The sequence below is a fragment of the Rutidosis leptorrhynchoides genome, chromosome 11 (assembly GCF_046630445.1).
Source record: "Rutidosis leptorrhynchoides isolate AG116_Rl617_1_P2 chromosome 11, CSIRO_AGI_Rlap_v1, whole genome shotgun sequence".
In the NCBI taxonomy this organism is placed as follows: domain Eukaryota; kingdom Viridiplantae; phylum Streptophyta; class Magnoliopsida; order Asterales; family Asteraceae; genus Rutidosis; species Rutidosis leptorrhynchoides.
The window spans coordinates 64,815,856-64,887,944 of record NC_092343.1 but is presented as its reverse complement, the minus strand read 5'-3'; positions in this window follow the sequence as shown (position 1 = coordinate 64,887,944).

Sequence of the window (72,089 nt, the reverse complement as noted above, 5' to 3'; positions counted from 1 at the left end):
TAAACTCATTGACATATTATACACCACCCGAGATGTAAATAACTGGCTCACTATTTTAATTCATGGAACTTATTCTACCGACTTCACATGTCGTCAGCTAAGTGTGGGGAAGTCTAACCCCACTTAACGTTAAATTAGGGGTTCGGGTTAGTGCATAACTCGTTAATAAAAATGCACAATGAGTAAGGGTAAAAGAAGCATTTTCAAAAATTAGCAAACAGTTCAGAAAAGCAACCGTTTTTGAAGAAAAACATGTGTGATAAAATAACGAAAGTAATGAACGATGAGACGTCATCTATCATTCGATGAGCTTTGTAATTACAAACTGGGTATTTTTAATCACTTTTCTACACTAATCACCCTCATAAATTTATAATTATACTCTGATTTCATGCAAATGAGGGCATTGCATGATCTCAAGTGTGGCGAAGGCTTATAAATTCTCTCGGGTTTGCACTTGGTTTATTTGCCAAATTTTGTGAAAATTTGAAAATTTTTCAACTAAATGAATTCAAAATCATGTTTATACATATTTATGAAAGATAAAAACTAGATGTTAATATCGAAATTATCGTTACCTCGGAAAGGATATAAATTGAGAAACAGCCTAAAATGCTTGAATTCATTTAAAATGGAAAAGAGGAGAATAAAAAGGCAAAGAAAGAAATAAATAAAAGCCAAGTGTGGGGAGAATGTACCAAGTTATTCAATTAAAAACTATCTATCACATGTTTATGTAAAGTTATTGCAGGTGCTTTTGTTTTGGACAAAATTAACTGTTTTACCCGATAAATTGTAATATAAATGGAAGAAAAGATGGATCTACATGATGAATCAATTCCATCATTAAAATAAAGTAAAGACTTCAGAAAAAGACACGCGCTTCTTGATTTAGGTCAGGAAGTTGTCGTCCAGACCAGCTGTAGGTTGACGAAAAATCTAGAAAAGTCATCTCTAAAATCAGCAGGAAATCCACGGATCTCAGTATCAAACATGATCGCCAAGTGGTCAGATTTATCCTAACCATGAGAAGGATTTATCTCGTAAAATGGGGAGAGCGCCGTGCAAATTAGCTTGATAAGACTAATGAATCAAACCCCCAGAAAGGATAATCTCCTAAAAGATTAAAAATCAGCTTTTAAGCCTGATATTACTCAATCCTTGAGATTGACCTTAAAGATTGAGAATTCAAACTCATGGAATTCGATGATATCAAAACTCGAGCTTGAACGAGAAAATATTTTGATCAAAAATAAAACCGATTTGTTTTCTGAAAACCCTATTTTCAATGCGTTCATTACCATTGAACGTAAAATCCTAAGAATTCATCGAAATTCATTAGGTTACCTGAACCAAATCGGGTATCAACTGTAAGAACGGTGGTTGCATAGCATGGTCGAAGACAGGACCTTGTGCCAGACCGAAAAATTATAGGGTGATCTTTACTATTTCTCCTACAAAGGATAGTAATTGCATTCGACACGTTGTGGACCATGAACATCTGCATGTTATTAGACATTGCCTTAACAGTTGCTGGTTCAATGCTTTCCTTTACAACCGGACGGTAGTTTACCGAAAGGTAATATACGGAGCAAGTATACTGGACGTGTGCTTTCCTAATACAAGGTTAGCAAGTGGGTGACACAAAATCACAAGTTTTGAGCTAAAATTCTAAAATCTGAAACCCAATAAACCTACAAAAGCATTTTGTAAACACCGGTGAAGGGTTATTCCGGAAAACTTATCTAGGTTAAAAGCTAGAATGAATTTTCAAAAGATCAAATGTTTTCATAAAGATCCAATTTTCTTAAAGGATCTAAATTTTCAAAGTCATGTAGGACTGTAAACCACGTCGTTACTATCATTGTTTATACCGCCGTATCAAAATCACCGATGTATAAAGTGTGAGAATAAAAAAGTGATTCGAGTGAAGTGTAATTTTATTTCAAGTTCTGTATTGCTTGAGGACAAGCAACGTTCAAGTGTGGGGATATTTGATAGTGCTCCAAATGAACATATATTTAGTATCAATATCCTTCCAATATGTAAAGATTTTAGTTGCAATTATTCTATTTCCAAGTAATAATCATTTAAATAAATAAATGCGAAGATAAAAGAAGAAAACGAAGATTTGAAGACGCAAACGTCCAAAAAGCTCAAATGTACAAGATACAATTCAAGTGGTTCAACTTATTAATGAGAAACGTCTAAAAATAACAAGAGTACAAGCCGCGGAACGCAAAGTACAAGATATCTGCGCGTACGAAAAGACGTTCGAAAATTCGGAACCGAGACATAAATCGAACATCAACGCACGAGTCAACGGACATAAAATTACAAGTCAACTATGCACAAGAATATAATATAATATATATATAATTCATATATATATATATATATATATATATATATATATATATATATATATATATATCTATATATCGACAAGGTAATAATAATAATAAATAAAATAATAATAATAACATAAAATAAGAATCAATTTGCAAGTGTATCAATCAACGGAGGGAGTACCAAATTTCCATGACACCTAAATTTCAACCTTACTATAGTGAATTAATTTGCCCTATAAATAAGGACACAAAGCACTCAGCAAAAAAAAAAAAAAAAAAACGAATTCACATTCAACACACCAATTCAATATCTCTCAAACCCTCTGTAATGTAATATATATATGTATAATATATATTTTAGTTTAGTTTTATATTAGTTAATTTGGGTAATGTAACAGTTATTTTACAGGTTTTAAAGTCAAAATTTTGTCCGTGTAAAGGTACGCGATAAATAATCATTGTAAGTTATGTTCTTCCTTTTTAAATTAATGTCTCATAACTAAGTTATTATTATGCTTATTTGAGCAGAAGTAATCGTGATGTTGGACTAAATATTAAGACGGGGTTATTGGATTTTGTACCATAATTGGGGTTTGGACAAAAGACCGACACTTGTGGAAATTGGACTATTAACTATTAATAGATGGGGGTATTGTCTAATTGAGTGACAACTCATTGGAGTCTGTCGAACCTATCTTCAAATTAATTAACCTAATAATTAATAATGATTATGGTTGTCCTATTTAGTGACGTTCATATGGAATCTGTTATAATCATTTAATTAATCAATTGGGTTGGGTAATTGATTATTCATTCTGATCAAGTGGATGAATTAATATTCATAAACTAATTAAAACATGGGTGGATTACATACAGTGATAACTGGTGTAATTGTTGACAGAAGTGATAACTGCGTCACAGTTTAAATCCTTAATTAGTTGGAATATTTGACTTCGGGTATAAGGGTGATTTGACGAGGACACTCGCACTTTATATTTATGACCGATGGACTATTATGGACAAAAACCAGATAGACATATCAAATAAACCAGGACAAAGGACAATTAACCCAGAGTAATAAATTAAAATCAAAACGTCAACATCATGATTACGGAAGTTTAAATAAGCATAATTCTTTTATTGTATTTCTCATCGTACTTTTACTTACTGTCATTTTATATTTCGTCATTTAAATATTGTTATTTATTTTACGCATTTTAATTATTGTCATTTATCTTTACGCTTAAAATATAAAATCGACAAACCGGTCATTAAACGGTAAAAAACCCCCTTTTATAATAATAATAATTGTAATATATATATATATTTATATTTTGTACAAATATAGTTATATAAAAATATAGTGTAAAATAAGTCGTCTCCCTGTGGAACGAACCGGACTTACTAAAAACTATACTACTCTACGATTAGGTACACTGCCTATAGTGTTGTAACAGAGTTTAGGTATTTCCCATAAATAACTTATATAAAACTTGTATCATATTTCATCGTATTTCGTATTGAAATTAATTGTATTTCGTACTACACCCTGCACACATCAGCACCCCGCTTGAGGGATTCTTAGTTAATTAAGGAACCGTTTTTTTAGACACATAAAGGATTGGACCGTTAGGATAACCGAACGTGTTCATGGAAGTCAGCTTTACTTGGCCATGGTTTTCTTTATGGTTGAACTCTTTTTAAGGGCCTAAATATCTGTTAAAATCAATCATTAACGAAAGCATTGAAACACATCACGTCTCTCGGATATGGTAAACCATGTATTCTATTATGCTTAAGAAAGTTTAGACCTTTGTGGAATGTTAATACGTCACCCAACCGAGTCGCTCAATTGGATGAGCCGTCTGAACGTGTATGCCTGTAGTCAGACTGCATGGGAGTCGGGGGTAAGGGATGTTACTGTCTATTCAGAATCTTCAAGCCTATCGCAGTACCCAGTGACATGTCTTATGACAGGGGCGTTTAGGACCAGTGTAATGAATACAAGGCCTCTGCCTATTCATGAGCCACATTCCATAATCTTGGCAGAATAACTGATGAAATCATAGTATGCACTTACTTTAACCTTATCTGAATTACGAATTTTATCGCATTTACTTTATCTGTCTTATAAATTAGAAAATCCCAAAATTAAGTAACCACTACTCCTTCATAACTATCTTAGGCTTAAATATAGGTTCGATTCTACTGATATCTCAAAAATACGACTCTAGGTCATACCTCCCTTACTCATACTAAGGAGTAGTACGATTTAGGCCCCGCTAAATATAAATTTAAAACAGTACCCCCTCTTGGTGGTTGATTATGATGTGTTGCGACCTAACGACACCGCACAAATAAAACCGTTCGTTTTGTCCATATCACAATCTCACATACCTACAAAATGTATCAGGAGAAAATATTCTAATCACTTTATAATGGGAAAGAAAGGGATACATTTGATACGCAGCTCCATTTTTTATGCTTCAGTATCTCTCGGGTTATGATTTGTTTCATAATGAGAAAAAAAGCGGTACATTCGTGTTATGATATTGCAAAAGCGTAACGTGTGATAGTTTTTGGGGTGTCATTGCTGATGTGATTGAATTATAAAATACATCAACTTCTGGGCGCCAAAAATGATCCAATGTAGCAGTAATAGTGGTTGTAAAGATGTACAAAACTGTTTAAACAATAAAATGCATCAATTTTTGTTACCTAATTTTGCAGTATGTTTGTGTATCGTGGTCGACGCCCTGCAGTTCATTCCCATCTTTGATGACCTCCTTTCGACATTCGTCACACGTCTGATAATACCAATGTCTACCCGTCAGTATGTAAGTAATCACCCCGTTTTATTCAATTCCACTTAAGTCATTTCTATTTATATTTTTCACTTCAAATCCACAAACACTACTTGCAACAATGAATAGAGACATACTATAGTAGAAAAAGAAAACATAACAAAAGAGCACTTTCAACATATGACAGTTGTAAAGTGATTCAACGCTTACAAATTGTATCAAGTTACAATAGAAGCACTCATTTACCAATTGCAAATGTTGATGAACAAAATTGAAATTAATCTCCAAGTAACCCTTAGCGAAAGCTTGTGGAAAGTATAAGCCAATTAGCAGTACAAATTGAAACCTTAAATTTACAAAATCGTTAAAAAAAAAAAAACCTTATCTGCTACTTCAACACTGGGAAATCACATACACGATAGCGGAGAAGATAACAGTGCCTTTGACTGTTTGGGTTACAGGCGGAGAAGACGGTGTAGTTTGGGTCGATGACGGTGACGATGTCCGTGAAGGTGATGGTGGTTGTGATGGTGGATTGAAGGCGGAGAACATGGCGGTTGATGCAGTGGTGATTGTGACACCGCTAAGAAGATGGTGACGATCGATGAGCAGTTGATTATGTTAGAGAGATTTTGAAATTAGGTTAGGAAGTGGAAGAGAAGGTGAAGCGACCCGTCCTAATCCATAAGAACGAATACAATAACATATGATTACATCGCGAGGTGTTTGACCTCTATATTATACATTTTACAAACATTGCATTCATTTTTAAAAGACAACCTTTCATTACATCGAAAGTTGACATGCATGTATACCATTTCATAATATCCAACTTATAAATGACCTAATTTGTCATTTACTTGATAATAATCTCTATTGAACTCAACGACTTGAATGCAACGTCTTTTGAAATATGCCATGAATGATTCCAAGTAATATCTTTAAAATGAGCAAATGCACAGCAGAAGATTTCCTTAATACCTGAGAATAAACATGCTTTAAAGTGTCAACCAAAAGGTTGGTGAGTTCATTAGTTTATCGTAATCAATCATTTCCATAATTTTAATAGACCACAAGATTTCCTTTATTCAATAGTCATACACTCGCAAGTGTTTAAAAATCATTCATATGGATTGAACACCTGGTAACCGACATTAACATAATGCATATATAATATCCCCAAACAGAAACTCGTCTGTATAATATAAACTCGAAGTACTAAAGCATACCATTTTTCAGTATGGGGGGTGTTAGTGCCCGTAGAACTACCTTTAGGATTCGCGTCAATTAGGGTGTCTGTTCCCTAATTCTTAGGCTACCAAGCTAAAAGGGGTGATATTCGATTTTGATAATCCAACCATAGAATGTAATTTCGATTACTTGTGTCTATTTCGTAAAACATTTATAAAAGCAGCGCATGTATTCTCAGTCCCAAAAATATATATTGCAAAAGCATTTAAAAAGGGAGCAAATGAAACTCACGATACTGTATTTCGTAGTAAAAATACATATGACGTCATTGAACAAGTGTATGGTTGGCCTCGGATTCACGAACCTATAACATTTGTATATATATTAAAATGTATAATCATGATCGAACAAATTTATATATTAATATTGGCGATATAATTTTTATACCAATAACTTATTTACTTTATTATATTTTCATTTTATATATTTTAAATAAGAGTATTTATATATTTAAATTATGGTTAATATGTATTTTTATATAACTAATCTTTTGTTTGCAAAATAATAGTTATAAATATACTAGAATAATATTAATAATAGTAAAAATGATAATAATTATAATACTTAATATTACCAATAAAGATATTAATGTTATTAATTTTATAATAATGATGTTAATAAAAATTACCGTAAAAATATTAATTTTTCTGTGAACGATAGTTATGACATTGTCTTTAGTGATTACATAATACTATTACTCATTATAATATAAATAATAATACTTATAAAGTTAATAATAATAATAATAATAATGATTATGAAACATATAATTATGATAATAATTATAATAATAATAATAATTATAATACTAGTAATGATAATACTAATTTTAATAAACTGACAGATTTATATAATGATACTTTTAATAATGATAATACTAATAATACTAAAATAATAAAATTAATAATAATAATACTTATAATAATACTAATGTTAATTATAATACTTTTAGATATAATAATAATGATAATAATTATAACCTAAATAATAACAATAATAATAAATGATCATAAATCTTGTATTAGTAATAATAACAATAATAATAATCATATTATTAATAATAATAACAATAACAATAACAATAATAATAATAACAATAATAATAATAATAATAATAATAATAATAATAATAATAATAATAATAATAATAATAATAATAATAATAATAATAATAATAATAATAATAATAATAATAATAATAATAATAATAATAATAATAATTATAATAGTAGAAGTAAAAATAACAAGGTATACCCTTTAAACTCTTTTCTAAAAAGAATTGCCCCTTACGAGGCTCGAACCCGCGAACTCTCGAATAGTCGAACAACCTTTTAACCATCCCTCTGTCTCGCTTCATCTGTCTAAACCCAAACCCGTAAATATTTAAACCTTCTTTTCTGTTTTCCTATGTTCTTCATCTTCTTCTCAATTCAATCCAATCTAAAATCGAATTAACCAAAACAATCACTCTTTGTTTCTATCATTGGAACATAAAACGATTTAATATTGTGAATATAAATTAGTAGACTCAACAAAAAAAATAATAATAAATAATTCAGAAAGAATGCTGCTGTTCTTCGTCGTAGATTTGAAAAAAAAATTGATTTTGAAATTTATAAAGTTTTAGCCAAAGATTACAACACCAATTTTGTTTCAAATCGCTCCTATAATCTTTCTAAATCATCAACTTAACTTAAATCATAAAAACGAATTCCAATTTTCTCAAGAACAATTTAGTTGACTTTTGTAATTAACATTTTAACTCCAAAATTCGCGATTAATATGAGGAATTGGATACTCAAACTTTGCAGATAGTTTAAGTATAGGATTCCTAACAAAAAAAGCAATTTTAGTTTTTAATATCTGATTCGAAATGGAGTTTTGAATTAAACATGTCGTGGCAGAGGAACCGAATTCATTTTTTCCCAATTTCTGATTAACTTACGAATAACAGTATATAATTATAATGTGAAAGTGAAAGAATGATTTTGCAATCAAGAACTGATATACGCTATTTTGTTGTGAAGGTGGACCTCGACAGGAAATCACGAGTAAGCAGGAAGCAGAAGAAAAAGAATAAAACTAAAATGAACAGATGGGAAAAATACGCGTTTTATATCTGCTTTTAATATATTATAATGATTAATTTATAATAATAATTAATTAATATAAATATAATTCCATTAATATTAATAATACTAATAATAATATCAATAATAATAATAATAATATTAATATTAATATTTAGAACAATGATAATAATTTTTAATAATAATAATGTTAATAATAACATTAATAATAATAATAATAATAATAATAATAATGGTAGAAATAATAATACTAATTTTTAAGAATAATGATAATAATAATAATAATATGATAATATTAATAATAATAATAATAATGATAATGATAATAATAAAGATAACACTAATAATATTGATATAACAAACTATGCTTAACAAATCTTATATCTATATATTAAGTTAATAATATAAATACTGATATCAATATTTATAATGAAAATAATAATGATATTAATATAATAATTATATTTTAACTTTCATTTACATTTAATATATTGATATTTAAATTTATTAAACATGTAATATAACATATTTTTAATATTTAATATTTACTTACAAATATTTACATAGACTAAAATATTCTAATTTATTCCTTTTATATATATATACATATATACCTGTAATATAGCAATAATAATTATGTATAGAAATTATGTAAATATATTATATAATAACTTAAAATTATATATTGTATCTTTACAAGTATTCATTTATTTAACTTTGGTCAATATCAAACGATTGACAATTGAGTGTTACTAACTTCGAAGCCATATCTATATATTTGTATATAGATTTATTTTAATAATAAGTTTTATTATACCTTATATTATTTTACCTAATTATCTCAATCAACTAAATCGTATATTACTTCAAATTACATTTTAATTTAATATTTATTTTTAATATATTATATATTATATATATATATATATATATATATATATATATATATATATATATATATATATATATATATATATTGTATATATAGAGATTCATTTGAAATAACGACTTTATTATATCGTTTAATATTTTATTTTCTTAATTCCAACAATTAATACTTTATTAATGTATTATTATATATTTACAAATAATATTCATATATATATATATATATATATATATATATATATATATATATATATATATATATATATATATATATATATATATATATATATATATATTTACAAATAGTTGTTTGTAAATCGTCGGGTAAGGTCCAATGGATAGTTAAGTGCATGAAGTTATTTTAATATAAAACGTCGATTTACTTAACTTGTCGATATTATCTACATTTCATAATTTCACCTTTACATTAAATAATCTGAAAGTTAAATAGTTACCTTATCAAAAGTCACGAGTAATTTATTGTAAAGCATGTATTGGAAATCAAACACGAATCTCCATTAACTTTTGTCTAGTTATCATTAATTGACACTTTGTTCTCATACGTAGATCAATTTACCAATTATTCCGAATATCGTTAAAAAGAAGAGATTTTCTAATTCAAAGTGGACCTCTCAATAGAGACCCGTAATCATAAAGAATCTTGATAACTCAATCATTTGATACTATCTTCTAATTCCATCGATAAACATATTGAAACAAATACGTTCATGTAAAGTATTTTACATTTAATACCTTGTTAATATTCTCAAGTTATAATATATATACATATATATATATAATCATATCCATTTATATAATGGTTCGTGAATCGTCAAAATTTGGTCGAGGTTAAATGATTGTATGAATACAGTTTAAGATTTTTGAGATTCAACATTACAGACTTTGCTTATCGTGTCAAAAACATATAAAGATTAAAGTTTAAATTTGATCAAAAATTTCCGGGTTGTCACAGTACCTACCCGTTAAAGAAATTTCGTCCCAAAAATTGATTAGAAAGGTCATGGATGAAAATAAGTATGTTTTCATGACGCATACGAGCTAAAAATTTGAGTTTTACTGCCATCGAGTAATATGGATAAAACAATTTGCTTAAGTGAAGTGTACGAGTGAAGTTATCACAAAAGGGTGAAATGAGTAGGTGTAGATTCGTCATATCTTTTAACGTAGATAGGATTGATTTCCAAGTTCAAGAGATTTGGAGAAAATCTTCGTAATAAGATTTGATTATTCGGAAATCAAGGGAATTAGAATCCGCTTTAAATGCGATCATCTGTTTTGATTGCTCTGTCGGATATTTTATTATAAATTCACCCCCTTCTTTTCCTTACAACTCACACCTCCTATTCTTTCTCCCTCAACTTATACTTTAAAGCATTCGTCAATATGCTTCATCAAGTTCTGATTCTTGATATACTATTAACTTTCATATCTATCATTCTTCTTTTTCATCTGCCATCTGAGGAATCTATTCACTTCTACTATACTCTTGGTTTTATAGTGTTTTTAGTTCTCTCGTGTCTTTACGTTGCAATACTTATTGATATACACGGTTTGTAATTTATGCGTTGTCGTCGGGCTTTATAACTTTCCTTATTTTTCAGAGTCACTGCTTCTGTCTTTCTATAATCATCGACATCCACAGTTAATGCTTTCTCCTATTTGCTGCGATTTATACTCCCATTTCTATTTCGGAGCTTCATGCTCCGTTTTCTCTTCTATCCCTTAAGCACAGCAAGTAATGGTCCACAATTCATAATTATGAATTTCGGAATGAACATAGTTAATGTTCTAAGAAAAAAATTGTAATAGCACGATCTTAATTTGTCAAATTACCAGAATATCCCGAAAAAGACCGAATCATCAAGAAAATATTTTCTTGATATTTTTAGAGATTAAATAGAATACAAGAGTCGTGTAACATGGCACATGATGACGTTATGATCTGTGAATCATCACGTTCCATTTAGAAACTCAGCATGACTTACTGTAATATAATCACGTTGATCAAGTGTCATTATATTATACTAACTCATGCTTCAGTTCCTAACACTACTTCAAAAACATTCATACTTCAAACTCGAAGGTTTCAAAATTTAGAAACTAAATAGTTTCCTTTATGATGTAATACAGTTAACGCGAAGAGATAAATGATTTTAGATAAGAATAGTTATGAAAATATATTCAAAAATATCGAAGATATTTATAATGAAAGATACGATGATATCTTAGAATTTTTAATATCAGAGGATGATGAAGAATATTGTCCCCAAGGGTTTAGAGTCAGGAGCAAGGTATTCGTTAATGACTTCAGTAGATACTGAATCATTTGGATTCTTTGAAGGCAGGTTTAGTCTTTGTGATTTGTCCACAGATTCCTTCATAGTTTGCTCAATCCGTTTTCCAGTTCCAATCCTTCTCTTTTTCTGAGCTTTGCCAACACAATATTCTTTATCATCAAATTTTTTACTGTTAAGTTCGTTTACGATTTTTGCTGTTTCATCAGCATTTTTTTTTCTCAAAATTTCGAGAACTAAATCGTATATTGGGGTGTTTTTCAGAAACTTCACATTCGAAGTATGTAAGTTCAGGAAATAGACGTTATATGTACACATATAACTGTTGGCGTAGACATGCTGCGAGATTTCAAAATACTGATTGCTGATTCTCAGTAATTGGTATGGCAATTATCGTTACAAGATGCAGATGAGTACATACTAGGGTTTTAATGAATAAATATAGATATTTTTCGGAGAGATTTCAATCAAAGAGTAACGAAGTTGCTGGTACATCTGCTGATTGTGGAATATAAAAGGTTCTCCGGTAACAAAAAGATAATCGTATATATCAGGGTTATAATAAGGCTATTTCGGATGAAAAATTGAAGTTGACTTGCTGAAGCTGTGGCAGAATTTGCTACTTTGAAAAGGGATCGCAAAGTTATTTTTGCTAATAAATGCCAAAGGATCTGACACGGATACGTGTTAAACTATGACTTTGGTTTCGAGAGTTTTTCAGGTGCATGACTGTGGGTAACATGTGGTTGGGTCATCATCTCGATTGTTCATTATTTGAAGTGTCTTTAGGAATTTTGAAGGGTTTGAACATATATTGTAATCGTTAATATACATATGATGTTCTAGAATTTTGAATGATACGAATATTTTTCTGGGTAGAAGTGATGTTCTATCACAATTTTGAAGTCAAAGTATAACTTTGAAAGATGTAAGAATCTAAGAGTGATGATATTGGTTATATCTCAAATCGAATTATGAAATTTAAAAATCATTAATTGGAGTTGAATGAATATGGTTGTTTTTTATTTCTATTAAAAGAATGTATACTGTTGTGAAAGTAGTGAGTATAGTTGATGATTGTGGAATCAGATTCGAATAATATAACATATTAATTGTGAATTTTTATATATCTCTCGGGTATTACCTACCCGTTAAAAAAAATTTTCACAAGTAATGTTTTGTACCAGAGAATTTTATTACAATCTTTATAAAAATATATGTATATTTTCTTCAGATGTAATACAGATTTGATGAGTTAAGCTCATTTGATCTTAGGCTAGAATTAGAAATGAATAATCTCTAATACTAGAGATTACATAATCTTCACAGAGTATTTCACTAATATTTCATTATTTAATCTTATTGATATTCCTTGATGACGGATGTTGATGCTTATGGAATTCTTATGAACTTCGCAATGTACGAATGATGTTTTCTATAAAGTTTCGAGTATATCGAAAGTGTAAAATCCATCATGTAATCGAATAATACACTTAGTCTATTATGAGACGGGATTCATTGAGTTGAAACAGAGATCGAAGTTAACGATGGTTAAGTTGTTAAGAAAATATGTATGTCATTGCATATTAGTAATATGAATTAACTGAGTAATATCTACCCTTCTTCAATTCATATATAATAGCTTAGTACGAAAAGTTTTATGATGGTTTCTAAGTTTATATATATAAGATATACATATAAATTCTTCGGAGGAATTGAGTTACTACTTCATAACTCGTTGATTCAATATACTCGTTGTTAATTTGTAATGATGTCCACGGTGATTTCTTGAACTGACAGAGCTTGTGATGTTATAGGTGCTGCTAGTGCTGATGATGCTGACGGTACTGACAGTGCTGGTGATGCTAACGGTACTATTGATGCTGCTGATAAAACAAGTCTAGCTTGTAAATCACGCACCATCCTTGTCAGGTTTTTTACTCTTCCTTTTATCATCTTGGTCCACACATCTGATTTATGATTAAGGCTAGAATAGATAATCTCTAAGACTTTGGAGATTACATAATCGCCACAGAATGTTTCTCCAATGAATTTATAGCTTAATACTTCATCGGTTATTGTTGTTGGTACTCCTTGGTATCTATGGTGTGTGTGACGTTGATGTTCGAGGTATAGATTGTGATGTTGAGGTGTGGAATGCGGATGTTGTTGGTGGTGGTGCTGATGGTGATGGTGCTGATGTTGGTGATGCTTGTGGTGCTTGTAATGCTTGCAAGTTGTGCATCATATTCTCTAATGCCACCACTCTAGCACTGTGATGACCCGGGAATTTCCTACCAAATTTAAACTTTAATCATTATATATTCCCGACACGATAAGCAAAGTTTGTAAGTTGAATCTAGAAAATTTTAAACTGTGTTCATATATTCAATTGACCTTCGACTGCTCCCGAGGATTCACGAACAATTGTGTGTAAATGAATATGTAAATATAACTATAAGTATATATAATAATTTTAAGTAATAGAAAACAAATAAATCATTTGAATTGAATAAGTAAAATATTATATAAAATAATAAAGTTGTGATTAAATAAATCTATATGTAAATATGATTTCTATACATAGTTAATGTTATATATAGATTGTAATATATATAAATATTAACAATTCAATAGATGTCATCACATAATATAATATTACATAAATGGTATTATATTTAATTGCAAGTTTGAAATATTATTATCAGTATTATTATCTATTATTATTAAAAAGAATTATTATTATTAATGTATTTATGTGTATTTATTATTAGTATTAATATAAACAGCGATTATATATATAATGAATTAGTTTTATATCACTATCTAACTTTCTTTAAACTTTGTTTCTATCTGTACTTGCTTATATACGAAATTACATATTCTGTGATGCATATATCACGATTAAACAGTACATCTTTTCCTTTTCCTGATCGAATTCTTTGTCCATGTCGCCAGTTTGTTATCAATAGTTTTCAATCACAATTAAAGAACAGAAAATCGCTACCCTCTTTCAACCAACTCCATTATCATCCCCTATCATGCATATTACTGTATTTGTTTTACATATACACATGCAAGCTCAACTTTATATATAATATTTCCTCTAGTCGACATAAAAGACTATTTTCTTTCTATTTTCATTTTCTGTATTATAGGATCCCAACAACACCTCAAATAATTATATCAACCACTGTTGTCAAGTTGTAAAACTCCTACTACTAATCTTGTTCTTTCAATTACTACATCAATTAGACCTACCACCTTCACCAACATATGGGTTACTAGATCAAAGAACCCTCAAACCCATCATTAAACCAAAACCATCACTAAATTAAGGCAACGATGGTCTCCTACTGCTTCTGCTCATAAACCCAACTAAAAACATGTGTGTTACTTCAATCACCAAACCCTTCGAAAACTGCTATTCCTTGATTGCTTACGTGATGCTACTATTCAATCACCACCTTTGGCACACCACCACCGCCACTCTTCTACTACCACTTTCATCACAAACACCATCAAACCATTTAAAATTTTTGTTGTTACTATACTAAACCGCCACCTCACTATATTCTCCTTCTTTCTTACTACCAAACAACTTAAACCAACTATGATATCTCTCTACTACTACCTTCATTTCCTGTTTATATCAGATGAAAGAGGTACCCAAAGAACCACCACCCAGACCCATATATCCACTGATATACCAGATGTAACTGCCACTAAACTCTCCTATTTCCATTTTTTTCTCTTTTCTCTGATCAACCATCATCGTAATTAACTACAACAATTCCTGTTTGTTCCTATTTTTATTTACACTGCTATTGCTACACTTGTTATCATTGCTTCTGTTTTTCTGTAAACAACAACGACTGAGGAGGTTTGAATATGAAACAGTGACGTATGAGATGAGTGATGATGAATAAATTATTACTGTCTCCCTAGTTGATTCCGTAAACATATAAACTAAAACCCATTTGTTATATGTTAATAGCAATAAAGTGAATGGTTTGTGTGTTCCTTTTCTTCTTTTACTTTGGCCGATAACCCCACTTCACCACTTGATTATATTGAAATTCTTTATGAATTGCTATATAAAAAAAAGGGACGGGACAAGTTAGGCAAGTGGGGCAAGCCACACTTCATGGCCGACCACTAGTAAAGCAAACAACCACTTGCAATAAACTAAATCTTTATACGTTCTTCCAAATTTGATACCGTGAACCTGTTTAGGATATTGGGTCGAGTCCTATTTTAGAAGGTTGGGCTGTTAACTTGTTTCATGGTTGGGCCGAAGCCAAACCTAAATTGTTTCTGTTTTAATTGAGGCCCAAAATACTTCTACTGTAAACGATTCTTGTTCTATACAGTACATTTTCTGTTTTCATCAGCTATCATAAATGATAGTGATTATGATCGTGAAAATGAGAAGAAAAGATGATTAATTAATGATGAATGATGTCAAGGTGATATTCGATTGTATTGACAATGATATTGATAGATGGATACGAGTGTCATGATCATAAGATCATGATGATAACGATGATTAGGTTAGCTAATGATGAAATGATTATGATCATGATGTATTGGCAATGTTGTCGTGATATATGATGATTAGATGGTTAGATTAAGATGATGATGTAATGATTAAAATGGTGAATTTGATGATGATGTCGATTGTACATTAGGAGAAGAAGAGAAACAGACATCATATGGGTTATATGGATTTAATCAGGTATTAAAACAGAAAATGTTAAATGGAGCAATGGTTAAGTGGGTTATGTGTTAGCGGGAGATCTTGGGTTCGAGTCCTGGCAAGGGCATATTTTTAAAAAAAAGCCACTCTAAACACTTTTGAGGTAGCAATTTATTTCTACTATTATTATTATTATTATTATTATTATTATTATTATTATTATTATTATTATTATTATTATTATTATTATTAGAAAAATTATCATTTTTAGTGACATTATTACTAAATTTATTATTTTTATCATTTTTAATATTATTAGTGTTATCATTATTATAGTATTACTATAAGTATTATTTTAACAAAGAAATAATATTTTTATAAAAATATAGTTAATACATTTAACTTAACTACATTGATATTTTATATTAAGTATTTATAAAATAAATATAGTTAATTAATTAATGAAACATATATTTCATTAAAATAACAAATATATGATAAATAATAATAGTATATAAATTTGTTCGATTACAATGTGTTAATAAATATAATTGATATAGGTTCGTGAATCCGAGGTCAACCCTACACTTGTTAAATGACGTCATATGTATTTTTACTACAAAATACATTAGGTGAGTTTCATTTGCCTTTTTACCCTTTATATTTTTGGGTTGAGAATATGATAATGCTAAAAACGAACATATATTTCATAGCATTATCCTTCAAGAAAGACAAGCTTTTAGTTGCAATTGTTCTATTTACAAGTAATATTCGTTTAAATAATAAAAGGTGAAGACAAAAGACAGATTCAACGAATTGAAGATGCAAATGACCAAAAAGCTAAAAAGTACAAAGTACAATCAAAGTGGTTCAAATTATTGATGAGAAACATCTAAAAGTTACAAGAGTAGGAGCCGCAAAACGCAAAATACAAGATATTAAATTATATGAAAAGGCGTTTGAAAATCCGGAACCGAGACATGAACCAACTATTAACGTGCGACGCAACGGACAAAAAATTACAAGTCAACTATGCACAAGAATATAATATATATATATATATATATATATATATATATATATAATTAATTATATATATATATATATATATATATATATATATATATATATATATATATATATATATATATATATATATATATATATATATTATAAAATATTAAGCAGCCCACGTTGAAATTACCTGGATGAGCTGGATACAAGAGCTCCGCGATCGCGGAGATTTAAAGGAGAAAAGCTTCGAGATCGCGGAGTAAACCAGGACACAATTGGCCTATAAAAGCTCGAGCATTCTGCCGAATTCTTCACCCCTTTTCTTTCTTTCCTCTTACGTAAAAATAAATATATATAATTATCATTTTAATTTTAATTTAAGTTTAATAATAATAAGGTTAAGTTAGCGAATGTTTTAAGTTTGTAAATCGAAATTATGCCCGTGTAATGCTACGCTATTATTAATCATTGTAAGTTATGTTCAACCTTTTTAAATTAATGTCTCGTAGCTAAGTTAGTATTATTCTTATTTAAATCGAAGTAATCGTGATGTTGGGCTAAATATTAAAGACGGGGTAATTGGGCTTTATACCATAATTGGGGTTTGGACAAAAGAACGACACTTGTAGAAATTGGACTATGGGCTATTAATGGGCTTTATATTTGTTTAATTGAATGATAGTTCGTTAATTTAATATAAAGATTTACAATTGGACGTACCTATAAATAACCACATACACTCGATCGGACACGATGGGCGGGATATTTATAAGTACTAATAATCGTTCATTTAACCAGACACGGAAATGGATTAATAGTCAATGGACTTATTAAAACAGGGGTGAATTATATACAAGGAAAATTGGTGTAATTATAGTTTAAGTCCCCAATTAGTTGGAATATTTGACTTTGGATATAAGGATAATTTGACGAGGACACTCACACTTTATATTTATGACTGATGGACTGTTATGGACAAAAACCAGATGGACATATTGAATAATCCAGGACAAAGGACAATTAACCCATGGTAATAAACTAAAATCAACACGTCAAACATCATGATTACGGAAGTTTAAATAAGTATAATTCTTTTATTTCATATTTAATTGCACTTTTAATTATTGCACTTTAATTTATAGTCATTTTAATTATCGTACTTTTTAATTATCGCAATTTTATTTATTGTCATTTTATTTATCGCATTTTAATTTATCGCACTTTAATTATTGTCATTTACTTTACCCTTTAAATTAAGTCTTTTATATATTTAATATTTTACATTAGGTTTTAACTGCGACTAAAGTTTTATAATCGACAAACCGGTCATTAAACGGTAAAAACCCCCTTTTATAATAATAATACTACTTATATATATATTTATATATTTACAAATATAGTTTTAAAAAAATATAGCGTTAAACTTGGCTAGCTCCCTGTGGAACGAACCAGACTTAATAAAAACTACACTACTGTACGATTAGGTACACTGCCTATAAGTGTTGTAGCAAGGTTTAGGTATATCCACTCTATAAATAAATAAATAACTTGTGTAAAATTGTATCATATTTAATAGTATTTTGTAGTAAAAATATAACTATTTCGTATACACCTCTACGCACATCAAGTATTTTTTGGCGCCGCTGCAGGGGATCCCTAAACGCCGAAAGCGCAACGCTATAAAAAAAGAATTTTTATTAAGTCGTAATCTATTTCTGTAAAAATATACGTTTTAAATATTAAAAATACAAGAAAAAAGAAAAATATATCTATATTTTTAAGTTTTGTTAAATTAAAAAGTTTATATTTTTTATTTATTATGAAAAAGTTATACAAAAAAGTAATAAGTTATATTTATATTTTATATATATTAAAAATAGAAAAAGTAAAAAGTAAAAAAAATAAAAATAAAAAAAATCCTGCACGAAATTCAGCCTACATCAGATTCTGAACCTGCACATCTCCGCGATCTCGGAGAAAATAAAGCAAAAAACTACGCAATCGCGTAGCCTGCACCGACAAGTCTGATCCTTAATCTGCTCAAATTAGGGTTTAATTTAAATTTAATTATTATTATTAAACCTAATTAGAGTTTTTAATTAATAATTAGTTTTTAAGATTAGTTTTTAATTAATATTGTATTTTTAAGTTTTAATACTTTATAAAGTTAATACTTTTATAAAATACTTAATATAAAAATAATATTTTTATTGTATTTTTACAACTTTAAGTTTTATTTTTAAAATTTCGTACCTTTTTAATCGTTTATTCGTAATATTTATATTTTTCGTTCGTAATTAGTTTTAAGTTATAGTTTTTGCCATAGTTATTTTTATTTCTAGATTTTTAGGCTTTGCCATAAAATCCCTTAAGTGCTTTTTCTTTAGACTAAGATATATGTGCTTTAGAATTTTACGACGCCGTTTTAAGATTTTAGTACTTTTTAAGTTATTACCGTTTTGGATATAAAATTCCTTTTAAGCTTTAATACCTTTAGACGCAACTTTTAATTCTTAGTTTTTAGACTTTTAAGTTTCAACTCGTTAAGTTCTTTTTATTATCTTTCGACCTTTTATTTTTCGACGTTTTCCGACACGCTCTTTTTCTTTCTTATTTCTCGACGCTCTAGTTTTTAGGACATAGAATTTTCTTTTTCTTTTCTAAAATTTCTTTAAACTTCAACGAAAAATTATTTTAAGCGGTTAAATTGCTAGACATCCAAAATTTTCTGGTTCGTAGTAATAGTTAGATTTGTTAGTGGCGAGTTGTGGGCTTCCGATTTAAAGGGTCCTGGCTACCTGCTGCATCTATTGGCTATTCGAAACGTGGGCAAAATCAGAAAAGTCTATTAATTTGATAACTTATATAATTTTTATTTTTATAACTAATAGGATATTCAGTGAATGCACCGAGCAAAACTTTCACCACCTTTTATACGTTCACCACCTGTAACCAGATCAAGACATCTAGCCAATATTGTCGCCGTTGATTTTTTTCTTTAGAATCGTCATCCAGTCGACCAAGTACTCCAATTCAAATTTCCGATAATCCATTTTTTGAACCCGACCTCACAATTGAGAATCCGAAGGATATTCAGGGACAATTCAGAGATCCTGAACCATTAATCTTTCCTCCGGAACCACCAATCATTCAAACAGAGATTGTCGAGGAACAAACCATTAAATCAGAATCCTCTAGTGATTCAGATTCAACAAATTCAATAATGAAAAATCTGGAACCTCTAAGTATGGAAGACCGAATGAGAGCTAAACGCACTGGCCAAGGTCATGCAATTACTCAACCAGACATTAATGCGCCAGATTATGAAATCAAAGGACAAATTCTACATATGGTAACTAATCAATGCCAATTTAGTGGTGCGCCAAAGGAAGATCCAAATGAACATCTTCGTACCTTTAATAGGATCTGTACTCTATTTAAAATAAGAGAAGTTGAGGATGGACAGATATATCTCATGTTATTTCCCTGGACTTTAAAGGGAGAAGCCAAAGATTGGTTAGAATCGTTACCTGAAGGGGCGATTGATACATGGGACGTTTTAGTTGAAAAATTTCTTAAACAATTCTTTTCGGCATCTAAAGCCGTGAGACTTCAAGGAGAAATTGTTACGTTCACGCAAAAGCCAAATGAAACTTTATATGAGGCGTCGACAAGATTTGGAAAATTGTTAAGAGGATGTCCGCAACATGGTTTAGACACTTATCAAATAGTACAAATATTCTACCAAGGATGCGACATCACTACAAGAAAAGACATCGATATAGCAGCTGGTGGTTCCATTATGAAGAAAACCACAACTGAAGCTTACAAAATTATTGATAACACTGCTTCCCACTCACATGAATGGCACCAAGAAAAAGATATCGTTAGATCATCTAAAGCGGCTAGAGCCGATTCTAGCCATGACTTTGATTCCATTTCCGCAAAGATAGATGCTGTCGAGAGATGAATGGAAAAGATGACTAAAGATATTCACTCAATACGAATTAGTTGTGAGCAGTGTGGAGGACCACATTTGACAAAAGATTGTCTCAGTATTGAACAAACAATGGAACAAAGAGAGAATATTTCATATATAAACCAAAGGCCTGGAAATAATTATCAGAATAATTATCAACTGCCAAGACCAATCTACAATCAAAATCAGAATTATAACTGAAATGTTCCATACAACAACCAACAAGGTCCTAGCAATCAACAAGTATCCAATAATACTTACAATCAGCAAAGACCTATTTTTCAAAATAAACTACCACAGACCGATGATAAAAAGCCAAATTTTGAAGATATGATGTCGAAGCTAGTTGAATCTCAAACTCAATTTTTCACATCTCAGAAACAAACGAATGAACAAAATGCTAAAGCATTTAGAAATCAACAAGCTTGAATTCAAAATTTGGAACAAGAAGTAAGTAACCTAGCAAGGTTGATAGGTGAAAGAAAATCGGGGAGTCTACCTAGTGATACAAATGCTAACCCCCGGAATGAAACAGTTAAAGATATTACCACAAGAAGTGGTATTACACTTAAACCACCTGAAATGCCCGTAATTTCTAATGACGCTATTCCTATTCCACAAGAACCACAACCTGATCAAGATAAAGAAACAGAACCGGTAGTTGAAAAGGTTAATGAAGATAACACAGTTAAGGCTAAACCTTATGTTAAACCATACCAACCACCACTTCCTTACCCGAGTAAAATGAGAAAAGAGAGACTTGAAGCCGAGAAATCCAAATTCTTGGATATGTTTAAACAAATAAATGTAAATCTTCCTTTCATTGATGTGATTTCAGGAATGCCTAGATATGCTAAATTTCTGAAAGATCTAATCACAAATAGAAAGAAAATGGAAGAACTCTCAGCTGTAACAATAAATGCTAATTGTTCTGCACTGCTGTTGAATAAGATACCAGAAAAATTATCTGATCCAGAAAATTTCACAATTCCATGTTTTCTGGGAAGTCTTAGTTCAATAGAAGCATTGACAGATTTAGGTGCTAGTATAAATTTAATGCCGTATTCACTATACGCTAAACTAAACCTCGGAGAATTGAAACCAACACGAATAAGCATACAACTAGCCGATCGATCAGTAAAGTATCCTAGAGGGATAATGGAAAACATGCTAGTTAAAGTTGGTACTTTAGTATTTCCAGTAGATTTTGTTATTCTGGTGATGTTTCGCGAGGTGTATATGAAATAGCTATTAAATTTTTCAGGAAATACTATTAAATACGATACATTTTTACACAAGATATTTATTTAAACCTTGCTACAACACTTATAGGCAGTGTACCTAATCGTACAGTAGTGTAGTTTTTAGTAAGTCCGGTTCGTTCCACAGGGAATTTTTTTAAACAAAGCTTAACGCTATATTAGTTTACTTTTATAAAAATACAAATATATATATAAGTAATATTATTATTATAAAGGGGGGTTTTTACCGTTTAATGACCGGTTTGTCGATTTTAAAACTTTAGTCGCAGTTAAAACCAAATGTAAAATAATAAATATAAATACAAGACTTAAATTAAAGCGTAAAGTAAATAACGATAATGAAATTGCGAATAATAAAAGTGCGATAAAATAAACTTGCGATAATTAAAAAGTACGATAATTAAAAGTGAAATTAAATAAAATAACAATAAAAATGCGATAATTAGAAGTGCAATTAAATATAAAATAAAGGAAATTAAATATGAAATAAAAGAATTATGCTTATTTAAACTTCCGTAATCATGATGTTTGACATGTTGATTTTAGTATTCTGCCCATGGGTTAATTGTCCTTTGTCCTAGATTATTTAATATGTCCATACAGATTTGTCCATAATAGTCCATCAGTCATAATTATAAAGAGCGAAAGCCTTCGTCAAATTATTCTTATTCACGAAGTCAAATATTCCAACTAATTGGGGATTCGAATTGTAACAAGGTTTTAATACTTTGTTTAATGAATACACCAGGTTATCGACTGCGTGTAAACCAAGGTTTTACTACTTTGTTAACAATTACACCAATTACCCTTGAATGTAATTCACCCCTGTTTCAACAAGTCTATTAACTATTAATTCAGTTCCGTATCCGGTAAAATGAATAATTATTGGTATTTATAGATATCCCGCCCACCGTACCCAGTCAAGCGTATGTGGTTATATATAAATACATCGAATTATAAGTTTGTATATTAAATTAACAAGGTATTGTTTAGTTAATATAAAACCCATTAATAACCCATAGTCTAATTTCCACAAGTGTCGTTCTTTTATCCAAACCCAAATTATGGTACAAAGCCCAATTACCCAATTTTAGTAATTAGCCCTACATCATGATTACTTCGGATTAAATAAGCATAATAATAACTTAGCTACGAGACATTAAATTAAAAAGGTTGAACATAACTTACAATGATTAAAAATAGCGTAGCGTTACACGGACAGAATTTCGACTTACACCCTTACAACATTCGCTAACATACCCTTATTATTAGGATTAAAATTAAAATTAAAATTAAAATATAAATTATATATATATATATATATATATATATATATATATATATATATATATATATATATATATATATATATATATATTTTACGTATATAGATAGAGAGAATGATATATGATTGTTAAAAATGCTCAGAATTCGGTTGCTTTTATAGGGACTTTCAAAACTTGGGGCTCCGCGACTCGCGGCCAATTTTGCCTTCAAACTCCGCGAGTCGCGGAGTTTGCTTTAACAGCTCACACAAGTTTGGCTCTTTGTTTACCGATGGATTTATAAATAAATATAATATATTAAATAATTATAAGAATTATTTAAATATTATATTATATTTATGTGCATAGTTGACTTGTAATTTTTAGTCCGTTGCGTCGAGCGTTGAGAGTTGACTCATGTCCCAGTTCCGAATTTTCGAACGTCCTTGCGTACAATTTAATATCTTGTACTTTGCGTTTTAAATCTTGTACTCTTGTAATTTCGAGACGTTTCTTATCAATAATTGGAACATCTTTGATTGTATTTTGTACTTTTGAACTTTTTGGTCGTTTGCGTCTTCAATTCGTCGAATCTGTCTTTTGTCTTCACCTTTTATTATTTAAAAGAATATCACTTGTAAATAGAACAATTGCAACTAAAAGCTTGTCTTTCTTGAGGAATAATGCTATGAAATATATGTTCGTTTTTAGCATTATCAAATATTCCCACACTTGAGCGTTGCTTGTCCTCAAGCAATATCGTCTTGAAATACTAGAATCACTTCTTTATTCTTCACACTTTGTACATCAGTGATTTCTATACGGCGGTATAAACAATGGTAGTAACGATATGGTTTACAGTCCCACATGACTATAAAAATTTAGATCCATTAAGGAAATTGGATCTTTATGAAAACATTTGATCTTTTGAAAATTAAATCTAGTTTTTACCCTAGATAAGTTTTCCGGAATAACCCTTCACCGGTGTTTGCAAAATATTTTTGTGGGTTTGGTGGGTTTCAGATTTGAAAATTTTAGCTCAAAACTTATGGTTTTGTGTCACCCACTTGCTAACCTTGTATTTGGAAAGCAACACGTCCAGTTTACTTGTCCCGTATATTACCTTTCGGTAAACTACCGTCCGGTTGTAAAGGAAAGCGTTGAACAAGCAACTGTTAAGGCAATGTCCCCTGACATGCTTTTAATTATGGTCTATAACGTGTCGGACGCAATTACTATCCTTGGTAGGAGCAATATTAAAGCTCACCCTTATGATTTTTCGGTCTGGCACAAGGTCCTGTCTTTGACCATGCTATGCAACCACCGTTCTTACGGTTCACACCCGATTTAGTTCAGGTGACCTAATGAATTCCAGGTGAATTCCTAGGATTTTACGTTCAATGGTAATGAACGCATTGAAAATGGGGTTTTCAGAAAACAAATTGGTTTATAATTTTGATCAAAATATTTTCTCGTTCAAGCTCGAGTTTAGATATCATTGAATTCCATGAGTTTGTAATTCTCAATCTTTAAGGTCAATCTCAAGGATTGAGTTATATCAGGCTTAAAAGCTAATTTTTGATCTTTTAAGGAGATTATCCTTTCTGAGAATCTGATTCATTAGTCTTATCAAGCTAATTTGCATGGTGCCCCCCCATTGTACGAGATAAATCCTTCTCATGGTTAGGATAAATCTGACCACTTGGCGACCCTGTTTAATGCTGAGGTCCGTGGATTTCCTGCTGATTTTAGTGATGACTTTTCTAGATTTTTCGTCAACCTACAGCTGGTCTGGACGACAACTTCATGACCTAAATCAAGAAGCGCGTTTCTTTTTCGGAAGACTTTACTTCCTTTTAATGATGGAATTGATTCATCGTGTAGATCCATCTTTCTTACAGTAAATCAGATAAAACTTTTTAGTTTAGTCCAAAGCAAAAGTATTTTCAGTTATTTGTACAAAAATATGTGATATATGTTTTGAATAACTTGGTAAATTTTCCCACACTTGGCTTTTATTTTCCTTTTTATCGTCCTCTATTCCATTTTAAATGAATTTTAACATTTTGGTTTGTTTCTCAATTTATGTCCTTTCTGAGGTAACAATAATTTCGGTGTTAAAACCTAGTTTTATCGTTCATAAATATGTATAAACATGATTTTGAGTTCATTTGATTGAAAATTTTGAAAATTTTTACTAGAATTAGGTAGTCAGTATATAAGACTAGGGCTGTTCTTTATTATCAGAGAGCACTAGATTCTAATACAACTACTGCTTTACTAGTAGCTTTAATGGTAAACCAGTGTTTAAGATAAAAATTTAAAAATCCGAAAAATTTAACCCCTTCCCACACTTAAGATCTTGCAATGCCCTCATTTGCAAGAAATCAGTAACAATTTAAATTATTGAGGGTGATTTGTGTGAAAATGATTAAATTTTACCAAAGTTTCCAAATATATTGGCGTTTATTTGCTTAATGATAAATGGTGCACATCATTTGTTCAATCCGTCTTGTTGTTATTTCACATATATTTTGCATCTTGTCGTCAAAATTAGTTGCTTTTGCTGAACTTAATGCCAGTCTTTGAAAATGCGTTGTTTTACCCTGTTGTGTACATAAGATAAACTGCAAACATATATACATATTTTTGAAGTTTGGTATATTACACCACATTCAAAAATTATTAAAATCTAAGAATAAAAGTTAGAAAATTATAAAAACTATTACAATATTAACATAAGTATTAAACGTATCAATCATTACAAATTACAAAATAAAAAAAAAACTAAGTAGACTAGGGATGATACTGGTACCAATAGGGGTTCCAGGCATAACCATAGGTGCTATAGAATGCTTCGGCAGGGTTATACGTAGGATACGGTGGTTGCATCTCTATAGACCAGGAAGGGAAGATGGGTTTCGGTGTAGGAATATAGTTTCTACCTATATGTTGGCAATGAGCTATGATTTGGTTCTGATGAACTTGCCAATCTTCAAATGCTCTCTGTCTAGCATTTTCGTACTCCTGTGAAGCTATAAACCTTTGCATTTCTTGCATCTCATTTCCCCCTCCTACATTACCTTGCTGTTGGTTTCTCTCAACCTGTGGATGTCTACCATGGTATTGTACTGCGGCGTTATTTCGCCTCTTCAAAACTTTCGCACCATGGTATACATTTAAACCTATAGTATCGCGGGGTTCTGGTTCTTCCACTAATAATCCCCCCCGACTTATATCCACACCGAGATATTCAGCAATCAAAGTAATAAAAATACCACCTCCTATTATGCTATGCGGTCTCATCCCCCTAACCATAGCTGATAAATAATAACCCACACAATACGGTATACTTACAGCGCTTTGTGGGTCTCGAATACACATATGGTAAAACAAATCCTGTTCATTTACCTTTTTCTTGTTCTTACCCCTTTGTGTAATCGAATTAGCTAAAAACCTATGAATTACTCTTAATTCAGCTCTATCTATATCCAAATAAGAGTAATTTCCCCCTTTGAAACGGTGATGGCTTGTCATTTGACTCCACACACCGTGTGTATCAAAATTTTCATCTATCTTTCTACCATTTAGTATCAACCCTCTACAATCGGCAGATGCTAACTCCTCAGGCGTATATATACGTAAAGCCTGAGCCATGTCTAGTAAAGACATGTGGCGCATTGAACCTCCTAACAAAAATCTAATAAAAGATCGATCAGTTAAACTAGCTACCCGATCATTCAACTCTATACTACACAACAATTCTTCACACCATACTTTATATACAGGTCTACGCATGGTGAATAAACGTACCCAATCATTAAAAGTAGAATTACCATACCTCTGTACAAGTAATTCCCTAATTGGCTCGGCCAATTCTACAGCTTCTAAGGGTCCCCATTCTATGACCCTCGGTACCTCAACAACCTTAGAATGAAGAGTATGCAAACCCCTTTGGTATTTTGGATAATCTATCCAAAGTCTGTCAAATCTCAGGTTCGGGTGCAACTCTTCCAAGTGCATATCAGAAAAGGTCATGACTGGATGAGGTATATCCTGCTTGTAGTAGTTATCCACCTCCTGTTGTTCCGCATTCTCAGCAGGAGCATTGCGAGCTTGGGATGAAGATTCACCCCTTTCAGTCTGCAAAACACATCAAACACAATTTTTGTGCATCCAAATATGCATTAGTGTCAGCAAAATCATCAATCAAAATAATTACAATGACATGATCAATTTATATCAAACTTAAGCTCATTTTCACATTTTTTATCAAATCTACACTTTTTCAAATAAGCATATACGAAAATGTTCGCCAAGTTCATAAGCATTCAACTCAAATAACATGTCAAAATAATCATTACTAGCAATTAAACAAGTTTCAAATGGCATTATCTCTCAAAAATCAAGTTCATGAATTTTAGACTTGAAAAAGTCCACTTTAATTCTCAAAATCATGTTTAGGCTCAAAGTTTGGATCATTTAACTACCTAGACATGTTACACTACTTAATTTAGCAACAATTCATGACAAAAATTGGCCATAACCTGTTTATATCAAAAAGCCCCAAATTTGCTCAAGAACACAAACCCTAGATTACTCAAAATTTGAAGTTTAAGGCTTCTAATCATGTTAAATGGCATCAATCTAGGTTATACAAGCATAATACATAAACAATTTAAACTTAATTACACTAAAAAGCATCAAAATCAAATTAGGGAAAAAAATTGCTCAAGAACACTAATTTCGGATTAAATGGTGTTTAGGTGTAGAAATTTACCGTTTTTCTTGAGTAATTCCTTGATAGCATCCTTCTCAACATGATTTTAGTAAAAGATTTGGTGATTAACGGTTAAAAATTGTGATTTTGGGGTGTATTTTTCGGGTATTTTCGAGGGTTATTTTCGCAGTTTTCTTGTTTGAGGTGTGCAACTGAGCTGTTACAGCTCTTATATTTTTTTTCTGTAATTCGATGTTCCCGCGAGTCGCGGAGATTAAACCTCCAAACTCCGCGAGTCGCGGAGTTTGGTATATATATTTTTTTATATCTTTAACTTATAAAACAATTAAGTAATTAATTTTTAAAATTTTGTTTCCTTTGTTATTTAGGACGAGATCGTTTCGGATCGATCTCCTAGTCCGTTCCTCGACAAAATTTTAAAATTTTTCTTTTTGTAGCGATTGTTTTAAAAGCTAAGATTTTTGGGTTTTTTAATGTTTTTGGCATACTTTAATTCAATAAGATTAAAAATAATGATAATAAAAGTTCTCGTCCCTCCCTTGGGTAAAGTAATTTCGGTTCAAAGACCTAGTCTTCAACTTACGACGAATTTTAAAAATCATATTTTTAACTTAATGAGATAAAGTAAATTTTTGTTTTTAAATTCACACAATTTAAATATAAAATTCAAAATTAATATTAAAAATTCACACCAAACTTACAATTTAAAATGCATAAAATTAAAAATTCATATTTTAAAAATTTAAAAATTCACACCAATCTTAATTTAAAAATTCATATTATAAATTCACACCAAACTTATATTAAATTTTCAAATATTTACAATTTTAAAAATATTGTTTTTACAAAGTTTACAATATTAATTTAAGATTTAAATATTAATTTTAAAAACATGGTAAAAATAAAATTAAAAATCTTTTTGGCTTTTTATCCCACTTTAATCAATCAAATATTATCAAAAATATGCGCCCCTCTTTTCGGTAAAGTAATTTTTGAAAACCTAATTTTTGAAATATTTTGGGTTGATTGATTAAAGATATTTATACCTTAAGAATAAACGTTAAATTTCGCAGTGATGTAATAAATTTTTTTGAATGATATCAATAATTTCGGTCGCCAAACCTAATTTTATTTAATACCAATTTAATACTTTTTAGCGAATAAATTAGCGTTGATTATCAAAAGGTTAAAAATAAATAAAATAAAAACTGTACAGACATACCTGTGAAATAGATTTTTTAGTTATATGATCTATCTCATTCATAAGATAGTCTGTTTAATTGGTTTTCCATGGCTACATAGGCGTAACCTCGAGCATTCAGTGTCTTTTCTTCTAAACATATGAACGGTCCGTCTCTGCATAAAGTAACAAATTCGGTGTTTGAATAGGTTTGATTATTTGAACATTTACCTCCATGTGACCATTTTCCGCATTTGTGACATCTTTCTAGGTGTCGTGCTCTTCTTTTCGCTGCGGATTTTGATTTTCCTTTACCAAATTGTAACTTATTATCTTCGCATCTGGATTCTTTTCTAACTCCATCCATTCTTTCTCTGATTACTGATACTAGTTCACTCGGTAGTATGTCATTATTACGTTTAGTGATCAAAGCGTGTAGCATTAGACCATGGTTTAGTTCACAGGCAGTCTTCATTTCGTAAAAACCTAAAAAAAATAAAAATTCAGAATGGGGGGAGAAGACTAGTTCTTTAGGGTCTGCTAGGGAAAGACCATTCGGGTTCCATTTTCAAGAACTACACGAAAACAGACAATCTAACTCTAACAGAAATACATATTATCCTTTAAAATCTTGATTCTCCCCACACTTAGTTAGCTGTGGTGTCGAAATTGTGATTAACATTATTTTCAATTGAATCATCAACAACTTGTATATCTTTGACTTTTATTTCAATCCATTTGTTGATTTCTTCCGTAACTTTCACAAATTCAACTAACATTGCCTTTTCTTTTGACGATAAATTGGATATTAATCGGTTATATAACTTAAAGTTTCCTTTAATCTTAGCATCGTGAATCCGTTTATAAAGTTTCTTCGTTGAACTGTTAAAAATGGGTTCATCTAATTTCGTATCATCAACGGCATTCTTTGTGATTGGATCATCATTAAGTGTTTCTTCATCTTCCCCACACTTATGCGTTTTTATTGGTCTAACAGTTTTGGTTTGTGGAGATCTAAACTTTCGGTTCACAAAGGTGATCGATGTATCACCATCCCTAAGTGTCATTCTACCTTCTCTTACATCAATGAATGCCTCGGTGGTTGCTAAAAATGGGCGACCTAGAATTAGAGGAACATCAAGGTTTTCCTCCCTATTAATCACTATGAAGTTTGCAACAAAGGTCAAACTTCCCACGTTAACAAGTAAATTATTTGCTATTCCAACCGGGTGTTTAATGGTTTGGTCAAATGATTGAACACCTATTTTGGTTGGTTTTAATTTACCCATGCCTAATCTTTTGTATAAGGAAAGAGGCATAATATTTGCACTTGCTCCTAAATCTGCGAGTCCATTATATACAGCACCATCATTAAGTAAGCAAGAAATAATAAATTCACCCGGGTCTCCTGCTTTAGTAAGTCGAGTTGGTTTGTAAACCTTTTTCGGGTGTTCTTTCCTTGGTTCTTTCATTTCTATTTGAATTTCTTGTTCACATTTTTCTTCGTTTCTTGGAATGGGAGGTTTGTATAGGAATTCTTCTTCATCACTCAAATTTGAATCCTCCCTATATTCCAGTTTTGATTTTTCATATGTTGTTGATAACATATTTATGTTTTCATTTTGAAGGTTTTCTTGGGTGGTGAAATTATGATTAACTTCATTGTCAACTTCCATCGGACCATGTATGTAATGTTTAACTCTGTGACCATTAACTTTAAATTCAATTCCATTTGAATTTATTAATTCTATCGTTCCGTATGGGAAAACTCTTTTGACTATGAATGGTCCAGACCATCTTGATTTCAATTTCCCAGGAAATAGCTTGAATCGTGAATTGGAAAGAAGAACTCTGTCTCCTTCTTTAAACTCTTTTGAACTTCTGATTCTTTTATCATGCCATTTCTTCGTTCTTTCTTTATAGATTAACGAATTTTCGTATGCTTCATGCCTTAATTCTTCTAATTCGTTTAGTTGACTTAATCGTAGATGTCCGGCTTCATGTAAATCAAGATTACATGTCTTCAAAGCCCAAAATGCTTTGTGTTCAATTTCTACTGGAAGATGACATGCTTTTCCATAAACAAGTCTAAAAGGTGTGGTTCCAATTGGAGTTTTGTAGGCTGTTCTAAAAGCCCAGAGTGCATCCTCCAATTTAATGGACCATTCCTTTGGATTTGATCCTACGGTTTTCTCTAGAATACGTTTTAAAGCTCGGTTGGTATTTTCAACTTGTCCACTTGTTTGTGGATGATATGCGGTGGAGATTTTATGAGTTACCCCATATCTTTTAAGAACTTTCTCAAGTTGATTATTACAGAAATGAGTACCCCGATCACTTATTAAAGCTTTCGGTGTTCCAAACCTTGCAAAAAGACGTTTTAAAAAGTTGACTACAACTCGTGCATCGTTAGTTGGGAGAGTTTGTGCTTCCGCCCATTTAGATACATAATCAATGGCTACGAGTATATATAGATTATTATGAGATTTTGGAAATGGACCCATAAAGTCAATACCCCAAATGTCAAATACTTCACATACTTGGATGACATTTTGTGGCATTTCATCACGTTGACTTATTTTTCCGGCCCTTTGACAAGCATCACAGGATTTGCAAAGAAGGTGCGCGTCTTTGTAAATTGTAGGCCAATAGAATCCAGCATCATAAACTTTTCTTGCTGTTAGTTGAGGCCCATAATGCCCTCCTGTTGGTCATGTGTGACAATGGTTTAATATTTTACTAGCTTCATCTCCAAATACACATCGGCGTATTATTCCATTGAGACAACTTTTAAACAGATGTGGATCTTCCCAAAAATAGTGTTTTATATCACTGAAGAATTTCTTTCGTCTTTGGTACGATAATCCTTTTTCAAGGAATCCACAAACTAAGTAGTTTGCATAGTCTGCAAACCATGGAATTTCTTTATAATCTATCTTCAATAGATATTCATCAGGAAAGTTGTCTTGTATGGCCGATTCATTTAGAACTTCTAATTCGGGATTTTCAAGACGAGAAAGATGATCAGCGGCGAGATTTTCTGCTCCTCTTTTATCTCGGATTTCAATATCAAACTCTTGTAAGAGTAAGATCCAACGGATTAATCTTGGTTTAGCATCTTGTTTTGAAAATAGGTATCTAAGAGAAGAATGGTCGGTATAGACCACCGTTTTTGCTAGAACGAGATATGATCGAAATTTGTCAAAAGCAAAGACAATAGCAAGGAGTTCTTTTTCAGTAGTTGTATAGTTCGTTTGTGCTCCTTGTAATGTCTTACTAGCATAATATATAGGTTGAAATCGTTTTTCAATCCTTTGTCCTAAAACGGCTCCCATTGCAAAATCACTTGCATCGCACATTAGTTCAAATGGTAGATTCCAATTTGGTGTTATCATGATCGGCGCATTAGTGAGTTTCTCTTTAAGAATATTAAAAGATTTGATACACTCATCTGAAAAGATGAATGGAGCATCCTTTTCTAGGAGTTTATTCATAGGAGTGGCAATTTTAGAAAAATCTTTTATGAAACGTCGGTAAAAACCGGCATGCCCTAGAAAACTCCTAACTCCTCTAACATTGGTGGGATGTGGAAGTTTAGCAATTACATCTACTTTAGCTCTATCCACTTCAATTCCTTCTTTTGAAATTTTATGACCAAGAACGATGCCTTCTTTAACCATGAAATGGCATTTCTCCCAATTAAGTACTAGATTTGATTGTTTGCATCTAATAAGCATTCGTTCCAGATTAACTAGACATGATTCAAATGTATCACCGAAGACTGAAAAGTCATCCATGAAAACTTCCATGCATTCTTCTATCATGTCGTGAAAAATCGCCATCATACACCTTTGAAAGGTTGCAGGGGCGTTGCAAAGTCCAAATGGCATGCGTTTGTAAGCAAAAGTACCATAAGGGCACGTGAATGTGGTTTTCTCTTGATCTTCGGGTGCTATTGGAATTTGAAAATATCCGGAAAATCCATCTAGGAAACAATAGTAACTATTTCCGGCTAATCTTTCCAACATTTGATCAATGAAAGGTAAGGGAAAGTGATCTTTTCTGGTGGCGTCATTTAATTTTCTATAATCAATACATACACGCCATCCTGTTACAGTCCTAGTAGGAATAAGCTCATTTTTCTCATTTGTAATGACAGTCATGCCACCCTTCTTAGGCACGCATTGAACTGGGCTTACCCATGGACTATCAGAAATTGGATAAATTAAACCTGCATCTAGCAGTTTAATAATCTCTTTCTTAACTACATCTTGCATATTAGGATTTAGTCTTCGTTGGCGTTGCACATACGTTTTATGACCTTCTTCCATAAGGATTTTATGTGTGCAATACGAAGGAATTATTCCTTTAATATCATGAATCTTCCATGCAATGGCTGGTTTATGAGCTTTTAACACAGAAATGAGTTGTGATTTCTCATTTTCAGTAAGAGAAGACAATATTATTACAGGTAATTCAGATTCACCATGTAAATAAGCGTATTCCAAATGGTTTGGAAGTGGCTTTAACTCTAATTTCGGAGGTTCTTCTATCGATGATTTGTATCGATATCTGTCTTCTTCTTTTAGCATTTGAATTTCTTCTGTTGTTGGTTCATATCCATTATCTATAAGTGTAGCTAACATTTCAGCTTCATCAATTGGTTCATTACCTTCTCCTAAAGAACATTCTCCTGTTCCTTGTAATTCTGGAAATTCTTCTAATAATTCTGTATGTGCATCTATAGTTTGAATATAATAACATGTATCATCTGCAGATTGTGGTTGTTGCATTGCTCTATCAACTGAAAAGGTAACACTCTCATCCTCTATAATTATGGTCAGTTTCTTACCGAACACGTCTATCATTGCTTTAGCCGTGTTTAAGAATGGTCTTCCTAATATGAGAGGAACTTGAGAATCTTCTTCCATGTCCAAAACAACAAAATCTACTGGAAATACTAAAGTACCAACTTTAACTAGCATGTTCTCCATTATCCCTCTAGGATATTTTATTGATCTATCGGCTAGTTGTATGCTTATTCTGGTTGGTTTCAATTCTCCAAGGTCTAGTTTAGCGTATAGTGAATACGGCATTAGATTTATACTAGCACCTAAGTCTGCCAATGCTTCTATTGAACTAAGACTACCCAGAAAACACGGAATTGTGAAACTTCCTGGATCAGATAGTTTTTCTGGTATCTTATTCAACAGCACTGCTGAACAATTAGCATTCATAGTAACAGTCGAGAGTTCTTCCATTTTCTTTCTATTTGAGATTAGATCTTTCAAGAATTTAGCATATCTAGGCATTCCTGAAATTACGTCAATGAAAGGAAGATTTACATTTATCTGTTTAAACATATCCAAGAATTTGGATTGCTCGGCTTCAAGTTTCTCTTTCTTCATTTTACTCGGGTAAGGAAGTGGTGGTTGGTATGGTTTAACATAAGGTTTACCCTTAGCTGTGTTATCTTCATTAACCTTTTCAACTACCGGTTCTTTTTCCTTATCTTGATCAGGTTGTGGTTCTTGTGGAGTAGGAATAGCTTCATCAGAAGTTACAGGTATTTCAGGTGGTTTAAGTGTTGTACCACTTCTTGTGGTAATGGCTTTAGCTGTTTCATTCCGGGGGTTAGCATTTGTATCACTAGGTAAACTTTCCGGTTTTCTTTCACCTATTAACCTTGCTAGGTTACTTACTTCTTGTTCCAAGTTTTGAATAGAAGCTTGTTGATTTCTAAATGCTTGAGCATTTTGTTCATTGGTTTGTTTTTGAGATGTGAAAAACTGCGTTTGAGTTTCAACTAGCTTTGTCATCATATCTTCTAAATTCGGCTTTTTATCATCGGTTTGTTGTGGTGGTTTGTTTTGAAAATTAGGTCTTTGCTGATTGTAAGTATTATTGGATACTTGTTGATTGCTAGGACCTTGTTGGTTGTTGTATGGAATATTTCGGTTATAATTTTGGTTTTGATTGTAAATCGGTCTTGGCGGTTGATAATTATTTTGATAATTATTTCCAGGCCTTTGGTTTATGTATGAAATATTCTCTCTTTGTTCCATTGTTAATTCAATACTGAGACAATCTTTTATCACATGCGGTCCTCCACACTGCTCACAACTAATTCGTATTGAGTGAATATCTTTAGTCATCTTTTCCATTCGTCTCTCCACAGCATCTATCTTTGCGGAGATGGAATCTAAGTCATGGCTAGAATCGGCTCTAGCTGCTTTAGATGATCTAACGATATTCAAATGACTATTCTCCGGAGATGGTTCAGGATCTACGAACCGTTCTATAAGGATTTTATGTGTGCAATACGAAGGACTTATTCCTTTAATATCATGAATCTTCCATGCAATGGCTGGTTTATGAGCTTTTAACACAGAAATGAGTTGTGATTTCTCATTTTCAGTAAGAGAAGACGATATTATTACAGGTAATTCAGATTCACCATGTAAATAAGCGTATTCCAAATGGTTTGGAAGTGGCTTTAACTCTAATTTCGGAGGTTCTTCTATCGATGATTTGTATCGATATCTGTCTTCTTCTTTTAGCATTTGAATTTCTTCTGTTGTTGGTTCATATCCATTATCTATAAGTGTAGCTAACATTTCAGCTTCATCAATTGGTTCATTACCTTCTCCTAAAGAACATTCTCCTGTTCCTTGTAATTCTGGAAATTCTTCTAATAATTCTGTATGTGCATCTATAGTTTGAATATAATAACATGTATCATCTGCAGATTGTGGTTGTTGCATTGCTCTAGAGCCGATGATCTAAAGCAGCTAGAGCCGATTCTAGCCATGACTATTCTCCGGAGATGGTTCAGGATCTACGAACCGTTCCTGAATATTCTCCGGATTCTCAATTGTGAGGTCGGGTTTAAAAAATGGATTATCCGAAATTTAAACTGAAGTACTTTGTTGACTGGATGACGATTCTAAAGAAAAATTAACGGCGGTAATATTTGCTAAATGTCTTGATCTAGTTACAGGTGGTGAACGTACAAAAGGTGGTGAACGTCTTGCTCGGTGCATTCACTGAATATCCTATTAGTTTTTTTAAAAGGAAAGAAAAATTATAATAAGTTATCCAATCAATAGACTTTTCTGATTTTGCCCACGTTTCGAATAGCCAAAAGATGCAGCAGAGGGGCAGGATTCGTTTGGTCTCAATATAATTGAGGACTGTTTGGCTCCAATAACCCGGTCCACGTACAAATCCAACTATTACTACGAACCAGAAAATTTTGATGTCTATCAATTTAACCACTTAAAATAAATTTTCGTTCTTTTAAGAAATTTAGATAAGAAGTAGAATAAAAATCTATGTCCTAAAACTAGAATAGCGAGAAATAAGAAAGAAAAAGAGCTCATCGAAAAGAAAAAAAAAAGTCGAAAAAGAAAAATGGTTGAAAAATAAAAGGTGACGGAAAAATAAAAGAAACTTATAAAACTTAAAAATACTTGACTAACCTAACCTTATTACTACAACTAACTTAAAATTATAATCGCAAATTGAGATTACTAATTGGAATGATAATTGATACATAGGTAAAAGTCGTCTAAAAATATTAAAGCTTACAGGAAAAACTAATTCCCAAATGGAAATAACTTAAAAAGAAACTAAAACTTAAAAAGGCGTCGCAAAATTCTAAAGCACCTAAATCTTAGTCTAAAGAAAAAGCACTTAAGGAATTCTACGGCAAAGCCTAAAAATCTAGAAGTAAAAATAACTATGGCAAAAACTAAGTTTAAAACTAAATATGAGCGAAAAATACAAAAGTTACGCTAAAACGATTAAAAAGGGACAAAATATAAAAATATACAAAAAGTTGTAAAAATTACAATTTTTATAAAAATATTATTTTTATATTATTTATTTATTAAAACTACTAATTTTACAAATTAATTAAACTAAATTAACTAAAATATAAAATAAATAAAAAGTAAAACTAAAAATAAAACTAATTATAATAATAATAAAAACTAGGGTTAATAATAATAATAATTAATAATCACCCGTAATTAATGCTAATTTAGGGTTCTGTCGCCTGTCAGAAAAGCTCCGCGAGTCGCGGTATTCCAAGCAACAAACCTCCGCGAGTCGCGGGGTTCAGAAATTCAATTGACAGCTTATTTAAAAATCGGCGCGTTTTTATGTTTTTTTTTTTTTCTGTTTTTATATTTTTCTGTTTTATAATGTATAATAAAAACTTATAATTAAAAACTTAAATAAAAATAGAACTTCTTTATAAATTTAAAAATATCTTTAAAAAGAGATTTATATATATTAAAAATTTTTATTTTTTTCGGTTTTTTTATATATATTAGCGTTGCGCTTCCGGCGTTTAAGAGTTACTCCCCGGCAGCGGCGCCAAAAATAACTTGATGTTTCGCGAGGTGTATATGAAATAGCTATTAAATTTTTCAGGAAATACTATTAAATACGATACATTTTTACACAAGATATTTATTTAGAGAATGGATATACTTAAACCTTGCTACAACACTTATAGGCAGTGTACCTAATCGTACAGTAGTGTAGTTTTTAGTAAGTCCGGTTCGTTCCACAGGGAATCTTTTTAAACAAAGCTTAACGCTATATTAGTTTACTTTTATAAAAATACAAATATATATATATAAGTAATATTATTATTATAAAGGGGGGTTTTTACCGTTTAATGACCGGTTTGTCGATTTTAAAACTTTAGTCGCAGTTAAAACCAAATGTAAAATAATAAATATAAATACAAGACTTAAATTAAAGCGTAAAGTAAATAACGATAATGAAATTGCGAATAATAAAAGTGCGATAAAATAAACTTGCGATAATTAAAAAGTACGATAATTAAAAGTGCAATTAAATAAAATAACAATAAAAATGCGATAATTAGAAGTGCAATTAAATATAAAATAAAGGAAATTAAATATGAAATAAAAGAATTATGCTTATTTAAACTTCTGTAATCATGATGTTTGACATGTTGATTTTAGTTTTCTGCCCATGGGTTAATTGTCCTTTGTCCTGGATTATTTAATATGTCCATACAGATTTGTCCATAATAGTCCATCAGTCATAATTATAAAGAGCGAAAGCCTTCGTCAAATTATTCTTATTCCCGAAGTCAAATATTCCAACTAATTGGGGATTCGAATTGTAACAAGGTTTTAATACTTTGTTTAATGAATACACCAGGTTATCGACTGCGTGTAAACCAAGGTTTTACTACTTTGTTAACAATTACACCAATTACCCTTGAATGTAATTCACCCCTGTTTCAACAAGTCTATTAACTATTAATCCAGTTCCGTATCCAGTAAAATGAATAATTATTGGTATTTATAGATATCCCGCCCACCGTACCCAGTCAAGCGTATGTGGTTATATATAAATACGTCGAATTATAAGTTTGTATATTAAATTAACAAGGTATTGTTTAGTTAATATAAAACCCATTAATAACCCATAGTCTAATTTCCACAAGTGTCGTTCTTTTATCCAAACCCAAATTATGGTACAAAGCCCAATTACCCAATTTTAGTAATTAGCCCTACATCATGATTACTTCGGATTAAATAAGCATAATAATAACTTAGCTACGAGACATTAAATTAAAAAGGTTGAACATAACTTACAATGATTAAAAATAGCGTAGCGTTACACGGACAGAATTTCGACTTACACCCTTACAACATTCGCTAACATACCCTTATTATTAGGATTAAAATTAAAATTAAAATTAAAATATAAATTATATATATATATTTTACGTATATAGATAGAGAGAATGATATATGATTGTTAAAAATGCTTAGAAATCGGTTGCTTTTATAGGGACTTTCAAAACTTGGGGCTCCGCGACTCGCGGCCAATTTTGCCTTCAAACTCCGCGAGTCGCGGAGTTTGCTTTAACAGCTCACACAAGTTTGGCTCTTTGTTTACCGACGGATTTATAAATAAATATAATATATTAAATAATTATAAGAATTATTTAAATATTATATTATATTTATGTTCATAGTTGACTTGTAATTTTTAGTCCGTTGCGTCGAGCGTTGAGAGTTGACTCATGTCCCGGTTCCGAATTTTCGAACGTCCTTGCGTACAATTTAATATCTTGTACTTTGCGTTTTGAATCTTGTACTCTTGTAATTTCGAGACGTTTCTTATCAATAATTGGAACATCTTTGATTGTATTTTGTACTTTTGAGCTTTTTGGTTGTTTGCGTCTTCAATTCGTCGAATCTGTCTTTTGTCTTCACCTTTTATTATTTAAACGAATATCACTTGTAAATAGAACAATTGCAACTAAAATCTTGTCTTTCTTGAGGAATAATGCTATGAAATATATGTTCGTTTTTAGCATTATCATCTGGACATGGAAGAAGATTCTCGAGTTCCTCTCATATTAGGAAGACCATTCTTAAACACAGCTAAAGCAATAATAGACGTGTTCAGTAAGAAACTGACCCTAAGTATAGAGGACGAGAGTGTTACCTTTTCAGTTGACAGAGCCATGCAACAACCGCAATCTGCAGATGATACATGTTATTATATTCAAACTATAGATTCACATGCAGAATTGTTAGAAGAATTTCCAGAATTACAAGGAACATGAGAATGTTCTTTAGGAAAAGGAACTGAACCAATTGATGAAACTGAAATGTTAGCTACACTTATGGCTAATGGATATGAACCAACAACAGAAGAAATTCAAATGCTAAAAGAAGAAGACAGATATCGATATAAATCTTCGATAGAAAAACCACCGACATTAGAGTTAAAGCCACTTCCAAACCATTTGGAATACGCTTATTTACATGGTGAATCTGAATTACCTGTAATAATATCGTCTTCTCTTACGAAAAATGAAAAATCTCAACTCATTGCTGTGCTAAAAGCTCATAAACCAGCTATTGCATGGAAGATTCATTACATTAAAGGAATAAGTCCTTCGTATTGCACACATAAAATTCTTATGGAAGAAGGTCATAAAACATATGTGCAACGCCAACGAAGACTAAATCCTAATATGCAAGATGTTGTTAAGAAAAAAATTATTAAACTGCTTGATGCAGGTTTAATTTATCCAATCTCTGATAGTCCATGGGTAAGCCCAGTTCAATGCGTACCTAAGAAGGGTGGCATGACTGTCATCACAAATGAAAAAAATTAGCTTATTCCTACTAGGACTGTAACAGGATGGCGTGTTTGTATTGATTATAGAAAGTTAAATGACGCCACCAGAAAAGATCACTTTCCCTTACCTTTCATTGATCAAATGTTGGAAAGATTAGCCGAAAATAGTTACTATTGTTTTCTTGATGGTTTTTCCGGATACTTTCAAATTCCAATAGCACCCGAGGACCAAGAGAAAACCATGTTCACGTGCCCTTATGGTACTTTTGCATACAAACGCATGCCATTTGGACTTTGCAACGCCCCTGCAACCTTTCAAAGGTGTATGATGGCAATTTTTCATGACATGATAGAAGAATGCATGGAAGTTTTCATGGATGACTTTTCAGTCTTCGGTGATACTTTTGAATCATGTCTAGTTAATCTTGAACGAATGCTTATTAGATGCGAACAATCAAATCTAGTTCTTAATTGGGAGAAATGCTATTTCATGGTTAAAGAAGGCATCGTTCTTGGACATAAAATTTCAAAAGAAGGAATTAAAGTGGATAGAGCTAAAGTAGATGTAATTGCTAAACTTCCACATCCCACCAATGTTAGAGGAGTTAGGAGTTTTCTAGGGCATGACAGTTTTTACCGACGTTTCATAAAAGATTTTTCTAAAATTGCCACTCCTATGAATAAACTCCTAGAAAAAGATGCTCCATTCATCTTTTCCGATGAATGCATCAAATCTTTTAATATTCTTAAAGAAAAACTCACTAATGCGCCGATCATGATAACTCCAAATTGGAATCTACCGTTTGAACTTATGTGCGATACAAGTGATTTTGCAATGAGAGTCGTTTTAGGATAAAGGATTGAAAAAAGATTTCAACTTATTTATTACGCTAGTAAGACATTACAAGGAGCACAAACGAGTTACACAACTACTGCAAAAGAACTCCTTGCTATTGTCTTTGCTTTTGACAAATTTCGTTCATATCTCGTTCTAGCTAAAACGGTGGTCTATACCGACCATTCTGCTCTTAGATATCTATTTTCGAAACAAGATGCCAAACCACGATTAATCCGTTGGATCTTACTCTTATAAGAGTTCGATATTGAAATCCGAGATAAAAAGGGAGCAGAAAATCTCGCCGCTGATCATCTTTCTTGTCTTGAAAAATCCTGAATTAGAAGTTCTAAATGAATCGGCCATACAAGATAACTTTCCTGATGAATATCTAATGAAGATAGATTATAGTGAAATTTCATGGTTTGCAGACTATGCAAACTAATTAGTATGTGGATTCCTTGAAAAAGGATTATCGTACCAAAAACGAAAGAAATTCTTTAGTGATATAAAACACTATTTCTGGGAAGATCCACATTTGTTTAAAAGTTGTCCCGATGGAATAATACGCCGATGTGTATTCGGGGATGAAGCTAGTCAAATCTTAAACCATTGTCACACAGGACCAACAGGAGGGCATTATGGGCCTCAACTCACAGCAAGAAAAGTTTACGATGCTGGATTCTATTGGCCTACAATTTTCAAAGACGCACACCTTCTTTGAAAATCCTGTGATGCATGTCAAAGGACCGGAAAAATAAGTCAACGTGATGAAATGCCACAAAATGTCATTCAAGTATGTGAAGTATTTGACGTTTGAGGTATTGACTTTATGGGTCCATTTCCAAAATCTCATAATAATCTCTATATTCTCGTTGCCATTGATTTTGTATCTAAATGGGCGGAAGCACAAGCTCTCCCAACTAACGATGCATGAGTTGTAGTCAACTTTTTAAAACGTCTTTTTGCTAGGTTCGGAACACCGAAAGCTTTAATAAGTGATCGGGGTACTCATTTTTGTAATAATCAACTTGAGAAAGTTCTCAAAAGATATGGAGTAACTCATAAAATCTCAACCGCTTATCATCCACAAACAAGTGGACAAGTTAAAAATACCAACCGAGCTTTAAAACGTATTCTAGAGAAAACCGTAGGATCAAATCCGAAGGAATGGTCCATGAAATTGGAGGATGCACTCTGGGCTTTTAGAACAGCCTACAAAACTCCAATTAGAACCACACCTTTCAAACTCGTTTATGGAAAAGCATGTCACCTTCCAGTAGAAATTGAACACAAAGCATTTTGGGCTTTGAAGACATGTAATCTTGATTTACATGAAGTTGGACGTCTACGGTTAAGTCAACTAAACGAATTTGAAGAATTAAGACATGAAACATGCGAAAATTCGTTAATCTATAAAGAAAGAACGAAGAAATGGCATGATAAAAGAATCAGAAGTTCAAAAGAATTTAAGGAAGGAGACAGAGTTCTTCTTTTCAATTCACGATTCAAGCTATTTCCTGGAAAATTGAAATCAAGATGGTCTGGACCATTCATAGTCAAAAGAGTTTTCCCGTACGGAACAGTAGAATTAATGAATTCAAATGAGATTGAATTTAAGGTTAATGGTCACAGAGTTAAACATTACATAGATAGTCCAATGGAAGTTGAAGATGAAGTTAATCACAATTTCGATACCACATCTAACTAAGTGTGGGAAGTTTCGAATCTTTTTAGGGTAATATATATTTCTGTTAGAGTTAGATATTCTTTTTTCGTGTAGTTTCCAAGAATGGAATCCGAATGGTCTTTTCCTAGTAGACCCTAAAGAACTAGTCTTCTCCCTCCATTCTAAATTTTTATTTTTTAGGTTTTACGAGATGAAGAATTTCTTTGATCTGAACCATGGTCTAATGCTACATGCTATGATTACTAAACGTAATAATGACACCCTTCTGACTGAACTGGTATCATTCATAAGAGAAAAAATGGATGGAGTAAGGAAAGAACTCAGAAAAGATCATCATAAGATACATTTTGGTAAAGGAAAATCAAAATCGGCAACAATAAGAAGAGCACGACACCTTGAAAGATGTTATAAATGCGGAAAATGGTCACACGAAGGTAAATGTTCAAATAATCAAACATATTCAAATACCTAATTTGTTACTCTATGCAGAGAAGGACCGTTTATATGTTTAGAAGAAAAGATATTGAAGAATCAAGGTTACGCTTACGTAGCTATGGAGAACCAAATCACACGACTCTCCTATGAGTCGGCTAAAGCAGGTCTCTGAGAATTCTATCTCACCGGTAAGTATGTATAGTTTTTATTTTTATTTTTATTGCTTTTAACCTTTTGATAATAAACGTTGAATTGTTCGCTATAAAGTATTAAATTGGTATTCAATAAAATTAGGTATGCGTAACCGAAATTATTGATATCATACAAAAATTTATTACATCACTGCGAAATTTACCGTTTATTCTTAAGGTATAAATATCTTTAATCAATCAAACCAAAATATTTTAAAAATTCGTCAGGAGTAAAACTAGATCGTTGAACCGAAGTTACTTTACCGAAAAGAGGGGCGTATATTTTTGATAATATTTGATTGATTAAAGTGGGATAAAAAAACCAAAAAGATTTTTCATTTTAATTTTTACCTTGTTTTTAAAATTAATATTTAAATATCAAATTATTAATGTAAATTTTTAAAATCAATATATTTTAGTTTTTAAGTATTTTAAAAATTAATATTTTTAATATAAGTTTGTAAAATTAATGTATAAAAATATTAATGATATTTATATGAATTTTTAATTTTATGCATTTTAAATTTAAGTTTGGTGTGAATTTAAAAACAAAAATTTACTTTATTTCATACAGTTAAAAATGTGATTTCTAAAAATTCGTCGTAAGTTGAAAACTAGGTTGTTGAACCGAAATTGCTTTACCCGAGGGAGGGACGAGAAATTTTGTTATCATTATTTTTAAATCTTATTTGATTTAAAGTATGCCAAAAACATTTAAAAAAAAAACTTCGAGATCGCGGAGATGTTAGGGCATCTGCCTTCGAGATCATGGAGTTACAAAAATCTAGAAAGGATCGACCAGTTTCTTCACATACACACCACACATATTCTTCGAAAAAACTCACACAAAAAAACACCCAAAAAATTAAAATTTTACACCGTTTTTCATCAAATTTGTTGCTATATAATGATGTGGAGATTCCTACCTAGAACCCTTTCAAGAAGAAGGGTAATTCCTACATCCAAACACCCTTTAATTTCGAATTTGTAGTGTTCTTGATAGAATTTTTACCTAATTTGAATTTGATGATTTCTAGCTTTATTATAGTTAAATTGCTTGTGTATTATAGTTGTATAACCTAGATTGATGCCATTGAACATGATTTGAAGTCAAAAACTTCAAAAATTTTAGAAATCTAGGGTTTGTGTTCTTGAGTAAAATTGAGGCTTTTTGATATAAACGAGTTATGGCCGATTTTTGTTATGAATTGATGCTAAATTAAGTAGTGTAACATGTTTGAGGTGTTAATTGATCCAAACTTTGATTACAAACATGATTTTTGAGCCAATTTGTTGACTTTTTAAGTCAAAATTGAATGAACTTGATTCATTTGATATGAATACCAATTGGAACTCGTTTAATTGTTATAATGATTCTTTTTGACATGTTTTAGAAGTTACATGCTTATAGACATTGTATACATTCTCATATTTGTTTGTTTGAAAAAGTATATAATTGATAAAAATATGAAAATGTGTATAAATTTGATTCTAATTAAACATGTCATTTTAGTTATTTTTATTTGTTATTTTGCTAACACCAATGCATTTTTGGATGCACAAATTCCTTTTTATTTAATGTGTTTTGCAGAATGAACGAGGTGAATCTTCATCCGCGCCACAAAACTTTAATACTTATAATGAAGATGACGAGGATCAAGATTTCAGTGAACGATACATACAAAATCAACCGCACCCTTTTATTCCATTGTCACGAGCAATTGAAGCAAATCTACACCCGAACTTAGTTTTTGATAGATTTTGGACAGAGTATCCAAAATTCCAGCGGAACTTAAACATTCTGCAACCCAAGAGTATTGAAGTACCCAGGTTAATAGATTGGGCACCGTTAGAAATAGTGGGATTGGCCGAACCAATAAGAGAATTACTTACACAAAGGTATGGTAATTCTACTTTCAATGATTGGATTAAGCTATTCACTATACGTAGACCTGTATATAAGGAATGGTGCGTTGAGTTATTAAGTACTATTGAACAAAATGATGAAGTAACTAGTTTAACGGATAGAAGTTTTATTAGATTCTTATTAGGAGGAATAATGTACCATATGTCTTTATTAGATATGGCTGAAGCTTTGTGTATTTATACGCCTGAAGAACTATTAACTAATGATTGTAGACAGTTAATAAGTAATGGTAGAAGGGTTGATCAGGATTTTGATATGGATGAGTTGTGGAGTAGAATGACTAGCCATAATCATTTTCGTGGAGGTCACTATTCTTATACTGATATAGATAGAGCTGAGCTTAGGGTAATCCATAGATTCATTTCCAACTCTATTACACAAAGGGGTAGAAATAAAGATAAAGTGAATGAAAATGATTTATTTTATCTGATGTGTATTAGAGACCCACAGAGCTTTGTAAATATTCCTTATTGTGTGGGTTATTATTTGTCGGAAATGATAAAGGGAATGCGAAACAATAGTATTATAGGAGGTGGTATTTTTGTGACTTTAATTGCCGAGTACCTCAGTGTGGATATTACTCGGGGAAGGGAATTAGTACAAGTACCCCTTCCTCGTGATCAGATTGATATGCGAGTATATGCTGGTGCAAAGGTTTTATTGAAAAGAAATAATGTTGCACAGCCATATCAAGGGAGTCATCCACAGGTCAAAAGAGGTCAACATCAAGGTAATGCGAGAGGGAGGAATCAGATGACAGAAATGCAACTTTTTATGGCTCATCATGAGTATGAAATGGCTAGACAATGAGCATTTCAAGATTGGCAATATCATCAAAACCAAATCATAAGTCATCGTGCACACATAAATACAAACTACATTGCTACTCCAATGCCCGTATTTCCTCCCTGGACTATACAGACACGACCACCGTACCCTACATATGACCCAGCTCAAGCATTCTACAGCACATACGGCTATGAATGGGATCCCTACTGGCACCATCCTTATCAACCCTGATTTTCTTTTATACTTATTTTTATTTATTTAGTAACTTGTAATTTTATACTTTTAATATTTCTTTTGATACTATAATAGTTTTTATAATTTTCTAACTTTTATTATTAGATTTTTAATAATTTTTGAATGTGGGGTGATATACCCAACTTCAAAAATATGTATATATATGTTTGTAGTTTATCTCATGTACAAAACAGGGTAAAACAGCGCATTTTCAAAGACTGACATTAAGTTCAGCAAAAGCAACTAATTTTGACGACAAGGTGCAAAATATATGTGAAATAACGACTGCAGGAATGAACAAATGATGTGCACCATTTATCATTAAACAAACAAACGCCAATATGTTTGGAAACTTTGGTAAAATTTAATCATTTTTCTACACTAATCACCCTCAATAATTTAAATTGTACTGATTTCTTGCAAATGAGGGCATTGTAAGATCTTAAGTGTGGGAAGGGGTTAAATTCTTTCAGATTTTTAAAAATTTTAAACTTAAACACTTGGTTACCATTAAAAAATACTAGTAATGCAGTAGTTGTATTAGAATCTAGTGCTCTCTGATAATAAAGAACAGCCCTAGTCTTATATAATGACTACCCAATTCTAGTAAAAAAATTTCAAAAATTTTCGACTAAATGAACTCAAAATCATGTTTATACAAATTTATGAACGATAAAACTAGGTATTAACACCGAAATTATTGTTACTTCGGAAAGGACATAAATTGAGAAACAACCCAAAATGTTAGAATTCATTTAAAATGGAATAGAGGACAATAAAAAGGCAAAGAAAGAAAAATAAAAGCCAAGTGTGGGAAAAATTTACCAAGTTATTTAGAACATATGCCACATATTTTTGTACAAATAATTGAAGATACTTTTGTTTTGGACAAAATTAACTGTTTTACCTGGTAAATTGTAATATATTTGAAAGAAAATATGGATCTACACGATGAATCAATTCCATCATTAAAAGGAAGTAAAGTCTTCCGAAAAAGACACGCGCTTCTTAATTTAGGTCAAGAAGTTGTCTTCCAGACCAGTTGAAGAGTCTACGAAAAACCTTGAAAAGTTTTCTTAAAAATCAGCTGGAAATCCACGGACCTCAGCATAAAACAGGGTCGCCAAGTGGTCAGACTTATCCTAACCATGAGAGGATCTGTCTCGTACAATTGGGGGGCACCGTGCAAATTAGCTTATAAGACTAATGAATCAAATCCCCAGAAAGGATAATCTCCTTAAAGATTAAAAATCAGCTTTTAAGACTGATATTACTCAATCCTTGAGATTGACCTTAAAGATTGAGAATTCAAACTCATGGAATTCGATGATATCTAAACTCGAGCTTGAACGAGAAAATATTTTGATCAAAATTACAAACCGATTTGTTTTCTGAAAACCCATTTTTAATGTGTTCATTACCATTGAACGTAAAATCCTAGGAATTCACCTAGAATTCATTAGGTCACCTGAACTAAATTGGGTGTCAACCGTAAGAACGGTGGTTGCATAGCATGGTCAAAGACAGGACCTTGTGCCAGACCGAAAAACCATAAGGGTGAGCTTTACTATTGCTCCTACAAAGGATAGTAATAGCATCTGACACGATATAGACCATAATCAAAAGCATGTCACGGAATATTGCCTTAACAGTTGCTTGTTCAACGCTTTCCTTTACAACCGGACGATAGTTTACCGAAAGGTAATATACGGAGCAAGTATACTAGACGTGTTGCTTTCCCAATACAAGGTTAGCAAGTGGGTGACACAAAACTGCAAATTTTGAGCTAAAATTTTCAAATCTGAAACCCACCAAACCCACAAAAACAATTTGCAAACACCGGTGAAGGGTTATTCCGGAAAACTTATCTAGGATAAAAGCTAGATTTAATTTTCAAAAGATCAAATGTTTTCATAAAGATCCAATTTTCTTAAGGATCTAAATTTTCATAGTCATGTGGGACTGTTAACCACATCGTTACTACCATTGTTCATACCGCCGTATAGAAATCACTGATGTACAAAGTGTGAAGAATAAAGAAGTGATTCTAGTGTTTTTATTTCAAGACTATATTGCTTGAGGATAAGCAACGCTCAAGTGTGGGAATATTTGATAATGCTAAAAACGAACATATATTTCATAGCATTATCCCTCAAGAAAGACAAGCTTTTAGTTACAATTGTTCTATTTACAAGTAATATTCGTTTAAATAATAAAAGGTGAAGACAAAAGACAGATTCGATGAATTGAAGACGCAAATGACCAAAAAGCTAAAAAGTACAAAGTACAATCAAAGTGGTTCAAATTATTGATGAGAAACGTCTAAAAGTTACAAGAGTACGAGCCGCAAAACGCAAAATACAAGATATTAAATTATACTAAAGGGGGTTTGAAAATCCGGAACTGAGACATGAACCAACTATTATCGTGCGACGCAACGGACAAAAAATTACAAGTCAACTATGCACAAGAATATAATATAATATATAATTAATTATATATATATATATATATATATATATATATATATATATATATATATATATATATATATATATATTATAAAATATTAAGCAGCCCACGTTGAAATTACCTGGATGAGCTGGATACAAGAGCTCCGCGATCGCGGAGATTTAAAGGAGAAAAGCTTCGAGATCGCGGAGTAAACCAGGACACAATTGGCCTATAAAAGCTCGAGCATTCTGCCGAATTCTTCACCCCTTTTCTTTCTTTCCTCTTACGTAAAAATAAATATATATAATTTTAATTTTAATTTTAATTTAAGTTTAATAATAATAAGGTTATGTTACCGAATGTTTTAAGTTTGTAAGTCGAAATTCTACCCGTGTAATGCTACGCTATTATTAATCATTGTAAGTTATGTTCAACCTTTTTAAATTAATGTCTCGTAGCTAAGTTAGTATTATGCTTATTTAAATCGAAGTAATCGTGATGTTGGGCTAAATATTAAAGAAGGGGTAATTGGGCTTTGTACCATAATTGGGGTTTGGACAAAAGAACGACACTTGTGGAAATTGGACTATGAGCTATTAATGGGCTTTATATTTGTTTAATTGAATGATAGTTCGTTAATTTAATATAAAGATTTACAATTGGACGTACCTATAAATAACCACATACACTCGATCGAACACGATGGGCGGGATATTTATAAGTACTAATAATCGTTCATTTAACCGGACACGGGAATGGATTAATAGTCAATGGACTTATTAAAACAGGGGTGAATTATATACAAGGAAAATTGGTGTAATTATGGTTTAAGTCCCCAATTAGTTGGAATATTTGACTTCGGATATAAGGATAATTTGACGAGGACACTGGCACTTTATATTTATGACTGATGGACTGTTATGGATAAAAACCAGATGGACATATTGAATAATCCAGGACAAAGGACAATTAACCCATGGTAATAAACTAAAATCAACACGTCAAACATCATGATTACGGAAGTTTAAATAAGCATAATTCCTTTATTTCATATTTAATTGCACTTTTAATTATCGCACTTTAATTTATTGTCATTTTAATTATCGTACTTTTTAATTATCGCAATTTTATTTATTGTCATTTTATTTATCGCATTTTAATTTATCGCTCTTTAATTATTGTCATTTACTTTACCCTTTAAATTAAGTCTTTTATATATTTAATATTTTACATTAGGTTTTAACTGCGACTAAAGTTTTAAAATCGACAAACCGGTCATTAAACGGTAAAAACCCCCTTTTATAATAATAATACTACTTATATATATATTTATATATTTACAAATATAGTTTTAAAAAAATATAGCGTTAAACTTGGCTAGCTCCCTATGGAACGTACCGGACTTACTAAAAACTACACTACTGTACGATTAGGTACACTGCCTATAAGTGTTGTAGCAAGGTGTAGGTATATCCACTCTATAAATAAATAAATAACTTGTGTAAAATTGTATCATATTTAATAGTATTTTGTAGTAAAAATATAACTATTTCGTATACACCTCTACGCACATCAGAATACATGCGCAATTTTTATAAATGTTTTATGAAATAGACACAAGTAATAGAAACTACATTATATGATTGAATGATCGAAGCCGAATATGCCCCTTTTTGCTTGGTAGCCTAAGAATTAGGGAACATCACTAATTTTGAGAATTAGTGCACGCCTAATTGACGCGAATCCTAAAGATAGATCTATTGGGCCTAACGAACCCCATCCAAAGTACCGGATGCTTTAGTACTTCGAATTCATTTTTATCATGTCCGAAGGATTTCCCTGAATGATAGGGGATATTCTTATATGCATCTTGTTAATGTCGGTTAAAAGGTGTTCAATCCATATGAATGATTATTTTTGTCTCTATGCATGGGACGTATATTTATGAGAACTGGAAATGAAAATCTTGTGGTCTATTAAAATGATGAAAATGAATGATTATGATAAACTAATGAACTCACCAACCTTTTGGTTGACACTTTAAAGCATGTTTATTCTCAGGTATGAAAGAAATCTCCCGATGTGCATTTGCTCATTATAGAGATATTACTTGGAGTCATTAATGACATATTTCAAAAGACGTTGCATTCGAGTCATTGATTTTATCAAGATTATTACTAAGTCAATTTTAGTTGGATATATCATGAAATGGTATGCATGCCATCAACTGTCGATGTAATGAAAGTTTGTCTTTTAAAAACGAATGCAATGTTTGTAAAATGTATCATATAGAGGTCAAGTACCTCGCGATGTAACCAAATGTAATGTATTCTTCCAGATGGATTAGGACGGGTCATTAGAGTTGGTATCAGAGCGGTGGTCTTAGCGAACCAGGTCTTGCATTAGTGTGTCTAACTGATAGTTGTTTAGATGCATTAGTGAGTCTGGACTTCGACCGTGTCTGCATGTCAAAAGTTTTGCTTATCATTTCTAGTCAGAAATCATCTGCTTATCATCCTTAGGAAATTACCTGCTTATTATTCTTAGTCTAGACACATTTTACTGCATCGACTGCATGAATAGTGTATAGACAAAATTCATATCTTATCGTATCTGCTAATTTATATATTAGCGTATCTGTTATTGTTACCTTTGCCTGACAGCTTTCGTAGATTCCTCCGTAACTTATGGGATTTTAGTATTATATATGCATATGTAAATTATGTATTGCAGGGTACTAATCTACATCCTATAATCTATTTCTTATCAAAAATCCTTCATCTGATCGTACGAGATGAATCCCTCAACCAGTTCGAGTCCTCAGATTCCGATAGCTATTCCGATAGTTATTCCGACAGCTATTCCGACATGGATGTTCACCTAAGCTCCGAAAACAGCGTCATCGGAATGAATCAACCAATCAGCCATCATCAATTCTGGATGAATTGGGACTGATTTCGTAGTCGACTTAATCAATGAAGGCGAGAAGAAGGCGATACTTTCCATCAACCAAATTTCCCTCTTGGCGATGAACCTGAAGCACTTACCGGCGAACCTGTTCGTAATACTATTTTCTCTCTCATTTCCAGAGCATTTCACCACGATTATATTCTATCTAAAATTCTAAATCTTATTCATTCGCTCGTTCTGACCGACAATCATCCCGGAAGAATATACGAAGTCAACGAACTTCGCGCTCGAATAATCAATTTGGAGAATATGGTGCAAAATTTACCAGCTTCAGCAACATCATCGGCACCAACAGTACCATCAGTAACAGCACCAGTACCATCAAAAAAAAATCCATGCCTCAACATCTCATTCTGTACCTTGAGTATAATCATCATTCTACGTATCGTTCTACATCAATTATCTTCGTTCTTCATGGCGATTATGTAATCTTTAATGTTTTGGGGATTATGTGTTCTAGTTCTAACGGTAAATCAAATGATATTAATATTATATTAACTCATTAAATCCATGATTACATCTGAAGATAATATATATGTAAGTATATTTTCATAAAGATTGTAATTAAAAATTCTTTCGTACAAACTGTTAATGGTGAAAATATTTTAACGGGTAGGTAATACCCGAGGAATATTTAGATTTCACATTAATAAGTTACATTGTACATTCGTCGAAGCTGATTCAACAGTCATTTACTATCCTACTAACAACCACCGATATACGCATCCGTTCACCGCAGAATAACCATTTTCATTCAATTTCATATTTGAATTTTAACCTATCAGAATCCAACAAGTGGCATAATGAAGAAAACATTTGACAAAATAAAATTTGTTAGAAACAAACAAATTAACTATGAGAAATTCTGTTAAGAATCCGCGCTAACAAAATCCTAGCTAACTGTTCCTAGCTAACTGATTAATTTCGTATTACATTTTATTTATCGCAATTTATTTATCGCAATTTATTTATCGCAATTTAAATTCTCGAAATTTTATTTATCGTCATTTAATTTCTGTTATTTATTTTACGCACCTTAAATATCGGGACACGTATACAAGGTTTTGACATATCATATCGACGCATCTATATATATTATTTGGAATAACCATAGACACTCTATATGCAGTAATGCTGGAGTTAGCTATACAGGGTTGAGGTTGATTCTACAATAATATATATAGTTTGAGTTGTGATCGAGTCTGAGACAGGTACACGGGTCACGATATGTATTAATTAATTCGAATATTATATATTAAACTATATATGAATTATTGGACTGTTAACTGTGGACTGTCGACTGTGGACTAATAACATTGGACAATTAAAATGAATTAAAATATTGATTATAACATATGAAACTAAACGTTTCTTCAAGTTTGCCACTTGATTTCATCTTAAACCTCAATTGTATCTTGCGGATTACAATCTACATATAAACCTTTCAAGATTCTTGAAAACACCTCAAACGAGATAATGAACCAACCGCACTAAATCTAAAGAAGAAAAGATTGATGCATATAGTTATGCACCTGAAAACCCTCGAAACAAGAGTAAACGTTTAACACGTATCTGTGCTAGCTCCTTTGGCGTTGTTATTACCGAAAATCATTTTGCAATCCTTTTCCAAAGTAGCCAATTTTGTCACAGCTCCAGCAAATCAGCTTCGACTTTCAACCGAATAAGCCTTGTTATAACCTTGATATATAAGTTTACTTTTCATCATCGTTACCGGAGAACCGTTTATATTCCACCACATTAGCAGCAAACTTACCAGCAACTTCATTACTCATCAGCTTAAGTCTCTCCGAAAAACCATTATATTTGTTCATTAAAACCCTATCATATACTCACCCGCATCTTGTAACGAGAATTTCCATACCAAGTACCGGGAAATCAGTAATCAGTATTTCGAATCTCGTAGCATTTCTACATCAATAGTTATATGTATACATATAACAATTATCTCCTAGAATTACGATCTTCAATTCTGAAATTTTAAAAAGTACCCAGCCTACGAATCAATACATTGAACTTTGAAAAAGTTGAATGAAGAAGCAGAAACTGTAGGCAACCGTAAACGACCTTAATCGTCGGAAGTTTGATGATAAAGAATAGTATGTTGGAAAAGCTCAGAAAAGTTGGAACTGGAAAACGGATTGAGCTAACCACGAAGGAGACCAAGGACAAATACAAGGACCATACCCTATATTCAAAGAATCCAGGTAATTCTGGATCAGTTGAAATCTTTAGAGAATATCTTACTCCGAAGTCATGTTAAAATCTTGCGGAAAAAAAAAATTCTTAATCAACCTTTGAACTTGGAAATTCCAAAATATCATCATAAATATCTTCGATATTTCTGAGGATATTTTCATAAATATTCTCATTCAAAAATTATATACCTCTTCGTGCTTCCTGTGTTTCATTATATTGGAAACTTCTGTAAAATCTAAGTTTAATTTATGAACGAATTCTGAAGAAATGTAAAGAAATTGATGCATGAATTAGTATAATATAATGACACTTGATCAACGTGATTATATTACAGTAAGTCATGCTGAGTTTCTAATGGAAAATGATGATTCACAGATCCTAACGTCATCATGTGCCATTTACATGACTTTTACATTCTAACTAATCTCTAAATATATCAAGAACATATTCTCTTGATAGTTCTACCTTTTCTCTTAAATTCTGGTAACTTAACTAATCAAGATCATGCTATTACAATCTCTCTCTTAGAACATTAGTTATGTTCAGTCGAAACTCCATACTTACAAATTCTGTACCATTACTAGCTTAACTAGAGGTCGAGAGGAGAATAAAAAAGGCAACGAGCTCCAAGTTATAAGAGAAGATATAAAGCCCAATAACAACACGGAGGTTACAAACCGTGGATATTAATACGAATAGCAATATAAAGACACGGTAGAATTAAGAATAGTATCACCCCAAGATAATAGTAGAAGAAAATAGATTTTTCTAGTGGAAGATTGAAAAGAAGGATGACAGAAATGATAATTAGGAAAATATCAAGGATTAGAACTGGATTAAGAATTTTCACAATCTTTTGGATGTATGAACTAAGAATGAAAGTATAGGAATGGTGAGAATAATGAAACGGAAAAGTTTAATTTATAATGGAAATATCAGACGTAACAATCAAGGCAGAACACTATATTTAATTATAGAGATCTTAATTTCCTTATTCGCCGAAGAATCAAATCTTTTAGATTTCGAAGATTTTCTTTAAATCCCTTGAACTCCAGAATTCAACCAAGACAACGTCAAAAGTTAAGACGCACCTTATTTTCTAAATTCAACCCTGACTACGTCAACAGATAAGACGAAACTTTATTTATTCGTTTCACTCTTTTGTGATAGCTTCATTCGTGCTCTTCGAATAATCGAATTGTTTTATCCATATTACTCAATACGATAAAACTCTATTTATCAACTCATAATCGTCATGAAAACATTTTTATTGTTAGCCATGACAACCTCACTCAAATTTCGGGACTAAATTTCTTTAACGGGTAGGTACTGTGACGACCCGGGAATTTCCGACCAAATTTAAACTTTAATCTTTATATATTCCCGACACGATAAGCAAAGTTTGTAAGTTGAATCTAGAAAATTTTAAACTGTGTTCATATATTCAATTGACCTTCGACTGCTCCCGAGGATTCACGAACAATTGTGTGTAAATGAATATGTAAATATAATTATAAGTATATATAATAATTTTAAGTAATAGAAAACAAATAAATCATTTGAATTGAATAAGTAAAATATTATATAAAATAATAAAGTTGTGATTAAAATAAATCTAGATGTAAATATGATTTCAATACATAGTTAATGTTATATATAGATTGTAATATATATAAATATTAACAATTCAATAGATGTCATCACATAATATAATATTACATAAATGGTATTATATTTAATTGCAAGTTTGAAATATTATTATCAGTATTATTATCTATTATTATTAAAAAGAATTATTATTATTAATGTATTTATGTGTATTTATTATTAGTATTAATATAAACAGCGATTATATATATAATGAATTAGTTTTATATCACTATCTAACTTTCTTTAAACTTTGTTTCTATCTGTATTTGCTTTTATACGAAATTACATATTCTGTGATGCATATATCACGATTAAACAGTACATCTTTTCCTTTTCTGTTCGAATTCTTTGTCCATGTCGCCAGTTTGTTATCAATTGTTTTCAATCACAATTAAAGAACAGAAAATCGCCACCCTCTTTCAACCAACTCCATTATCGTCCCCTATCATGCATATTACTGTATTTGTTTTACATATACACATGCAAGCTCAACTTTATATATAATATTTCCTCTAGTCGACATAAAAGACTATTTTCTTTCTATTTTCATTTTCTGTATTATAGGATCCCAACAACACCTCAAATAATTATATCACCCACTGCTGTCAAGTTGTAAAACTCCTACTACTAATCTTGTTCTTTCAATTACTACATCAATTAGACCTACCACCTTCACCACCATATGGGTTACTAGATCAAAGAACCCTCAAACCCATCGTTAAACCAAAACCATCACTAAATTAAGGCAACGATGGTCTCCTACTGCTTCTACTCATAAACCCAACTAAAAACATGTGTGTTACTTCAATCACCAAACCCTTCAAAAACTGCTATTCCTTGATTGCTTACGTGATGCTACTATTCAATCACCACCTTTGGCACACCACCACCGCCACTCTTCTACTACCACTTTCATCACAAACACCATCAAACCATTTAAGATTTTTGTTGTTACTTTTCTAAACCGCCACCTCACTATATTCTCCTTCTTTCTTACTACCAAACAACTTAAACCAACTATGATATCTCTCTGCTACTACCTTCGTTTCCTGTTTTTATCCGATGAAAGAGGCACCTAAAGAACCACCACCCAAACCCATATAAACAGTGCTATACCAGATGTAACTGCCATTAAACTCTCATATTTCCATTTTTTTCTCTTTTCTCTGATCAACCATCATCGTAATTAACTACAACAATTCCTGTTTGTTCCTATTTTTATTTACACTGCTATTGCTACACTTTTATCATTGCTTCTGTTTTTCTGTAAACAACAATGATGGAGGAGGTTTGAATATGAAACAGTGACGTATGAGATGAGTGATGATGAATAAATTATTACTGTCTCCCTAGTTGATTCCGTAAACATATAAACTAAAACCCATTTGTTATATGTTAATGGCAATAAAGTGAATGGTTTGTGTGTTCCTTTTCTTCTTTCACTTTGGCCGATAACCCCACTTCACCACTTGATTATATTGAAATTCTTTATGAATTTCTATATAAAAAAAAGGGACGGGACAAGTTAGGCAAGTGGGACAAGCCACACTTCATGGCCGACCACTAGTAAAGCAAACAACCACTTGCAATAAACTAAATCTTTATACGTTCTTCCAAATTTGATACCATGAACCTGTTTAGGATATTGGGCCGAGTCCTATTTTAGAAGGTTGGGATGTTAACTTGTTTCATGGTTGGGCTGAAGCCAAACCTAAATTGTTTCTGTTTTAATTGAGGCCCAAAACACTTCTACTGCAAACGATTCTTGTTCTATACAGTACATTTTCTGTTTTCATCAGCTATCATAAATGATAGTGATTATGATCGTGAAAATGAGAAGAAAAGATGATTAATTAATGATGAATGATGTCAAGGTGATATTCGATTGTATTGATAATGATATTGATAGATGGATACGAGTGTCATGATCATAAGATCATGATGATAACGATGATTAGGTTAGCTAATGATGAAATGATTATGATCATGATGTATTGGCAATGTTGTCGTGATATATGATGATTAGATGGTTAGATTAAGATGATGATGTAATGATTAAAATGGTGAATTTGATGATGATGTCGATTGTACATTAGGAGAAGAAGAGAAACAGACATCATATGGGTTATATGGATTTAATCAGGTATTAAAACAGAAAATGTTAAATGGAGCAATGGTTAAGTGGGTAATGTGTTAGCGGGAGATTTTGGGTTCGAGTCCTGGCAAGGGCATTTTTTAAAAAAAGCCACTCTAAACACTTTTGAGGTAGCAATTTATTTCTATTATTATTATTATTATTATTATTATTATTATTATTATTATTATTATTATTATTATTATTATTATTATTATTATTATTATTAGAAAAATTATCATTTTTAGTGACATTATTACTAAATTTATTATTTTTATCATTTTTAATATTATTAGTGTTATCATTATTATAGTATTACTATAAGTATTATTTTAACAAAGAAATAATATTTTTATAAAAATATAGTTAATACATTTAACTTAACTACATTGATATTTTATATTAAGTATTTATAAAATAAATATAGTTAATTAATTAATGAAACATATATTTCATTAAAATAACAAATATATGATAAATAATAATAGTATATAAATTTGTTCGATTACAATGTGTTAATAAATATAATTGATATAGGTTCGTGAATCCGAGGTCAACCCTACACTTGTTAAATGACGTCATATGTATTTTTACTACAAAATACATTAGGTGAGTTTCATTTGCCTTTTTACCCTTTATATTTTTGGGTTGAGAATATGATAATGCTAAAAACGAACATATATTTCATAGCATTATCCTTCAAGAAAGACAAGCTTTTAGTTGCAATTGTTCTATTTACAAGTAATATTCGTTTAAATAATAAAAGGTGAAGACAAAAGACAGATTCAACGAATTGAAGATGCAAATGACCAAAAAGCTAAAAAGTACAAAGTACAATCAAAGTGGTTCAAATTATTGATGAGAAACATCTAAAAGTTACAAGAGTAGGAGCCGCAAAACGCAAAATACAAGATATTAAATTATATGAAAAGGCGTTTGAAAATCCGGAACCGAGACATGAACCAACTATTAACGTGCGACGCAACGGACAAAAAATTACAAGTCAACTATGCACAAGAATATAATATATATATATATATATATATAATTAATTATATATATATATATATATATATATATATATATATATATATATATATATATATATATATATATATATTATAAAATATTAAGCAGCCCACGTTGAAATTACCTGGATGAGCTGGATACAAGAGCTCCGCGATCGCGGAGATTTAAAGGAGAAAAGCTTCGAGATCGCGGAGTAAACCAGGACACAATTGGCCTATAAAAGCTCGAGCATTCTGCCGAATTCTTCACCCCTTTTCTTTCTTTCCTCTTACGTAAAAATAAATATATATAATTATCATTTTAATTTTAATTTAAGTTTAATAATAATAAGGTTAAGTTAGCGAATGTTTTAAGTTTGTAAATCGAAATTATGCCCGTGTAATGCTACGCTATTATTAATCATTGTAAGTTATGTTCAACCTTTTTAAATTAATGTCTCGTAGCTAAGTTAGTATTATTCTTATTTAAATCGAAGTAATCGTGATGTTGGGCTAAATATTAAAGACGGGGTAATTGGGCTTTATACCATAATTGGGGTTTGGACAAAAGAACGACACTTGTAGAAATTGGACTATGGGCTATTAATGGGCTTTATATTTGTTTAATTGAATGATAGTTCGTTAATTTAATATAAAGATTTACAATTGGACGTACCTATAAATAACCACATACACTCGATCGGACACGATGGGCGGGATATTTATAAGTACTAATAATCGTTCATTTAACCAGACACGGAAATGGATTAATAGTCAATGGACTTATTAAAACAGGGGTGAATTATATACAAGGAAAATTGGTGTAATTATATTAAGTATTTATAAAATATAGTTAATACATTTAACTTAACTACATTGATATTTTATATTAAGTATTTATAAAATAAATTTTGTTAATTAATTAATAAAACATATAATTCATTAAAATAACAAATATATGATAAATAATAATAGTATATAAATTTGTTCGATTACAATGTGTTAATAAATATAATTGATATAGGTTCGTGAATCCGCGGTCAACCCTACACTTGTTAAATGACGTCATATGTATTTTTACTACAAAATACATTAGGTGAGTTTCATTTGCCTTTTTACCCTTTATATTTTTGGGCTGAGAATACATGCACAATTTTTATAAATGTTTTACGAAATAGACACAAGTAATCGAAACTACATTATATGGTTGAATGATCGAAGCCGAATATACCCCTTTTCGCTTGGTAGCCTAAGAATTAGGAAACATCACTAATTTTGAGAATTAGTGCACACCTAATTGACGCGAATCCTAAAGATAGATCTATTGGGCCTAACGAACCCCATCCAAAGTACCGGATGCTTTAGTACTTCGAATTCATTTTTATCATGTCTGAAGGATTTCCCGGAATGATAGGGGATATTCTTATATGCATCTTGTTAATGTCGGTTACCAGGTGTTCAATCCATATGAATGATTGTTTTTATCTCTATGCATGGGACGTATATTTATGAGAACTGGAAATGAAAATCTTGTGCTCTATTAAAATGATGAAAATGAATGATTATGATAAACTAATGAACTCACCAACCTTTTAGTTGACACTTTAAAGCATGTTTATTCTCAGGTATGAAAGAAATCTTCCACTGTGCATTTGCTCATTTTAGAGATATTATTTGGAGTCATTCATGACATATTTCAAAAGACGTTGCATTTGAGTTGTTGAGTTCATCAAGATTATTACTAAGTCAATTATAGTTGGATATATCATGAAATGGTATGCATGCCATCAACTGTCGATGTAATGAAAGTTAGTCTTTTAAAAACGAATGCAATGTTTGTAAAATGTATCATATAGAGGTTAAGTACCTCGCGATGTAACCAAATGTAATGTATTCGTCCAGATGGATTAGGACGGGTCGTTAGAAGCACGAAGCTCGTTAGCTTTTTCTATTACACCGGGATGATTAGTGGTTTGGACGAGCGGATGAATAAGATCTAGAATGTGAGATAGTATATAATTGTGACAAGATACTCTGGAAATGAGAGAGAAAATGGTATCTCGGACAGGTTCGCCGTTAAGTGCTTCAGGTTCTTCGCCAAGAGGGCAATGTGGTGGATGGAAGGGATCACCTTCTTCTTGTATCCAATGATTGAGGAGGCTACGAACCCATCCCCAATTCATCCAGAATAGATGATGGCTGATTGGTTGATCCATTCCGGTCACACTGCTTTCGGAGCTCGAGTGAAACTCCATATCGAAATTCGAGGGACTTGAACTAATGGAGAGTTCCATTTCATACCATTGATTAAAGGATTTTTCGATATGAAATGATTTCCGACTATCGGATGGTATTCTAATTACATAGAATATCTATATATATAAAGTAAAAGATTTCGTAGATTACGGAGGACTGTACGGAATATGTCAGGCAAAGATTACCGTAACAGATACGCTAAGATATGAATTAGCAGATACTCTAAGATATGAATTTTTTCTATACACAATTCATGCAATCAATGGAGTAAGATGTGTCTAGACTAAGAATGATAAGCAGGTAATTTCCTAAGGATGATAAGCAGATGATTTTCGACTAGAAATGATAAGCAAAACTTTTGACATGCAGACACGGTCGAAGTCCAGACTCACTAATGCATCCTAACAACTATCAGTTAGACACACTAATGCAAGACCTGGTTCGCTAAGACCACCGCTCTGATACCATATGAAGTGACCCGTCCTAATTCATAAGGATGAATACAATAACATATGATTACATCGCGAGGTGTTTGACCTGTATATGATACATTTTACAAACATTGCTTTCATTTTTAAAAGACAACCTTTCATTACATCGAAAGTTGACATGCATGTATACCATTTCATAATATCCAACTTATAAATGACCTAATCTGTCATTTACTTAATAATAATCTCTATTGAACTCAACAACTTGAATGTAACGTCTTTTGAAATATGCCATGAATGATTCCAAGTAATATCTTTAAAATGAGCAAATGCACAGCGGAAGATTTCCTTAATACCTGAGAATAAACATGCTTTAAAAATGTCAACCAAAAGGTTGGTGAGTTCATTAGTTTATCGTAATCAATCATTTTCATAATTTTAATAGACCACAAGATTTCCTTTATTCAATAATCATACACTCGCAAGTGTTTAAAAATCATTCATATAGATTAAACACCTGGTAACCGACATTAACATAATGCATATAGAATATCCCCAAACAGAAACTTTTCTGTATAATATAAACTCGAAGTACTAAAGCATACCATTTTCCAGTATGAGGGGTGTTAGTGCCCGTAGATCTACCTTTAGGATTCGCGTCAATTAGGGTGTATGTTCCCTAATTCTTAGGCTACCAAGCTAAAAGGGGTGATATTCGATTTTGATAATCCAACCATAGAATGTAATTTCAATTACTTGTGTCTATTTCGTAAAACATTTATAAAAGCAACGTATGTATTCTCAGTCCCAAAAATATATATTGCAAAAGCATTTAAAAAGGGAGCAAATGAAACTCACGATACTGTATTTCGTAGTAAAAATACATATGACATCATTGAACAAGTGTATGGTTGGCCTCGGATTCACGAACCTATATCATTTGTATATATATTAAAACGTATAATCATGATCGAACAAATTTATAGATTAATATTGGCGATATAATGTTTATACCAATAACTTATTTACTTTATTATATTTTCATTTTATATATTTTAAATAAGAGTATTTATATATTTAAATTATGGTTATTATGTATTTTTATATAACTAATCTTTTGTTTGCAAAATAATAGTTATAATAATACTAGAATAATATTAATAATAGTAAAAATGATAATAATTATAATACTTAATATTACCAATAAAGATATTAATGTTATTAATTTTATAATAATGATATTAATAACAATAACTGTAAAAATATTAATTTTTTTGTGAACGATAGTTATGACATTGTCTTTAGTGATTACATAATACTATTACTCATTATAATATAAATAATAATACTTATAAAGTTAATAATAATAATAATAATAATAATAATAATAATAATAATAATAATAATAATAATAATAATAATGATTATGAAACATATAATTATGATAATAATTATAATAATAATAATAATTATAATACTAGTAATGATAATACTAATTTTAATAAACTGACAGATTTATATAATGATACTTTTAATAATGATAATACTAATAATACTAAAATGATAAAATTAATAATAATAATAATAATAATAATAATAATAATACTTATAATAATACTAATGTTAATTATAATACTTTTAGATATAATAATATTGATAATAATTATAACCTTAATAATAATAACAATAATAATAAATGATCATAAATCTTGTATTAGTAATAATAACCAAGGTTGTAAAAGTCGCAAGTCGGGGACGCATCGGTCGAGACCAAAAAAGGACGCGTCGGCCGAGTCGGGGACGCATCGGGGACGCATCGGTCGTTGACCAACGTTGACTTTATTAATAATTTCTTAAATATATATTTATATATGTATAAAATAGTTGATTATGTACCATAAATTTCTTAAATAAGAACTTGAATTTAAATACAATCAAACTTCAAACTTAATTAATGTTACCGAGTACATAATCAGTAAGGACACAGAGAAAATAGCGGCCCAAAAAATGAAAACAAACCCTAATTTTAAAACATATCACATCTTGACGAAAATTTGACTGATTTTGACTGTTGTTGACCAACTTTGACCGTCATTGACAGAATTTGACCGAACTTTTAGCTTTGACCGTCTTTTAAGTCGTTTTTATAAAAAACGGGACGGAGAACCCAAAAAAATGACGCATCGGCCGACGCGTCGGCCAAGTCGGCCGACTTTTACAACACTGATAATAACAATAATAATAATCATATTACTAATAATAATAACAATAACAATAATAATAATAATAATAATAGTAATAATAATAATAATAATAATAATAATAATAATAATAATAATAATAATAATAATAATAATAATAATAATAATAATAATAATAATAATAATAATAATAATAATAATATTAATTATAATAGTAGAAGTAAAAATAACAAGGTATACCCTTTAAACTCTTTTCTAAAAAGAATTGCCCCAGACGAGGCTCGAACCCACGACCTCTCGAATAGCCGAATAACCTTTTAACCATCCCTCTGTCTCGCTTCATCTGTCTAAACCCAAACCCGTAAATTTTTAAACCTTTTTTCTGTTTTCCTATGTTCTTCATCTTCTTCTCAATTCAATCCAATCTAAAATCGAATTAACCAAAACAATCACTCTTTGTTTCTATCATTGGAACAGAAAGCGATTTAATATTGTGAATATAAATTAATAGACTCAACAAAAAAAATAATAAATAATTCAAAAAGAATGCTGCTGTTCTTCGTCGTAGATTAAAAAAAATTGATTTTGAAATTTATAAAGTTTTAGCCAAAGATTACAACACCAATTTTGTTTCAAATCGCTCCTATAATCTTTCTAAATCATCAACTTAACTTAAATCATAAAAATGAATTCCAATTTTCTCAAGAACAATTTAGTTGACTTTTGTAATTAACATTTTGACTCCAAAATTCGCGATTAATATGAGGAATTGGATATTCAAACTTTGCAGATAGTTTGAGTATAGGATTCATAACAAAATAGCAATTTTAGTTTTTAATATTTGATTTGAAATGGAGTTTTAAATTAGAACCTTTCGTGGCAGAGGAACCGAATTCGTTTTTTTCCACTTTCTGATTAATTTACGAATAGCAGTAGATAATTATAATGTGAAAGTGAAAGAATGATTCAGCAATCAAGAACTGATATACGTTGTTTTGTTGTGAAGGTAGACCTCGACAGGAAATCACGAGTAAGCAGGAAGAAGAAGAAAAAGAATAAAACTTGCTTTTAATATATTATAATGATTAATTTATAATAATAATTAATTAATATATTAATAAATATAATTCCATTAATAATAATAATAATAATATCAATAATAATCAATAATAATAATAATAATAATAATAATATTAATATTTAGAACAACGATAATAATTTTTAATAATAATAATGTTAATAATAACATTAATAATAATAATAATATTGATGGTAGAAATAATAATACTAATTTTTAAGAATAATGATAATAATAATAATAATAATAATATGATAATATTAATAATAATGATAATGATAATAATAAAGATAACACTAATAATATTGATATAACAAATTATGCTTAACAAATCTTATATCTATATATTAAGTTAATAATATAAATACTGGTATCAATATTTATAATGAAAATAATAAGGATATTAATATAATAATTATATTTTAACTTTCAATTACATTTAATATATTGATATTTCAATTTATTAAACATGTAATATAACATATTTTTAATATTTAATATTTACTTACAAATATTTACATAGACTGAAATATTCTAATTTCTTCCTTTTATATATATACATATATACCTGTAATATAGCAATAATAATTATGTATAGAAATTATGTAAATATATTATATAATAACTTACAATTATATATTGTGTCTTTACAAGTATTCATTTATTTAACTTTGTTCATTATCAAACGATTGACAATTGAGTGTTACTAACTTCGAAGCCATATCTATATATTTGTATATATAGATTTATTTTAATAATAAGTTTTATTATACCTTATATTATTTTACCTAATTATCTCAATCAACTAAATCATATATTACTTCAAATTACATTTCAATTTAATATTTATTTTTAATATATATATATATATATATATATATATATATATATATATATATATATATATTTGTATATATAGATATTCATTTGAAATAATGACTTTATTATATCATTTAATATTTTATTTTCTTAATTCCAACAATTAATACTTTATTAATGTATTATTATATATTTACAAATAATATTCATATGTATATGTATATATATATATATATATATATATATATATATATATATATATATATATATATATCTATTTACAAATAGCTTTTCGTAAATCGTCGGGTAAGGTCCAATGGATAGTTAAGTGCATGAAGTTATTTTAATATAAAACGTCGATTTACTTAACTTGTCGATATTATCTACATTTCATAATTTCACCTTTACATTAAATAATCTGAAAGTTAAATAGTTACCTTATCAAAAGTCACGAGTAATTTATTGTAAAGCATGTACTGGAAATCAAACAGGAATCTCCATTAACTTTTGTCTAGTTATCGTTAATTGACACTTTGTTCTCATATGTAGATCACTTTACCAATTATTCCGAATATCGTTAAAAAGAAGAGGTTTTCTAATTCAAAGTGGACCTCTCAATAGAGACCCGTAATCATAAAGAATCTTGATAACTCAATCACTTGATACTATCTTCTAACTCCATCGATAAACATATTGAAACAAATACGTTCATGTAAAGTATTTTACGTTTAATACCTTGTTAATATTCTCATGTTATAATATATATATATACATATATATATATAATCATATCCATTTATATAATGGTTCGTGAATCGTCGAAATTTCGTCGAGGTTAAATGAATGTATGAATACAGTTTAAGATTTTTGAGATTCAACATTACAGACTTTTCTTATCGTGTCGAAAATATATAAAGATTAAAGTTTAAATTTGATCGGAAATTTCCGGGTTGTCACAGAAGGAAGGATCCAAAATAGGCTAGGAAGATTGAAGGAGTAAAATGACAAAAATAACCTTTCAGGATATAATGAAATGACAAATGTACCCCTATACTATTCATCATTTTTGTCTATTATATATACTAGTTTTCGAACCCTCGTTTCTTGCCGGGGGTTCGTGTAATGACCCGAACTTTTCCATATTTATATATATTAAATGAAATTGATATTTACATGATCAAGTGTTTCCAACATGTTAAGCAATCAAACTTGTTAAGACTTGATAAATTGAAATAGGTTTTATATAGACATTTAACCACCCAAGTTGACCGAAGATTCACGAACGTTAAAACTTGTAAAAACTATATATATATATATATATATATATATATATATATATATATATATATATATATATATATATATATATATATATATATATATATATATATATATATATATATATATATATAGTTAACATGATAGTAGATAAGTAAGTTTCTCACTAAGTATATTAACAATGAGTTATTTACATAAAAAAATGAGTTTATTGAATTAAGAAACTCGAAACGATATATATAACGATTACCGTTATAACAACGTCTTACTAATTACATATGAATCATATTAAGATATTGTTACACTATGATAAACATGATAAATGATAAGTAAATATATCATTAAGTGTATTAACAATGAACTTCATATGTAAAAACAAGACTACTAACTTAAGGATTTCGAAACGAGACATATATGTAACGATTATCGTTGTAACGACATTTAAATGTATATATATCATATCAAGATATATTAATACATCATATTATCATGATAATATAATAATTTAACATCTCATTAGATATAATAAACAATGGGTTAACAACATTTAACAAGATCGTTAACTTAAAGGTTTCAAAACAACAATTACATGTAACGACTAACGATGACTTAACGACTCAGTTAAAATGTATATACATGTAGTGTTTTAATATGTATTTATACACTTTTGAAAGAATTCAAGACACTTATCAAAGTACTTCTACTTAACAAAAATGCTTACAATTACATCCTCATCCATTTTCATCAACAATTCTACTCGTATGCACTCATATTTGTACTCGTACAATACACAGCTTCTAAATGTATTTACTATTGGTATATACACTCCAATGATCAGCTCTTAGCAGCCCATGTGAGTCACCTAACCATGTAAGAACCATCATTTAACATCTAGCATGAAATATCTCACAAAATAACAAACTAATGGAGCCTATATGTGGTACCATAATTCACGTGAAGATGGGAGTACACAAACACTTTCATTTTGCAATTTACATGCATCAAACTACTCTCTCTCAAGTGTTCTTCCATTATTCTAAGTGTTCTTCATCATCTTTATCAAAATCTAGCTCAATCTAGTTCATAAATCCATACATAAACCAAGTTATAAAACAACTACTCAAGAACACACCAACAACACTTCCAAGTTTGCTAGCTTACTTCCAATCTTGCAAATCCACTTTGAGTGATCATCCAACCTCAAGAAATCTTTCTTATTTACAGTAAGATATCTTTCTAATATAAGGTAATACTCATATTCAAACTTTGATTCAATTTCTATAACTTTAACAATCTTATTTCGAGTGGAAATCTAACTTGAACTTGTTTTCGTGTCATGATTCTACTTCAAGAACTTTCAAGCCATCCAAGGATCCTTTGAAGCTAGATCTATTTTTCTCATTTCCAGTAGGTTTATCCACAAAACCTAAGGTAGTAATTATGTTCATAACAACATTCGATTCATATATATAAAACTACCTTATTCGAAGGTTTTAACTTATAATCACTAGAACATAGTTTAGTTAATTCTAAACTTGTTCGCAAACAAAAGTTAATCCTTCTAACATTAATTTTAAAATAAACTAGACACATGTTCTATATCTATATGATATACTAACTTAATGATTTAAAACCTGAAAACACGAAAAACACCGTAAAATCGGATATACGCCGTCGTAGTAACACCGCGGGCTGTTTTGGGTTAGTTAATTACAAACTATGATAAACTTTGATTTAAAAGTTTTTCTTCTGGGAAAATGATTTTTCTTATGAACATAAAACTATATCCAAAAATCATGGTTAAACTCAAAGTGGAAGTATGTTTTCCAAAATGGTCATCTAGACGTCGTTCTTTCGACTAAAATGACTACCTTTACAAAAACGACTTGTAATCTGTATTTCCGACTATAAACTTATAATTTTTCTATTTATATTCATAAACTTAAGTTTAATATGAAACCATAGAAACTTTAATCACTCAAAACGGATTTAAAACGAAGAAGTTATGGGTAAAACAAGATTGGATAATTTTTTCTTGTTGTAGCTATGTGAAAATTGGTAACAAATCTATATTAATCATATCCTAGCTAACTCATATTGTATTATACATGTATTCTAATATATTATGTAATCTTGGGATACCATAGAACCGAATACAATGTTTTGACATATCATATCGACCCATCTATATATATATTTCGGAACAACCATAGACACTCTATATGCAGTAATGTTGGAGTTAGCTATACAGGGTTGAGGTTGATTCCAAAATATTATATATACTTTGAGTTGTGATCTAGCCTGAGGCTTGTATACATGAGGTCGTGAATTGATTCGAGATAATATATATTGCTTTATTTTCTGTACATCTAACTGTGGACAACTAGTTGTAGGTTACTAACGAGGACAGCTGACTTAATAAACTTAAAACAGCAAAACGTATTAAAAATATTGTAAATATATTTTGAACATACTTTGATATATATGTACATATTTGTTATAGGTTCGTGATTCGACCAGTGGCCAAGTCTTACTTCCCGACGAAGAAAAATCTGTGAAAGTGAGTTATAGTCCCACTTTTAAAATCTGATATTTTGGGATGAGAATACATGCAGTTTTATAAATGTTTTACAAAATTGACACAAGTAAATGAAACTACATTCTATGGCTGGATTATTAAACCGAATATGCCCCTTTTTAGTCTGGTAATCTAAGAATTAGGGAACAGACATCCTAATTGACGCGAATCCTAAAGATAGATCTATTGGGCCCAACGAGCCCCATCCAAAGTACCGGATGCTTTAGTACTTCGAATTTATCATGTTCGAAGGGAGTACCGGAGTGATGGGGATATTCTATACGCATCTTGTTAAGGTCGGTTACCAGGTGTTCACCATATGAATGATTTTTATCACTATGTATGGGATGTATATTGAAATATGAAATCTTGTGGTCTATTATTATGATTTGATAAATATATAGGTTAAATCTATAACTCACCAACATTTTTGTTGACGTTTAAAGCATGTTTATTCTCAGGTGATTATTAAGAGCTTCCGCTGTTGCATGCTAAAATATGGACAAGATTTGGTATCAGCATGCTTGTATAATATTTTTTAAAACTGCATTCGAAATTTACTTTGTTGTAACATATTAATATTGTAAACCAATATGTATTGGTAGTGTGTAAGTATGATATTTGTAGATTATCATTTCTGGATAATTTAGGTGGTGTCCTTTAAACCTTGTCGATAAAATAAAGGTTATGGTTTGTTTTAAAAACGAATGCAGTCTTTGAAAAACGTCTCATATAGAGGTCAAAACCTCGCAAGCAAAATCAATTAATATGGAACGTTTATAATCAATATGAACGGGACATTTCAGTTGGTATCCGAGCGTTGGTCTTAGAGAACCAGAATTTTTGCATTAGTGTGTCTTACCGAGTTTGTTAGGATGCATTAGTGACTCTGGACTTCGACCGTGTTTTTCTTCAAGCTATATATTATTAACATGTAAATATTATGTGATATATTAATCTCTTAACATGTTTGATATTGCGTGATAGATGTCTACCTCTAGTACAAATCCCATCGACTCACCTAATAATAATGAAGAGTCGAATATACTTTGGGAAGATTCACAAATTCCCGAAGAGGAACCGGAAGAGGAGGAACCGGAAGAAGAGGAACCGAAAGAGGAGGAACTGGAAGAGGAGGAACCGAAAGAAGAAGAGGTTTCGGAGATAGGAATATTGATACCTACAGTAAATAGATTAAATAAAAGAAAATCCTCAACCAACGGACCAAAGTCAAAAATGGTCAATGGTGTTTCCGCCAAGGAAGCAAAATATTGGGAAGATTACCAATTTTCCGATGAATCGGATCCCGATGAGGATTCCGATGATGTTATAGAAATTACCTCGACTCAATTTAATAAAGCAAAAGAAAATAATAAGGGAAAAGGTATAAAAATAGAGAAACCTGATTCCAACCCCGATGAACTTTATATGTATCGGCAACGACCGTATTTCCTAAAATGTAACAATAACCCAGGTACCTCTAAACCACCAGGTTTTTCTAAACCATTGTGGAAAACGACGGCTCGTATTAGAGGAACACCATATATCCCTAGAAAATTAGGAAAACGAACAAAGTCCGAAGAAGATGAAACCAGTGATTCGGATTAGAGGGTTGTAATCATGTTGTGTATTATATGTATTGTAGTGTGCTTGTACTTTTATATTCTATGTAAAAATTGCTTGTATTGTTTGTTAATTATCTTTTATGAATCTAATCCTTGTCTATTTTACAGTATAAAAACAAAATGGACGTTAAGAGTAGACAACCGAATATTTTAGAAAACCTACCAAAGGATATGATTGAGGAAATCTTGTCTAGAGTCGGTCAGAATTCATCAGCACATTTAGTTATGGCGAAATTAACTTGTCAAACATTTGAAAGACTTTCCAGAAATGCCTTGGTTTATAAAAGGCTTTCCTTTGATAGG